This window comes from Phaenicophaeus curvirostris, chromosome 6, assembly GCF_032191515.1.
Source record: "Phaenicophaeus curvirostris isolate KB17595 chromosome 6, BPBGC_Pcur_1.0, whole genome shotgun sequence".
Classification (NCBI taxonomy): domain Eukaryota; kingdom Metazoa; phylum Chordata; class Aves; order Cuculiformes; family Cuculidae; genus Phaenicophaeus; species Phaenicophaeus curvirostris.
The window spans coordinates 19,674,655-19,746,377 of NC_091397.1; the positions used below are offsets into that span (position 1 = coordinate 19,674,655).

At 43.3% G+C, this 71,723-nt stretch overlaps 2 protein-coding genes and 1 long non-coding RNA gene across 5 annotated transcripts; 1 reads left to right on the forward strand and 2 right to left on the reverse strand.

The window, feature by feature from the left end:
- Positions 1–3,664: 3,664 nt before the first annotated feature.
- SPAG6 (sperm associated antigen 6) lies at positions 3,665–39,889 on the reverse strand. The gene is made up of 11 exons (XM_069859483.1): positions 39,809–39,889; positions 39,622–39,717; positions 28,852–29,018; positions 25,095–25,278; positions 18,192–18,397; positions 17,176–17,349; positions 14,940–15,092; positions 12,408–12,599; positions 11,095–11,211; positions 7,339–7,484; positions 3,665–5,147 (listed from the first exon to the last, which is right to left on the reverse strand). The coding sequence occupies exons 1-11, from the start codon at positions 39,831–39,833 to the stop codon at positions 5,081–5,083; spliced, it is 1,527 nt and encodes a 508-aa protein (XP_069715584.1). The 5' UTR covers positions 39,834–39,889; the 3' UTR covers positions 3,665–5,080.
- A 5,132-nt stretch (positions 39,890–45,021) lies between these two features.
- Positions 45,022–46,701, forward strand: LOC138721920 (uncharacterized). Of its 2 annotated transcripts, none has more exons than XR_011337637.1 (2): positions 45,022–45,476; positions 46,353–46,701. It is a non-coding gene; the product is annotated as an uncharacterized lncRNA (long non-coding RNA). The 2 variants fall into 2 exon arrangements; XR_011337638.1 differs by lacking the exon at positions 45,022–45,476 and adding an exon at positions 45,716–45,761.
- A 661-nt stretch (positions 46,702–47,362) lies between these two features.
- On the reverse strand, positions 47,363–61,860 carry BMI1 (BMI1 proto-oncogene, polycomb ring finger). 2 transcript variants are annotated; one of them, XM_069859504.1, is made up of 14 exons: positions 61,682–61,860; positions 61,039–61,150; positions 60,889–60,952; positions 60,767–60,801; positions 60,043–60,123; positions 52,707–52,840; positions 52,203–52,299; positions 51,436–51,491; positions 51,261–51,311; positions 50,887–50,995; positions 50,751–50,796; positions 50,114–50,212; positions 49,629–49,709; positions 47,363–49,541 (listed from the first exon to the last, which is right to left on the reverse strand). In XM_069859504.1, exons 1-14 carry the CDS (start codon positions 61,812–61,814, stop codon positions 49,212–49,214), a joined length of 1,428 nt encoding a protein of 475 aa, XP_069715605.1. In that variant the 5' UTR covers positions 61,815–61,860; the 3' UTR covers positions 47,363–49,211. The 2 variants fall into 2 exon arrangements, with proteins under 2 accessions (XP_069715605.1, XP_069715604.1); XM_069859503.1 differs by lacking the exons at positions 60,043–60,123; positions 60,767–60,801; positions 60,889–60,952; positions 61,039–61,150; positions 61,682–61,860 and adding an exon at positions 57,589–57,729.
- Positions 61,861–71,723: the final 9,863 nt, after the last annotated feature.

The window sequence follows — 71,723 nt, forward strand, 5'->3', positions numbered from 1 at the left end:
ATTGAAAGGTGAACGTGTACAGAGGCCATCAGACCTAATTATAAATAAGACAACAGGGATAAAACACACCACTAGTCTGTATTAGTGAAGATAAAACTTTCATTGAGAGCAAAGGGCACAAATCTTGTCACAAGATTATGAAGAGTTTTGTTGCTGAATTTGACACAAAATATAATCAAGAGCTTTGTTTTAAAGAAGTACATTAACAGACTTTACCCCCCTCTCAAAAGAGGGGTAAAATTATAAAAGTAACAAAATATAGCACAGCTAATCTCAGTATCTGTTCTTTAAGTTAATGTGAGGGTAAGAAACAGTGGGAACAAACATATTTTTATGAAGAAAAAGCAAGCCTTTAAAGTCTCTGTGGAAATCTGTTAATATGATGACATTAGTACATCTGCATTGCTCCTCTCCAGAACTTGCTGATGATGGGGGACACAACTTGTTTCTGTTACAGACAGTAGGTAGATCCCAGTCCTCAGCACTTGGCTGAGCACTCAGTGACCCTCATGATCAGATCTCTGGGTAGGAGGAAACACAAATGTGTTTAACCCAAGTAAGAGTAACTTCTTGTGAAAGACAGCACAATACCATTTCCTGGCTTAAAAGGCATTCTCATCATCAAAATATGCTTTAGCATTGCTTATGTGTAATTTCTAATTCAATCTTTTGTGTAGTATCTAGAAATACAGTACAGCAGTAATAACGTAATTGGTATTTTCACTAGCTAAATTATAGAGCTGACTGCAGAATACAGCATAGTAGCATCAATATTAACAGTTAAGTATTATACAAAAACGACATCAATAGTTTTAGTACAGTCAGGAGAGACATTGTAATTTCCTCTTTCTCTAAGATCTGTTCAAATTGTGTCTGATGAGAAAACTCACAAAATCCACTGGTTTTAGTTCAACTCAAATTCTAAAAATCAGCATATCAAAGATTTCCTAGGTAAGTTTTTGTAGGTTCACGAACAATATTCTTTTCTGAATATGGCACTGGTTATAAAAAACTGAAGTTCTGCTGTCCTGACCTCTCATATGAATTTAATTTTCCCAGCATTTCTGCAAGTTAACAAAGGAATATATCAGATACTTAACAGCTGAAAATGATGATACGTAGGAATTTGTAATAATTATGCAGACCATAAAAGCAATCCTATGTCAGTGCAAGAAGTGGAACCACTGGCTTTGCAATCTGCTGCTACTCTGTATCTCCCTTCTACGCTTGTCACCTTGTGAGATCTAAAACTCTTAAAAACCAAGATACCAGACATCAAACAGCCCATAGGACAGATACTGACACAAGCTTGCTTTCACAGATTCCTCACCTGAAGGGACAATAGTCACCCACACCTACATGCTCAGAAATCAGAGGATTCCAATTTTCACCAGAAACTGAAGGCTATTCCATGGCATCCTCCATGCCTAAAACTTTATTTTGTCCAAGCTAATTCACAACCCTCTAGACCAAATAAAGAACACCAAGGATCTACCCACACTCCATCCACTTCCTAATCACAGCAACTTTATGCTTTACTTCACAAAATGAGATTCATTTCTTCCTTCGCCAGTTCCATTCAGTTCCCTCAACATTTTGTTCATTTGTTTAAGATGCAGATCTCCAGCAGATTGGTCACTTCAGATGAGACAAAGCAATCCCTTGGTAAATCCCTCTGGAAATGCAGAACTTTATAGGCACAAGAGTTGAACTCCTTGAATTTCCTCTTTTCAGATCCTCTTGGTTTCCAGTCATTCAGATAAAGAATGGAGCTTTTGTAGGCCAGTTAATCCATCCACTGAATGAAATATGGTAAAGTTTTACACATCCACATGTTCTTTCAAGGCCCTGGTTTACATCTGTAGATGTAATAATAGCTGTCATAATATAGACAAAAATCATGGCTTGGGCCCCTAGAGAAGATCTTTAAAGACTTGGGTTGAAAAGTCCTAATTCTGCAGTCAAAGTAACTGGCAAAATTATTTAAGGGCTGTCTCTGCTTACATTTATTTCTGCCAAATCACTGGCTTAATTTTCTTTGTTTGTCTTAACAAGTCACCTCTGTGAGAGGGACTCTTACTTGAATGCTTGTATGTCCTAAGCTCAGAAGTAGGCACTATTGAGTGGCAAGCTGAGACAAACATGCAAAGGTGGTGTCAGGCTCAAGTTGCAAAATGAGCCTGTTCTTCATCTTCTCTAGCATCACAGTCACAAACTAGCATGAAAACAGCATTTACACAATGAATAAAAATGCAAATCTACATTTTATTCTATGAAATTGAGACAAATGATAAACACTTGAAGCCTGCCAGAGTAGGAATTACAAACATTAATATAGTTTTAGATGATGACTTAAGCCAAATGAGAGGATGGAATAGAAACACTGTACATCACAGCTTGTGAAACACTACAGGAAAAAAATAACTCTTGCCTTAGTAATGTAAGCCTAAAATACAAATTAGCAATAATTCTGCTGTAAAGGGCTAAATCTGCCTTGTGCAGACGTGTACCTCCAGGGAAGCCTCCAGCCACAAGCTGTACATACAATGCAGGGAAGCAGCCTGCCAGCAAAGGAGAGCTGAGGAGGTCTCAAAGTATATAGGAGGGGATTTGCACTGCCACAGCCTAATGGGATGTGTCATCATCCAGGACAGTCCTGCTGTAGTTCTATCCTAGGATAGAACTGCCTAGCCGGTGTAAAGATGTATTTATGCTAGGTCTGATTTAGATTGTGCTCTGCACAATCAGGTCTCTTTGAAGGTTTGCCTTGTGCAATCATTTCCTTTGTCAGGAATCAGAAAAAGACTGTGAAAAGACTGTGAACAAATTGTTTAGGCATTGAAATTTAACCCTGTGGAATCCTTACAGTGTAGCACAGTGTGACACAGCAGGAGCACATTTGTCAGGGGACTGAAGCCTCTTTGCTCTCTCCGCACAAAACATATACATTAGCATTGTGTGGGGTGGGTGTGCTCTCGAGCACATGATGCAGCTATGGGTATGCAGCTCCATGCCTACCCTGCCTCCTGTCTGCACCGAAACTGCATCCAGCCCTCTGCACCATTTCGGTTCTGTTACAGAAAACTAAGATTTCAGATCTTTCAAGACTGTCGGAACGCTCTTCCATTACATTTTCTTTTAGAGACTGTACAGGCTTTGATTTTTGATCCATCATGCATGTGAGAAAATTATTGAGTATTACAACAATCTTTTTAATAGACCTAATGTTTTTTCCACTACTGTCCTAGCATTAATAATGTCAGAATATAAACAACAAAAACAAAAAGGCATTTGGTAGCAGCTAGTCAGTTCCAAGACTTTTCACTCTGATGTGGGCTAAAGTAAGAACACAGCTAGTGTGGTTTCTATACCAGCATTCATAACACCAACAGTTTCCATCTCAGTTAGGTTCCATACAGCAAGGTACTGTGCATCCCCTGCTCCTCCTGAAGAGTGAAGTCTTAGAGCACAAAGTACCTCACAGCAGGAGCACAACTCTCTTTACAATTAAACCTTAACACAAAATAGCCCATCAGTGTTTCTGTGAACTGATGAAAAATATGCTGACAAGAATAAAAGAAAACAGTCATGTGGAATTTGGCAGAGAAAAGCCACTTTAAATAATTTCCAACTGTAATAAGTCTTTGCTCCTGTTTTATAAGTAATAGAAGAGACTATCCCTAGTTTGTAAACTCATTCAGTTAATATGTTTAAGAAAGTAGACAAGTTTCTCTCCTGAGGGGGTTTTCGAATATTGTCTTTCCTTATGGCTGCCAGTATTTCAACATCCCATTTCAGAAATAGTTTGTTACTCTTGGGGGAGAAAAAAAAAAAACACCAAAAAAACCCACCCAACTGCTGCATATGAGGAAAAGAAAAATGGTTTAAAGAACAAAAATTGGTGAGTGACATTTACATATTTGGGAATACAAAAGGGTTGTATGCTGCTCCCTGCTGCTACAGCATACCAGAAAAGTAAGCAGAACATGGAAGTCTTCTCACTCTACATAAGAAAACAAAAACATTTCCAGGATGTTCTACAAACAAGCAAGCACTCATATCTCACACAACCTCCACGGCAATATGATCTGCAACTTCAAGACTACATTCCAACTGTGTTTCAACTCAACTCGGCAGTGATTTCGGCTCCTCAAGAATAAGTATTGAGCAGCCTTAGTCCCATCACTCAGATGAGTTGGACTCACATATCCTCAGGTTTCCTCTGAACGTGCTCAGAACTTTGCTAACAGTGTTTCTGCAGCCAGGCAAGTCTCTCTTCTGAGCCACACAAATTTGTTGCTGATACAAACAGAGCTGAACCTCCTAGTGTCCTTCCCTTTGTGCCCGTGGAAGTTCTAAGTTCACTCTGTCCTTTCCAAGAGGAACAGCAATGCATACACCGAACGGACTACTGCTCCTTTCATCCACAGTAAATCTGCTTTAATTAAGAAGGCTTTTACAGAAGATGTATTACCTGCAATGCCAGAACCACCACAACATATCACACAGAATTCAGCCCTTCCATCATCAACAAAACTAATTATTTCTTTATTTAGCAGCTACTAACATGTTTGGAGATGTAAAATCACATCACTTTACTTTCTGAAAGGTAGCAGGAGAAGATACCTCAGTGCAGAATGGATTCCATAATTAGAAAAAGCACAGGGGCCAGCTTTTCCCCCTCATCAAGCTTGGGAAACTCTAAACAATACGCAAAGGCAAAAGGGGAAAATGGTTACAGTACTGAGAGGCTAAAATTTGAATGAGATAATAACAAACCTTTCTTGTGGAAGGAAAAGGAAATGACTGATTCTAAAAAAACTTCTGTGATAAATCATCACCCCTACATGAAATTCCATCCATATAGGCAGCAATATCTGCTGGCAATGTTAGAGACAAACAAAAAGGAACAAAAGCTTAGCAACCAGTAAGTTTAGAAAGAACAAAATATAGCTTGTTGGAATTGCTGAACTCTTTCAGTAGTTCAAACAGTAGAAGGAGACTTCAGAATCAAGAATTTCAACAGCTGTATTTGTATTACAGTCATAAAGGCACACATGTGAAACACAGCTTTAGAAGTTTACAAAACTGGATGGTAATTTTCCACCCTTTCCAGAAGTGTCTCAGGATATCCAGGGGAATAATACCTGAAAGAGAAACATTTTGTTTTTGCATTAGACTACAAGGCATATTCTGTGCTAAGTAATAAAACACTATTCATATTTCTACTGATCCTAGCATTAAACTCTGGACAAGGAATTCTACTGTTATTCCCCTACGATGTTTTAAAAGCCTGCTTTTTGACTTCAGTTATCATTTATACTTGGAAGTCAGGTTTTCAAAAATACATTTAGCTTGTTTTAGGGCATTTAGGTAAGTGGCTAGTTTTTAGATAGGTTCAGCAGCCATAAGCATTGTCTTTACTGAGAAATGTAGATGTTAACTTCTTCTGAAATTATAGCCTTTAATAAAAAAGCATGGGTTTACACAGAACCATACGCTGCCAGGCGACAATAGTCTACTGCTGTTAGTCAAGCACACACCCCAAAGCTAATGTGACGTCTACATCAATGCAAGAGACATTGATTCTGGAACAAAAAAAAATTTATCACAATGACCTTCTGTCTCTAATGCCAACTCAAGGACCGAGATTATCCAATCGGTTTTCATTAGAGTAGGACTCTATGGTGCCATTATTGTCCTGCTGTCATTCAGTTGGTTTTCCACAATGGACCAACTACATGCTTCCAATATGCAAGCATCACCAAAGCTGCATTTAGTTCTTGTTTTCCAGGTTAAAAGTATCTGAAATGTATTCCTGTATTATTCTAAAAACGTACATCTCTGTACATTTCTGGTTTTGCAGACATGTAAATTTTCATCTCTATGCCCAGGAAGATTTAAATGTATATAGAGAGGAACGCACTTCCATGTAATACATGCCTCAAATATATTCAAGTAGAAATCGCCAATGTTTTCACACTGAAGGGAGATGCATTTACCTTGTTGATTTTTATTTTCTGAATGATTTTTGCATAATGTTATTCTTTCTAAAACTCATATTATTTCTCTGATTGTAAACCTAAGTTTTCAATGCATTATTATATTCAGTCTATAAACAGCCTAAAATAACAGGTCTCCAGGACAAACCCAGAGCTGGAGTCTATTACAGCAGCTGTGCCTCGGGCAGCACAACCAGCACTAGGCAGCAGCACAAAGAGGCAAGCTGGAGATGCTCGAAGGGGCCCTTTTCTTCATTACATCCCAGCCTACATGAGTAACCTTGTTTCATTTACACGAAAAAAAAAATAGCTGCAACAAAGAAAAATTAATTATATCCAGAAAAGCCTAATCAAATGCCCTCTTTCCCTCTGAAGTGTTAGCTGAAGAATAAAGTTTCTTTATGATTTTGCTTTTACCCATTTGACAGCCACCGGCTTTTCCTTCTGGTGACAAACAGGGCTTCATTTTGTGTGACTTAGTTTGTAGCTACTATTAGCTGAAGAACTCTGTTGCTATAATTAAAATTGATAGTGCAGATTTTCAGAGCCTGTAGAGGGAGTGCACACATCCGTTTGATGTGTTGATGGAGTGAAGGACTGGTAAATGGATATCTAGAATCTAGGAGGGCATTTCTCTCATTATTACAATTTAGGATGGTGACATTTTGACTGTAAGCTATTTAATAGTGTTTCTGTATTCATTAAGGGCAAAGTTCAACTTGGTGCAGACAGCTGGTGTATGGTCCTTTTATATAACACTTAAGCCTCATGATGAGGCTGGGGGAGGAAGGGCAGCTGTGGGCAAAGCAACTGTGCAGGAGAGACTCTGGACCCTCTGTACATCAGAGGAAGTTTCAAAGGAGCCTCTGAATACACTAGTTCAGATAGACTCTTAGGGAAGTCAAAGATGCAACCAAAGATTCACCAATACCTGTATTTTGGAGCTTGAATAATCCACAAGTAAGTTACCAAGATAAACTAAACTTTGCACAGACATGAATTAATACAAGACGGTTGTGCTGAAGCCTTGCCTATCTGCATAGTGCAGGACTGACTTTTCTTCACAGTTTCCTGCAAGAGCCTGATTATTTGGGCTTTGTTTACAGACAAAGAAATCTGATTCAAAAAAATAATCAGAAAAGAGAAGGTGCTCAGAAGTATGTGTCTAGCAGTTGTGATACCTCTGGGACAGTTAGTCAAATGTTATACTGTTTTATTAAAAACAAAATTCATGTAGAAGGTACATTAATATTTTAAATGCTTGCTTTGTGTTTTTCCTGTGAAAAACATCTAACAAAGGTATAAGTTTGAATTTTCTAGATTTTATTTTCCCTACCTTACTACTTCCTCTGGATAGCAGCTCTTAATAGCGCTGATATATTCCTGAAGAAGTGATCCAGGTTCTGCATTTATTTCTTGAATCTTTTTAAGTCCCCCAGTTGTTACAAAGAGACGGCGTGCTTTGCTGTCATGTGGTAACACCTACACACAGAAAAGTACATTTAAAAAAAAGAATATTTTCTTTCAAAGGAATCTGTATGCTACTAGGCTCAAATACTGCTTATCTGTTTTTAATTCAGAGGACAGATAAAATGGAACATCAGAGGTATAACATTTGTAATGACTATTGTATTTTAACACTCAGTTGTACAGGAAAGAATATCATAAACCAGCCCTTTAATTTAATGTGTACATTAATATATAACATATATAAAAATAATGATTTGAACATTTCTATTTAAGTAAATAATATTTCTTGAATTATTCCTACAGAGACAATAAGATTGTGGAGATTAAATAGATAATAAAAACAGAACACTAACATGGAATAACAACAGCATCTGTTCCACTTAAGCCAAGTTATTCAGGTCTTTTATGTCAATTCCCACAGTTTAATTGTAGAGCAGAATTTTATATCATTATAATGATCTAGTATAGATTCATGCTGGAAAACAATACTGAGAATTGTGGCAAGTGAACAATGCAGCCTTGAAGCATTACATGCTACTATTAGATTCCTAGATATTAAAATCCTACAACACACTGTGTAGCCATGGAAGGCTTTTACAAACACACACACACACACACATAAAGCAAATATGTGAAGTTTGTGCAGCCAAAGGGGATGAGAAGCAGAAATGATCAGACAATACATTCTGTGCTCCCTGAGTGATGCTAATATGCAGCTCTGTCCAGAGGATGGGAGGGAGGGAGGTGGGGGCTGGGCCAGGCGAGGGAGAATGACAGCGTGTAGTCCATAGGCCCACAGGGCTGCAATAATATTAAAAAAAAAAAAGGGTGGTGGGGACGAAGAAAAGCTAATGCAAGACGTCAGCTGTATCTGACGGTTTTAAAAACCAACTCTGCGAGTTACGTCCTACAAGGGCAAAAGCATTTTGTAAGCCTTCACATTGGTCAGACAAATCAAGCCATGAATTTGTCTGTTACCTCAGTGTAAAACAAGAGCACAGGAACAAGAAGGAAGGGATTGTCTAAAAGGATGAAGGAAAATAAGGACAAGATTTCTGATATGCATACAGGGAAATCGCCTTCATTTTTCTGCTCCCTGTAAGCTGTACAAAATCAACAGACAGGTAAAGAAAAAAATAGAGAAGCATAGAGACACTTCTCCCTACTATGTGCTTCACAGAAGTGGTAGGAACAACTGTCATCGTTTTGTTGGGGTAATCGACATGGCTTTTTCCATTTAACTTCCACAACAAGAACTGCCAAGGAGGAAGTAGCAAGACGACAGGATGTGGCCCTTGCCTTGCCTTCCTCCTCCACACTGTGACTCCCTTACTGGATAAGGCAGAAGAAAACTCTCATGGAAGAGGCCCTAAAGACAGACAGCACCTCTGAGACACAGTCCCTTCCCCCAGTCCAAACTGAGACAGCACAGAATCATACAAACTCTGAAAAGGACAATGCTAATATGACACAGCCCAGCACCAAGAATGGATAGCATCTCACTCTGAAGCACAGCTCAGAAATAAGGCTTTTAATGTGCAACAAATAAGCCCACAGAAGTAATACACCACATCTCTAACAATAGGAAATTCCCAGCCTGGGGTACAGGAGAGAAAAATGCTTTTACTGCAGAGAACTTATTTTTAAATGTACACTTCAGAAAACCAAGTGTCAGGCAAGTATATACTGTTTAATACAAAGTAGGAGGAGAAGAAAAACAAAAGAAAACATCACCTGGCATGAAAGGTACAAAACCACTTCAACGGCAAACAAAATTCAAAACTACACCCTGGGTAACCAGTTCCTAAGCACTCAGCTCATTAATAGCTCTAGTCAGCACACAGAACCAAATGACACTGGATTCTGTGCAAATCTTTAATCTTTGTACTGACTTAGCAAGAACACAGGACAAATCTAAATGTGGCAGCGTACGAGGAACCTGCAATTACAACAGTAGTGCTCCCACATCTGAGATAATCAGAACTGAATATCAAGAATGTTCTTCTTGGCCATTTCCAGAAGGAACATCTCACCAAGACAAACAGGTACCCTCTGCTAACAGATCGCACTGCAAAGTATTGCACAGAGGATAGTCTATAGTTGAGCAGGATTCCCAAGAGCTGGTGAAAATTGCAGACACTGGAAATCTCCTGATTAATTAGCAATTACTTAAATAATCTGAAATATTATTAAATTGTATCACTTTTTATACATTGTGCTCAAATCAACAGTGTAATTAACAACAAACAGTTTCAAATTTTGAAAGGAATGAGAAAATATTTGGGGTTTTTACACTTACTCAATGGAGAGTGAAAATTAATGAAGACACAAGTCATGAAGCCTTTATACTCTAGATTATTGTAAAATACCTGACTTTAAGTCACTCCTGTACAGATTGCTTGTACTTCATCTAAGACAGATGTGACTGGAATTTATGTGATACATTGGCTCGATGAAAATACTTGCATGTGAGTTAATTTTCCACTTATTCCACAATAATCTCACAAGACAAGGGAAAAAAACCACCTTGTTTATAAGCAAATGTTCTCCTAGTCTTAGGATGGCAGGTTGCGTACATAACAGTATCAAGCTTTATCAGACAAGAGAATGGAATGCTCCAAACTACTTCACAGAATCACAGAATCACAGAATAACCAGGTTGGAAGAGACCCACCGGATCATCGAGTCCAACCGTTCCCATCAAACACTAAACCATGCCCCTCAGCACCTCATCCACCCGTGCCTTAAACACCTCCAGGGAAGGTGACTCAACCACCTCCCTGGGCAGCCTGTGCCAGTGCCCAATGACCCTTTCTGTAAAGAATTTTTTCCTAACGTCTAGCCTAAACCTCCCCTGGCGGAGCTTGAGGCCATTCCCTCTCGTCCTGTCCCCTGTCACTTGGGAGAAGAGGCCAGCACCCTCCTCTCTACAACATCCTTTCAGGTAGTTGTAGAGAGCAATGAGGTCTCCCCTCAGCCTCCTCTTCTCCAGGCTAAACAACCCCAGCTCTCTCAGCCGTTCCTCATAAGGCCTGTTCTCCAGCCCTTTCACCAGCTTTGTTGCTCTTCTCTGGACTCTCTCCAGAGCCTCAACATCCTTCTTATGGTGAGGGGCCCAGAACTGAACACAGTATTCGAGGAGCGGTCTCACCAGTGCCGAGTACAGAGGGAGAATAACCTCCCTGGACCTGCTGGTCACGCCGTTTCTGATACAAGCCAAGATGCCATTGGCCTTCTTGGCCACCTGGGCACACTGCTGGCTCATATTCAGTCGGTTGTCAACCAACACCCCCAGGTCCCTCTCCTCCAGGCAGCTTTCTAGACAGACTTCTCCTAGTCTGTAGCACTGCATAGGGTTGTTGTGTCCCAAGTACAGGACCCGGCATTTGGCCTTGTTAAACCTCATGCCATTGGACTCTGCCCAGCGGTCCAGCCTGTTCAGATCCCTTTGCAGAGCCTCCCAACCCTCCAGCAGATCGACACTTCCATCCAGCTTAGTATCGTCCCCTTCTGCAGGGGATGCTGAGACTTTCTTCAGAGAGACTCCACCTTCGGAAAGATAGCTTCCTTGCTATATGGAAAACAATTACCATATCACTCATCAAGCAGAGCCTTTTCTTACCTTGCTAAACTGCCCAACAATATATTTCATAATATTGGGAGGAGCATCATGCAGCAACAATTCAAGTGCTGGAAGATGTGTACATTTCTGAAGGATGTTCTTTAAGGCTCTCTTAGTCTATTGAAATACAAAATAAAATTTCTATAGTAAGTCATCAATGAAAACAAGAACTCATGTCATATATCACTGAAGTCTGACCAAGAAAAGAAAATGGATCGGAATTCTCAGAGCATTTTCTGAATAAAAAATATGACATCTATCAGGTCACTTAATGAAGAATCAATTTTCTACTTAGATATATTAACCTCAAAACCTACAGTGCATCACATTTGTATTATGTTATATATGGTCAAAGTAATGGCAATTTTCCTTTGACTACAATGGAAGCAGGAGTAGACCATTTCAGTAAATTGAAGTAATGTAATATAATAAGAAAGCTAAATCAAAACACATTTTGAAAGATGGTATTTTAGAAGTGGCTAACTGGGAGAGTCTGGAATAGCAAAGCGCACAAACGTCCAGGCAGGGAGGGAAAGAGAGAGTGAAACAGTTGTAGCTTAGTGATTAGTTTCTGAAAACAGACCCAATGTTGGCTGCTACAAGCAGTAACAACCTTCTTGGGTAGGATTATATGTACAGCTAATTTGGCCTTGATATTTTGGTGACCACTGAAAATGACTATACAAAATTTATTTTATAGCTCTGGAATGTTATACTTCAGCAGAATCTACAAGAACACAGTACAACGCAGGAGACCATATCCTGCCATATTATACTCTTCACTCAGTTCATTTACTGCCTCTCAAAAACACACTTTGCCCAATGGCAACTCTACTAGCTCCCACACAAGGAAGGTCCCAAACACAAACTGTCACATGTTTTCAACAGCACAGCTTTGAGTATTTGTTACAGTTTTATCGTGATGATAAAAGCGTAAGAAAATCTACAAGTATTATAATACTTTGTGCAAGACCTTATACTTAAAAAAAAAAAAAGTAGATAATTAGAAATAAGTCACTCATGAGAAATCACAACATTTATGCTGTGATCACAGTATGCAACTCTGATCTAAACTGGGAAGAAAAAGAGGGACTAGACTGCTGTGGCAGTACCATATGACTTGGTAGGCACCATGTGCACACCCACTAAGACTAGATAGTCCTAAGAAAATAACACTCAGCCTGTGGACACCCTACACCAGGAAATCTGTGACTCAATGAACATCAGTAACAGCACAGACCATTTAGTAGTTTTGAAGCACTTACACACGTTGATTAAAATAAATATACTGCAGATACTACAAATATACTTGCTTTCATTTGAAGATCTTCTGAACTTCTTGTGTCCATATACATAGCAAGCAGTGTGGGTAGCACATTTGTTACTGCAACAGCATGTGCATGCTCAGGAGTGTGCCTTCCAATCTGTCCCAAGGCCCAAGCAGCTGCTGCCTTAATATGATCTTCATGCTCTTCTATCAAGCAGGCACACAGTGGTGGTATTCCCTGTAGCAGTAATCAAAAGCACAAACTTTACAAACCTATACCGGGGAATGACAACTTGAAACTCATAAAGATTGTTAGAAAAGTTTCTCTACTTGCACTCTTCTCCTAAAATAAGCTATAAGAGAACACAAGCTAGTGATGTCATATTTTTACATCATCATGGCTAGCAAGAATTTTGAACAAATATTAATAAAGCTAGTTAAAGAACTAGAGAAATTTGATGTTTTAAGTCAAGAAGGCAGTTTGAGCTTACATGAGCTTACATATAAATTTAAGGGATAAAAGGAATGCATGACATAATTCAGGCTGTACTAACAGTAAAGGCTTCAGTTGCATCAGACTAAAAATAAAATAACTTGAGTGTTTATGAATCTATGAAAGAAGTTTAAGACCAGAAGGGCTCAATCACCAAGTCTTTTCTTTTTTTTTTTTATCCACAGCACTAATTTTCAATTTGACAACCTCTGCTTGAGTCCAGCAGTTCATGTCTCACTCATCCAATCACTTCCAGAATAGTTTCAGCTCTTGATTTGAAAACATGAAGAGATGGAGAATACTTAGCCCACATCCAGCTCTCATTGAAGTTCTTCTTGTTCAGGGTCCTTTCTCCAATGGATTACTTAGTAGCTGGTATTTTATGTCAGGATATTTCAGTAGGAATCATTTCATTCTACTTTGGGTAAGGCAATTCTACTAAACCTCTAACCAGAAACCCTTTTTCTCTACCCCATGATTCATTCTTTAGTCTTTGCTGCACACTCTTCAGGTTTTTTTCAAGATCCTTTTCAAATACAGAAAACAGAACTATATACACTAGTACTACAGATAAACTCCTCTTTTCCAGTAATGCATCATTTTCCACTCTTATTTCCGCAAAGGGCTTAACTGTGTCTCTTTTTTAATTTTGGCCACCGCACTGCAGCAGAAGACAACAATGAAGCACTTGCCCAGTATGACCCCAAAAATAATTTTTCAGAATTCATCCTTTCCAAGACACAGTACCGCTGAATGAAGCTATCACTTCACATCTTAACTTCATAGATGTGTAACTGCATGTGGTTATGCCACAGGACATTTCTTTCAAATGGTGCCTGCTTACCAAGTCCTGTCCTCAACAGGATGTAACTCTCCACATGCTTAGCTTCTCCTAAAGCAAATCATTTATAAATTGGGGTTTGGATTTATCTGAGTTTCTTCTGTAGATCATTCATTAAAATATTTAACTCCATGAGAGTTTGCACAGACCCCTACACTGCACTCCCATTCAGTTATTGCAGTAACAATTACTACTCTTCAAAAATTTATCACTTAGCTGCTTCCTTACTAACTTAATCATGGATTCATCCCACTCAATGTCAAGCACTCAATGGCAGGAGCATATTTGCTCTAGGCATCCCTGAAAGCGGAGAGACAGACACATCCAGAGAAGAAAAGCCTCCACAGAGGGCAAAGAAAAAGTATCTATTTATTTAGTTTTCAAAGGCAGAAGAGCATTTTTTATCGCTCCTACCATCCCTGCACACTTACTAATGCTATGTTGTAGCAACTTCCATTTTTCAACTTACATTCCTACTAGAAGACATTTCCGTTCCTCCATTTTTGTTGTTTCCATACATATGTATATTTTACTTGACTGACATAGTGTGAAAATGGGCCAGCCATGGTCAGTGAAATTATTTCCTTCCTCCTGTCTTTAGTTAGCATTATTCAAATCAGAATATATCAGGATGAATCTCACCTATTGCAAATATTGTAGATTCTCTCCCTTCTGTATCATTGCCCAGCAGAATGTATTTAAACCTGAAAACGTATAGCTTATCTCATTGGAAATGTCACTTGCATAACTGAATCAAGCCTTACTACTTTAGAAACTAAGGTCTCTTCAAGTCTGAACATTTCTGCTGCAAGACTACTCTAGTTGTACTAGCAGAGTCACGCTAGCACAATGAAGAATAAGCTATTAAACATTCTTGTTTCAAAAAGGGTTTTGATGTAGCCACAAATGTTCATTTTAAGTGGAAACAGATCACAGAAATCCACTGACTTATTTTCTGCACCCATACAACTGCAACACTGAAAAAATCACATACTGTAATAAAAATGGATGCTTGCAAATTAATCCAGGACATTTTATAAAAGGTTCAATTTCATAAAGATGCACTTTGATCACATTACAATACAATTTCAGACACAGCAAGCAGCAATATTAGGAGAAAGTGCATTTGCCAAGAGCAAGTATATAATTCTGACACAAAATACAGTCTCTGCCCATGTTAATTTGTATCGCTCTCTCAGAATACCACTGAAGAATTATAGGAAGACAATAAAGTGATAGCTAACCTTGGAGACAATCACTGCCATTGACAGGTTCTCCGAATGAGCTGCTACATAACCAAGTGTCATGATGCCAGGCAGTCTGACAGTCCCTCTGCAGCTGCCAATACAATCAATCACAGCGGCAACTCCACCTGCATTTACTATAAGCTGTGAAAGCTGAAAAGATAAAGAGAAGAGATTAGATACTGTGAAGTAGCAACAGGCATAAAGCACTACATTAGACAAGACTTTAAATGTATTACTCCAGATTCACGAAATAAATCTGGAATAAGAGTGATGTATCATACAGACTATTGGGCACTAAGTGCAGCATGAAGTTCTCAGGAACGAAGCTGTTTTGCTACTCTGCTTTTTATTGACATTACTGCAAGGAAATCAGAACTCTAAATTCTTGATGCTGTGTAGCACAGAATGTCATATTCTCAACTCCATTAGTATACACCAAAGAAATGTGCAAATGACATGAATGCCCTTGAAGTCACACCTACTGAGCCAGATATTAGCACCTACCCATTCTCAAGCCAACATCCTATGTTCTGTGCAGGGACAGAGGGAAAGGCCCACTCCTCTGCCTGCCTGCATTCTAGACAACCACTAAAGCATAAAAGCCTTTGTAGATCCCTCCATTGACCATGAAGCCAAAGACAAAATAATTTCATATTATGATTATTTTCTTCTGTCTTGTTAGGTATGTCCCATTTTCCCCAAAGATCCCAAAACAAAAGGAACATGTTCTTCAAAGTCAAAATTAAATTAACAAAAACAAGGTATGTGGATTTCCAATCTAGTTGATTTCTATAAACATGAAATCCACCTTTGTCTTACAGCCTTTAAAAGGGGATTGTTTTATTCATTAAACAAATTTGAAGTTATTACTTAGGAAAAACTGTTTACACAACTGTGAACTGCACACAGCGCAACCATGTCCTACATCTGGGCACAGCCACGTGTGATCAGACACACAGAGCTCCTGCACAGACAATCCCTGGTGCTGTGACCTTCAGGCCCAAGATAGAGATGCAGATAGAGACCCAAGATCCAAAAGCCACAACACTCACTTGACTGACACAGTCAGCTCCTCTAGAAATATCACTTCCCAATCTGTCTCTCCTGCAACGTGTTGCTTGAATAGAGTTGCTCAGAGATGGACAGAGATCACTGTCACTCTGAAGTCAAATGTGGATTGTGACTTCCTACTGGGATCACCAAGATACTTTCTACAGCTCCTTTGGAGAGCTGCTGGAATGGCCAGTTTCCCCTACATGAAGGATTCCGTGCTAGCAGTACTTCTGACTTTACCTACAGTCTTGTGAGTTTGATAGTGATATCACCTTGATAGTGACAATTTCTTCACTTTTTTGAGAAAGTGAAGTCGCATTGCTCATGAGGTGCAGAGAGAAAGGAGGAAATGTGACAAGACTTCAACCTTTAATCATCAGCCGCTTAAAGACTAGCATGCTAAAGAAACAGCACAATATTCACGTTTAAACACTTCCCAGTTGTTAAGCTAATATCGTAATTTTGAAATGGCTGCACTCAGCATTAGCGCGTTCCACAACTACATTGCTTGTATTTCATTCCAGAGTCATTTTTAGAGCCTTTTAATTATCTCTGTAGTCTGACAGATTAACATAGTTATAATTATTTGGTTTTCCTATTTATTTTGTATTGACTTTGCCAAACATCCCCACCTTCCTGAATCAATTATTGGCAAAACAACTGCAAATGCTGAGACTCAAATTACAAACTCAAGCTAACAAAAGAAACTATCATCAGTTTAATAACAAATAAGAGAATTTTTTACCTTCACTGTCATTGAAAAAATAATTAAAATGTGATCCTAGCACTCCAAAAGATCCTTTGAAGAGACACACACCATTATTTGTTATAGGATGATCTTGTCATTTATTAGCTGGTATCACGACTTCTGTGAGGCTTTTCTCATTATATTTTGAATATCTAGGACTGACAATACTGTCAGCCTAAAACGCCATCTCTCCACTCCATCTTATGGAATGAAGTAGCTAGGTATACATCATATGATTCCCAGTTTCCTAGCCCAATTCATATTCGATACACATCTCATAATATCAGCAAGCATTTCCATATTTTTCCAATGAACATGCCAAACAGCTATTTGCCCTCTCTTTCAAAAAGCAAATGACAGAATAATCCTGTATTTTATTTAAAGTGTAAAACCTAATGATATGACCTTGTATTTGCATTTTCAAGGTTTTACCTCAGGCGTATGCTTTGCTATCTCTCTAATTAAAGTTGCACCATTTTTCTTGACATATTCATCTGAGTCCTTCAGGCATGTGAGCACAACTGGGAAAATTTCTGCTTCAACCACCAACTCTGCAAGATCCACTGAATGCTTTGCTATTTGGCTCAGAGCTGACAGCACCTGACGCTAGTAAATAAAAATTGTTATAAAATCAATAGTATACAAACATCCCACAACACACACTCCTCCTGCACACAAAAATCTATTGCATCAAGAAAAACAAAGCAGGATAGGGAAAACAATTACAGCTATTTTACAATTCACTGAGTCAATTCATGCACGAATATAATGGCACAGAACATTCGCTGATTCCTGAATAAGTTTCTCCTTTGTTTTATCCCATTCAAGCTTGCTATGTATTAAAAAGAAATATATATATACCATGTAAAACTGTAATTTTAAAATTTAGTATATTCTAGAGGCTGTATCTTTAATTGCACAAGTTTATTCTGTCAGACTTTATATTAAAGAATGTTTATCTATTTGTTTGAAGTGGCATTTTTATGTTGCCTGAGTAAGATGGAAAAATTACATTAAGAAACAATTTTTTGTCAATATAAACTCCTGTGATTAAACCTTCACCAACAGCTATTCACATCAGACAGTATATTCTAAAATACAATAACACATTTAATATTAACTGGTTTATAATGCAAGACCTATTTTTTACTGAATTGTGCAAATTTTATCTATTAAAAAAGTTTGTTGCATTCTTCACATACTATCTAATTCTAAAACATACTATTCATTTTAAAGATTAGTTTAGCTGTTCCTCACAGAGCAGCAATTTTATCCAGTAGTTGCGAATATGTTCAGAACTCTTTGTCACTAACTATGTAGTTACATTTTTTTAACACCCAAAACAAGAGCTTCCGAAATAAATACACGCATCAGTGTCTTTGATTCAATATCAAGTAATGACTGGTATAATGGAGATTAAAAAAAAAACCAAACCAACTTAAATGTACCTTCAGCTTAGCATCGGGGTTCAGGATCATCTGAGCTAAGTGAGCAATAGCTCCTGCATCCACTACTGTCTGTGCTAACTCTGGAGAATGCTTTGAAATATCACCGAGAGTTGAAGCAGCAATCCTTTTTAAAGCAATTTCTGGCTCCTGAATACAGAGCACTAAAAGAGGAACAGCTCCTGCATCCACCACAGCTTGTGACAGTTCTGTAGGTCCAAGGAAAGTAATTAAGTGAGTATGGGTGACTGACCCTTGTGCAAGCCATTTTTCACCCTGACAGATACAGCAAAGGAAAAAGGGGAGGGTGTAGTTCACTGTCTCGACATCTGCATTTCAAATCAGCCCTCCTGGTTTCATAAACCGTGTGGACCAATCCACAACTGAAAAGAATGCAGGTCAATAGATGGACCCCCATTTACATGCACACATTTGAGGTAGATTAGGCTGAAATGGTTTGTTATTCTGTTTTCTTTTTCTTTTTTTAAAGTAAGCAGATGTCAGCTGTTTAAATCCTGGCTATTCTACACTGATCAATAGGAAAGCATTTTATGCATGGCTAACAACAACACAGAAAGCCAAAGTACCAAAATTTTACCAACCACCTAATTAGAGAGCGTTTTACCCTCTTTAAATGATAAGCAGATATTAGCATAGATCAAATGCCAAAAACAGAAATACAAAAAAACATACATAAAAGATTTATCTTACATAAAAGATTGGAAAAATGGAACTTGCTGATCAAAACCAGGTTTTGCTACAATACACAGGACAAGACAGAATTTATTCTTTAATGACATGAAAATGTCATCATACACAATTACACAAATGAGAAATATCATCAGTGGGATATTGTGTGCGAGAGATTGGTACAATATCCTTAACTAACTGCACCTAAAATAAAAAAAAAATATAAAAAAAAAGGAAATCTGAGCATATGATTAGCTGACATGGACAAAAATTACACTATTAGAAATTCATTATCTGTCTCCATGTATGCAGCATTCATCACAGTCCTAAAATAAGAACTAGTGGATATCAGAAGAAAAAAATTATACTATAACCAAGCTGTGCTATTTTAAAATGTGTTGAAAAAGTGGTAAAAATCATGGGGGATTCAATAATCCATTAGGTTCTTAGTACAGTTTTGCTACACCTTATTATGCATATCCACTATTATCTTTAACATTTATCTTGAGTTACAGTACCATGGCAACACATGGCTGTTGTATTTCAAGACTATAACTTAGCTCTTGATTTATAGTCCACCCATAAAGAGATTTTCATACTAAGAAAAATATAGCATACTTGATTAAATATACATAGCCTAATACAGTTTTTCACTAAATCTGTAAGTCATGTCATCATTACATTGTTAATATACAAATAATGTTCCTGACCAGATTTCTTTTCAATTAGTGAGTTATAGTCATACACTCCAACACAGGTGATAAGTCAAATACTTACTGTATGCTACTTTATTACATAGTATTGTAAAGAAAGTATAAATATTACCTCACAAAATTATAATAAACAATGCAGTGATTTTAAAACTAATACAAAATTAACCCTTCAAGGTTCACTTCTCAAATAACTATTTGATGGAAAATGTAGAGTGTACACCCTCCAAATACATACAAATCGTAAGATTTCAACAAAACCCAAATTCTATATCTTCAGTTTTAAAATTTTAATTAAAAAAAATTAAATATACCCAAAACGTATCTGAAAACAAACCTGAAAACTAGCTCATCAATATAAGTGGCATAACCTACATTCAGCTTTTCACTGGAAAAGCCATACTTGATTTACTTAAATTGTATTTTGATGCTGCACATTGACCAAGTGGAATACATCATGAACCGCTGACCAACGGTCCAGATTAATCCACCCAACTGTGCCTCAGAAGCAACGTCAGAGCAACCAACTCAGTCGCCTGCAGTCTGCTAGGATACTAATATCAGGAAAATCATGTCAAGAGGGATAGAATATTGCTAGAATAATGGGTTTCTTTGATGCCTTATGAGCTGAAATCACAAAAAAGTAACCATAAAAGTTATTTTAAAAGAGCAAACTAAATCTGATTCAATTTAGATCACATCTTGCTCTTAGAAGTCTGATATAATTTAAATACTGATGGTTACTGTTGGTCATGGTTAATTAAATGGTTGTTCTTCCAGTGGTGTTTATAAGGTTCACGGCTAATAACACATGGAGGGCTGAATCATGTGTCAAAAGACGGATGAGCCGTAAACAGACTGTCAGAAAAACAGGAAAGCTGAGACAAGGACAAAAGAAAACATAGGCCTTTCCATCACATTCCCCTGCAAAATCAGCTCAAAAATATGATTCTAAATATTATTGATTCTATGATAACTATAGTTCTTTTTTCTCAAAAAGAGACTGAATTAACGTTCCCACTTGGTTTAACATCTTTAGGACTAGGCACAAAAGGATTCACAAAACTTTGCTATTCAATTATAAAACACAGATAGAAAGAAAATGAAGGTAAAGGAAGAGTTAAAGGAGAAAATACAGTTGTCAAGAAGAAACTTTTAAAAACAAGTATTCAGTAAAAGAAAGTAAAAGCTGGAACAAATTACAAAATCACTTTTCCCAACACTGTGTTATAAGGGAAAAGGCAAGACCAATAGCTGAAGAGAAGAAAAACAGCAGAGAAAAACTAATTTATTAGCCTCACTTGATTCCATGGAAAGTTATGAAAACCTTGGACTTGGAACTTCAGTTTGGGGTACAGTTCAAGAAACCTGTCCAACTACATGATCATAAAGTAGAATTTCTCCCTGTGTAAGCAAAGATAGGAACCATTAATCCTACATGTGCTCATAGACAAGGGAACTAAGACTCAAAACCCACTACAAATTATTTGCTTTTGTCCAGAACAACATGAGGAAGATTTTAGCCAATGCAAATACTGCAGACAGGGAAACAGACTCACGTGGAGGCAGAAGAAAGACTGATAAAGAAAGATTTTAAGTTCTCACCAGATTAACTAGATGTTGTACTAGAGTTGTACTGATTTGTCTCAATACAAAAGCACTCATCGGGGACTAAGAAAGTAATTCAAAGTAAGTTGAAGTCTAGTCATGAGTTTATGTGATCAGAATGAGTGGGAAGTGAACAAAGACGAGGCAGTAAGACCCTGACTACATACCTACTGAAATCAATAGTTAAGTCTCATAGGATTTATCTAAACTGGTTTAAGGTGTTATCAAAAAAAAATCCATACTAACATTATGATGTTGGTAATAATAGTATGGATTTAAAAAAAAAAAAAATATTTGGGAGAAAAGATGAAGGAGGGAAAGCAAATGTGCAAGTAGTCCCCAGAGAAGGACAATCAGCTCTGAACACCATGTCAGTATGGTGGAGCAGCAGCAAAACTTTTGCTTGGAAGCAATGCAAGTTTCAGTCCAGAACAGGGTTCTCAAACAGCTCCTGCTGTGGTGGCAGGTGCATCCACAGGAAATAACACAGTTTGACCCAAGCAAGCATCAATACTGTATTTTTCTGAGGACTGTGTGATCATGTTGCCCAGAGAAGTTGTAGATGCCCCATCCCTGAAGGTGTTCAAGACCAGGCTAGATGAGGCTTTGAGCAACTTGATCTAGTGGAAGGCGTCCCTGCCCATGGCAGGGGAGTTGGAACTGGATGATCTTTAAGGTCCTTTCTGACCCAAACCATTCTATGATTCTATGTCATGGCCACACCGGATCCGCAAAAGTAGTTCAAAGTCTGCACTTCAAAATCACAGGTTGATGCAGACTTCTACAACCACTAAGCTAAGGATTCCACTGGAACCAGTGGGAAAACTTTTCATCAGGAGAAGGATGGCGATCATTAATTACAGGGCAAGCTTAGATCTTGGAATATGACAAAGTTATTGCTAGACTCAGACCACTGAAGAGCTAAGCAACTTAGTCTAACCTTGTAGCTGACCCTGCTTTGAGCAAGAAGCTGGACTAGAGATGTCCTGCAGTCCCTTTGAAGCAGAGCTATCCTATGATCCTCGGAGTACCTCTGTATGATGGAAAATGAGCATAACTCCCCTCTCAGCAGGATACCTGAGTATAAATAGCATTGCTCATTTTTGCTTTCCTACTAATTTACAATATGCTGAAGCAGGTAAGAGATTATTCCTAAATTACACCTTTTCTGCAGGGGAAGTAAATGGAAAGCTAAGATATTTGCATAACCCAGACATAAGAATTTTGCAGTTTAAAAGTAATTGAATATGGCCTAAGTAAAAATTTACAAAATACTTCTCATGGACCCAATGGTATGTTGATGGTATTTGACACACTTTACACTTATTTTCAAATACAAATAGTATAAGTAACAAATGGGAAAATTACTGCATTCTGTGGAGTAAGATCAGCATCTGAAATTCAGCTCAAAGGGATCTGCAAGGAGGAGTAGAACTGCAAGAGGTGTTCACAGATTTTGGAATCTGACCTGGCAAAATTTCTAGTATCTTGAGATCTCATGAGACATCTGTGTTGACCTAAAAATCTCACAGGCCTTCTGGAGACATCTGTTCACAACAGAACTGCATTTTAAGAGATTTTTGTATGAAGACAGTAGGGAACTTGCTAACCAGAGAATGCTTTCATCAGAAAATACTAAAGGAGACTTGATGTCTTAAAATGGAAGTATTTTCACGGGAACAGACATCACAGTTCCTAGAGAGCAGCTTTACCAGGCCATGGATGGAATTTCTGATTAAAAGCAGAGAAATCTTTCCATTGCAAACAGTTATTGCCAAATGCTGGAAGTCTTTGTGTGCATTCAAGGAGACAGAGGTTCACATCCTGCCTAAGACAGATCAGGACTTTAATCTGTCTCCTCCCTACATCCCAGACATATGTCCCAATTATTGAACTTTTCTTGCTGGGGCAGATAAGCCTCCCTACCCACCAGTCTTTTCAGAAGAGAGAAAAAAAAAAATCTTGTTTTAATGTTGTCCCAGTTTGGAACTGAAACAATTTTTGAAACTGAAAAACCTTTGGTGGGTGGGGAAAACCATTTCACACCCACCTCTAAAAATAGAGTTTAAGCTGCAGTATGTGTCCACAGACAGTTAATGACAGAAAATCATAACTGCTGAATTTTGTCAACACAAGAATGTGAGTCTAATCCAGAGTTTCTTGAACAGTAAACACCAGATGTTGATGAAAACAGGTCCCTCTAATCTTTGTATCCCATCTCCAGCAATATCCTGTTGCAAAGGCATGATTGTAGGAGTATAAGAAACATACCATGCATGGTGATCTTTCTTTAGTATAACTCCTCTACTTTCAGTAATCATTTTAGACACTTCCTGTGACTGTGTTATAGAAGAAGGTAAATCCCCCAAATTTGCCTTAGCTGAGCAAAGGAAGAACGTTTTTTTTTCATTTATTTTGTTTTGTTTAGCTTTTTCTTTTAAAAAACTGATTACATCTTGTAATCTGTCTGTGTCCTGATGCTTGCAGCTTGATAGCACTCACAATTTCAACCTAATTTCTGAAAATGCAGTTCTTATTGCTGTCATAAATTGACACTATACATGCACCCATTCACTATCATTGAATAAACAATTCACACCCATGGAATAAAAAACTGTGCAAGGAGTTTGTTGTCTTCAATACTCCCACATCACCTCCATCTTTGAAGAGAATGCCATCACAGAGTGAACTGGATCACCCTGAAGATCAGCCGGCATTCATGGAGTGAATAGCATGAAGGGCAACTGAAGTGAGTCAATATTGATTTACTGACATAACAAAACTACAGAAATGTTTATGCAAAGACACACACTTACACTACACACATTTATTCAAAGGAACACTTTCAAATGACACTTAAATAAATATCTTTGGAAGCAACAATTATTTTCCACCAAGGGCGGGATTCAGACCTGGTGACCAAAAGATAAAGGAACTTTAGCACACAAAGGTTCCCCAAGAATGAATTTGATCCCAGAAAAGCAGCCCACTAGAAAGGTGCTGACAACTTTGTCCCAGCAAGTTAACCCTCTCTCTAAGAGGGAAGGGGAAATCCCCAATGCCTTCTGCAGTCCAACACTCTGTATTGACTAAAAAAAGAGAGAAAAACATTTTCCAATTCAGTCTATGTACATTTTAGAGTCAAACCCAAACTTAAATGCATGAGTTAATGTTACGATCCTACAATAAGTTTAACTTTAAATAATATGAACAAAAGCCATTTCTCCCACCCTTTCCAGCCAGCAGTTTCTTCCATCGGTTCTTTGATTCACAGCTCTAAACTTTTACTTGCACTATGCAACTAGCTGGTAAAAGAATTATCAGCCACGTGGATCAGCTTTTAAATAGGAACATGACACTGCCAGTGAGTTATAGAACTGCTTGTGACACAGCAGAGAACTGCTTGGTATCAGATTCCTAGGATCTATTCCTGACTCTCAGAGTGTGGTCTACTGGCTACAGTAACATAGTGCAATGAATTTGGCACATTGATCCTGCAGGCAGTGCTGTAACCTGAATGAAACTTGGTTCTGCCTAAGCTTCTCCATTTTACTATGTATATAAAAGAAGAACTGATGTCAAGCAAATGAAAATTTGTTCTGTGGTAACACACAACACAAAGATTCTGAAATTTCTTCCTGAAGGAGAATAAAACAGATTGTCATTTCCTGGCCACAGGCCCAATGCATCTCCTGTTAGAGCATCTCTCCTAACCAGGCACTGCTGGTGTCAGATATGCCAGTTTCAGACAGGTATAGTTAGAACAGGTTGTTATTCCAAATTTAAAATTCTGTAACAGTAGAGAAGAAAAAGCATCTTGTTCTACTTATGAACATTACAATAACACAATTTGTTATAACTCTTGCATAGAATTAAGCTGAAAGATAACACGTGTTACCTGAATTGTGTTGGGCAATGTAAGTAAGTGCCCAAGATGCAGCTTCTTTGACTCCAGGGTCAAAATCTTCTAAGCAAATCACAAGTATTTCCAGTGCTCCATACTGAACTATTGCCTGAGCTAGCTGTGGAGAATGTTTACCAATTGCTCTTAGCACAAATGCAGCTGCTTTCTTGTAGAAACGCTATTAAAAAAAAAAAAACAGAAAGGAAAAAAAAACGACCCAGCTTTTACTAACATTAAGTAGTTCAAAGCTTAATACAGTTCAGACTTGCATAAATAAGACTTTTTTAGTAGCAGCAATATTTCATACAGATCTAAATCAGGACCACCAGACATCACACGATAAACCATACAGTCCTTTTCTGAGACTGCTTGTGATCAAAAATTTGCAGTACGTGCATAAACAAACAGAAAAAATGAGCAGGCTAAGAGGATATGGAGAAAAGATAATAGTCCAGATAAGTCTGTTTGTTTAAGTGAGTAGTGAATGATAGAGCTGCAAAAACAACATCTCTTAACATATTTGACCAGATTACACAGGTTATGCAGGGCAAGCTCCTAAAATAATTCTACCCATCTGTGACACTTACAAGGTTTCACAATTTCTAATGTATATAGCCTCACAACATCCCTATGAGAAAACATTTTTTACATTTACAAACAGGAAACAGAGGCACAGAGAAATAGATCCACCAAAAGGATTTAGGATTTGAATCCTGAAATGCCTAAATACTGCCTGAGCCCACAGACAAGATCCTGAAAACCCATCCCACCAAACACCCAACACTGGATGACCCTTGTTTTTGAACAAGGCAGCCTGCAATTCTAACTCCTGCATGTACCCAGAAACAGCTTACTTTGAACACAACTAAGCAGTTCAACACCTCTTATTTAAGCCCAGATCAAATTCAAGCACTTGTCTCAGTTCTACCCATCTCCGTCACTGCTGGACCAAATACATGTTTTGAGCATATATATAACACACAATGCTGCATACATCATGGGGTTCCATGTAAACTGCAGTGGTGGTTGTCCTTTTTTCTAAAAGCACAGTTAAAGGCTTCCCCCAAAAGTCACATTTCAGTCTCCTGCAGTTTCATAACCATCAGTGGGATGCAGGAGTTGAAGGTTCGATTTCTTCCCCTGCCTTAGAGTTTCGAAACCCAAAGCCCAGTTAAAGCACTCTGGCCACAGACAACTGGGTCAGGAGAAAGATAGTTCAACTTCCTCTTGAAGCTACTTTGCAGCAATGAGTGCAAGATTCACCGGGATACAAATAATCTACTGATACATCCACATTCCCAGAGCCTGCTCTCCTGCCTGGCAGTTGACAGACCAGCCCAACCGACTAGAGCTAAAGGGCTGTTTGTCTGTGTGCCCACTGACTTTAATCTCATTCCAAGATGCTTGAGTCTTTCCTGCTCTGCACAGGGAGCCTAGGCACTTCAGAGCGCTCAATTCCTACTGTCAAGGTGCCCAAAATTTCAACAATACAAAGCCCACATCCCTTTTGGATCAAGTCCAAAGAAACACAGAACCACGTGAGTGCTTTTGTGCATTCTGTGAGGTGCCCAAACACCTCTGAAAGTCTGATCTAAAGCACTAAGGCAACAGAGGAGTATCAGCAATGGCTCCACAGTCCCTGGCCCTGAAGGGAAGTGACACAGCATACAACGTCCACCTACCTAAACTCCTCTTCCCTCAAAGCACAATGGTATCATCTATACTACTGGAAACTGTCCCCACCTTGTGCTATCCCCTAAACCATGTGTGGGCCCTGCTGAAAAGTTTGATGGCTGGCATTGGATAAAACCACATCAGAGCACATTAACAATTAAAGAACACAGTGATCTCAGAGTGCTCAAACACATGCCCTGACCCTACTTAGTTTACTAGTACTGATATAATTCTTTAATGCCAAAAATCCAGTCTTCTAAGTTAAGGCCTACAAGCAGGTACAGTAAAAATAAAATGATTTTCAAGCACACATTGAACAGTGTTTAAGGAGAATGGAAGTTAAGGGAAATAGTACAGACAAATGGTTGAATCCCTCCCTAATGCAAGTTACTCTAATTTTTGCTGAACTTTAAGGAATTATTGTTGTTTACACCAGTCTACATCTGTGCAAATATGGTTTTGGTTTTTTCTGCTAAGTAATTATGCTCCTGGCAAAGAGGAATCCTTCTTTGTTTTTATTATTCAAAACACATTTATTTACAAGTAAACCATATTCACAGGCACAGTCATAATACACTGTAAAACTGTATTTTGTTCAGTTTAATTCAAAAAAACATTTATCTGGGATGTCACCCTGTAACTGTTCTCCATAAATCATTAGAATCAGTATTTATTTATTGTGCGCTCAAAGAATCTCTTCTTTATATAGAGATGTTGATACACAAAGAGTAAGTAGAATGGAAACATATTTGAGTTGGGGTTTTTTGCCTATGGGAAGTAACAAACTGCATGTATTGCTAAACTCTGCATGAACTGGATAATGAGTTTCCTTCTCTTGCTCTCAGTCACCAAGCCATAGCAAGCTTTCCATGACCTCACACTAATCTTGCTGCTGCCCCAAGTGATTCTGAATTGCAACCATCTTGATGTAATGACAGCACGGGCAGCAACATGGAAGAGATAAATCAGGGTACTCAAGCTAATTTAGCAAGGGCTTTGAGTAGCAACAGGGAGTGGATTCCAATTCAAAAACAAGAGGATGAAGAGTTTTATTCCCCTTCTTCCCTTAAAAAGAGAGATAAAATACCCAAGATGGTTGTAAATTAGTTTAACTAAAACCTTCACTTTCTTACCATACTATACCAGTATCTTGACATCAAGGTTTTTCTTTGGCTTTTTTTTAAAACTAATTCTATAGGCAATGACCAGACACTGACAAAAAATATCCAATGAGCATCTACATTTATGTTTTCTTCAAAGATGGAAAACGAAAATATCTAGCTTTTATAATTATATTTCCATTCTATCCCTACTTCTCGTAGATCTAATAAATCAAAACTGCAACATAAGTATGGCTGTGACATCAATACACTTAAATCTTAGCCGTCTCTTTCTTTTTCCAGTTATTGGTAACCTTATTTGAAAGTTTTTCCGTTAATCTAGGTTAGGATCTCTGGAAAATCAAAGCTGAAATGCAAAACCTGAAGAAAAATGGTGAAGAGCAAGAACAAGAGACCACCCAATTTATTTGCATTGCAATCATGACAACAATTTTTTGTTGTTGGGTTTTTTTGACAAATACGAATATGAAAACCTTTCAGTATAGCTTCCTGGGTGAATAGTTTTATATTCCTCATGCTACCGATTTCCAAAAGGCTATGCTTGGAGATATTAAATATTTCATTACCAAAGTTCTCTATGTATTTTACAAGTATTTGGTATCATAGACAAATCCCAGTCGATCATCACCACAGCTTTCCAATTGCCTCATTTTAAAAGGGGGACCTTTTATAAAGCATCACTTAATATTTCAAAAACACAGCACTGCCATGAATGGGATTTTTTATATTGCACTAAAAGGTAAGATGCTGTTCTAAAGTCAAGCTTTTTTAAAGTCCAGCTTAGGCACACATTACACATCTATCTCTCAGGAGATCAAACACACATGCTGTCTCTGACTTGAGTACATTTACTGCTACATTAGAATAACAGCAGATAGCCGATACTGAAAGATTTCCCTTTTCTTGTGCAACAGTTAAAAAAATATATATTACTTAAGAAAACAATGATGCCTTACATTCTGCTCAGTCAAGGAACACAGGAGCTGTGGAAGAACGTCTCCCTTCACAACTGCCTCTGCCAGGTCATTGCTACAATCAGCAAGTCTCCCAAGAGCCAAAGCAGCAGACTGTTGAACAGTTGGGACGACATCCAGCAAAAGAGGTCTCAGCAAAGACACTACACCTGAGTTACAGCAGAAAGAGAAAAGCCCATTTGGTAAGCAGAAATTTTTCTAAACATTTGCCTTTATTCATAAAAATCCATTATATTACTCTTCCAGGGAATAAGAACTTGCAGGAAATCCAGGTGTTCCACTGAAATGGAGTCGGTAGTTGGATAGCACTGCTGACACATAACAATGTTTCTGCCCACTATTCGTAGGTACAAAACACTTCTGAAATATAAGAAAATGTCACACGTAGAAATAAGCTACATTCAAATATCTATAAAATACACGTGTTAAAGTATACATGAGAAAATAAGGTATGTTCAAACACACATAAAATGCATCTGTTGAATTGTGCACAGGAAACTCCATCTGGAGGTCCAGGTGAGCTGACATTGGCACATCACTCATGCCGTATGCCAGCAGAAACTCTACCTTCAAACTACATTTAACAGATTAAATGTAATTCAAAGCAATGATTGATCTGGGGACAAATATCCATAATATATCATACTCTGAACAGAAGAGCTGAAGATTTTCTTATCATGTTATTAATGATGATATGTTTTTACTGATGTATCCACAGCGTATCAGTTAAACACGAAAGAATATGAATGTCCACTCTTTAAATGAAAGAATGTGTCCACTTTTTACCTATGTAATTTATACATTTATACCATTTATTATATATTTATATATAATATACTGTATATTACGCTAGACTGTATATTACACTATATAATATATATTTAGAATATAATTATAATATATAATTAGTATATTAAAATTATATATGTTTTATATAGAAATTATATCTATTTATATATATAAATTATATTATTTCATTATATTCAAAATTATAGGTGAGGTAAGCAGCTGTTACAGGAACCATTAGCAGTTATGGCCTAAGAAAGTCCATAAATGGATAAACATCTGGCCAAAAATAGGAAGCAGGAGGGGTAAACTTTCCATTCTTGCAACAGGATGGAGGAGGTCATAGTGTAGTTCCTCAGGCCTTCATGCTGGGACACGTGCCATTCCCTATTCATCTATGATCTGGAACAGGGCAGGAACAGTGAGGTGAGACTTCGTTAGTGACTCAGAGTTATCCAAGGCAGTACCAAGGAGGGAAACTGTAAGAAACCAGGGACTGGATGACTGGGTAACAAAATGGCAAGTGAAATGGAATACACATGGGGAACTCACTCCTGACCTCCCATATGCACTGATGAACCCTAGACAGATCCATTCTGCCCAGGTGAAAGCTCTCAATGTTAGAACAAGAGAGTTCCATGGAGACACCAGGTCATTGCTCAATAGCAGAAGAGAAACTTAACCTACAGAAGTATACAGAGCGCTCAGGATTATATGGAAAGAAACAGAGGTCAAAGCAGAGACCATCACCATGTTATTATAGAAATTTATCCTGCATTTAATACACTCCTCTAGAACAGAATTGGAAAAGATTCAGTGAAAGGCAACAAGGACAGTCAATGATGACCACTCTGTGTCTGGAAGTTCTTCCTACATTTCAACTAAGGTTCCTCAACAAGGATATAAAAGAGATCCACGTGGTTAAATAAAAAATACGATTTGTAAGGTCTGGGAGGGGAAGATTACTTACACTGAGATTCTTCAAAAGCACTGCCCCTGTACCAGCCAGCTGCATCAATTAACACTTCTGAGCTTTATACCTCAGCCAGAAAACAATGCTTTCTGAAGATGCAGAAATGCTACAACAGAACACCAAACACTCAGAGCCACAGCTGGAAATCTCCAAGTCAGCTGTTTCAGTTCTTTACACTGCATTTTTTTGCTAACAAAGATAAAGATTTAGCTGGGTAACTGTGGAATAAGCCAAGACTTCCCTTCCCATGGGCTTGTGTTGTTAAAGCAGTGAACAAAGGTTTTTTGGTGCAACAGTCCCACAGCAGCAGGATACGTGTCTAAAGGCAGATGACACCCAAGTGTTGAACAGGCACACCATAACAAGGAAGAGATATAACAAAGCTATAACAAGTTACACCAGTAGCATACTTCTGTCTAGAAGGGCACTCTGAAAAGAAAAGAAGTCGAGCAGCAGTGTAATTCTCACAGAAAATATTTATTTTAAATCAAAAACAACTTGCTCCCAGCAAGAAAAAAATAGCCTAATAATCTACAGATGGCTCTGAAAAAGTGGTAGGAGGGTAAAACTAATCATAGAGGCCATGCTGACCAGTAACGGATTTGTTCCTGGAAAGTCAATGCTCCAGACAGAAGTTGCATTGCCACAGAGAGGCAGAGCCTCCCAGGATGTTCACAAGTCAAAATAACACAGGTCTCAAGGGAGCAACACAGTAAAAGGCGGGAAGTGTAATGTCTGAATAGGACTACAGAAGCATCAAAAATGGCTCTGTAACATGCATTAATTGAACATGTACATGTAGAACCTATGGAAATAGGACTGTAATATAGCCGGGGCCTGCTAACACTTCAGCCTGTGGAAGTTGAAAGAGGTCTCCTGTGTACCAACAGACAAAAGCTAGGTCCTCCAGTACTGCAAGATCAATGTGATTTCATTTAGCACTTTGCAGAAATCACTGCTTCAGTATGCGACCCTCAAGTTGACACCTTCTCACAAACTCTCCCAAATAGTAGGTACAGTCTTATTAGCAAGTTATGCTTCATATCAAAATACAATAACTACTTTATATGATAAATTAGAAGTAAAAACAAAAAAAAATGTGAGTTGGTGCCAACCCCGTATATCATCTAAAGCAAGCTACCTTCTAGCAAGTCACCTGCACCTTCTACATGACAGCATTTTCTTGTCCTTCAATCTAACATCAGTTGCATGGTCAAACAGCTGCTGAAATTCGTAAGCGGACCTCATGATCTTCTGACTCTTTACACTGAAGGTATTTCAGTAAAGCAAGAACAATTAGAAGTAGTACACTTGTATTTAGTGTATAGATATCACATTTGAGCACTTAGGTTGAGATAATATGAGAAGAAGATTATTTAGTAAAGAGAAACAAGAAAAAGAGATTTTTTTTCTCTCAAAAAAAAAAAAAGTTATCAGTATAAACTGCCTCCATGTACAGTGTCTTGACCCTAGAAAAGCAGGAACCTGATGTGTAGGACATTGAAGCAGGATGTGGCAGACAGTTACATTCTGGTCATGGTCTCAAAATCCAGTGAAATTTAAACAGACTAGAACCACATTACCCAGAAGGAACCCATGATCTAGACCCAGACCATGCAATATGTTTCTGGCCTGCATGATGTACCTAGACACCACAAAATGTAAAACTGCATTTAAGAAATTATACTTTTATATATATATGTTTTGAATAGCCCCAAACATGAGATTTATATCATTTGCATTTTCAAGATTAGCTGATAGAGATTTTTTTCAGAATAGGCTAAAAAGCCTTGAGCCCAAAAATGCTCCCAAGCAGCATCTCTCCCCATGACTAATACCATTCATTTCATCGGCATATAAACCATGTAAAGGTCAGTGATGACAAGCATCAGCACGAAACATTCTGACACAAATCATTTTAGCTGATGAACCTGAAGGCGAGGAAAGAGATGAACAACGAAATGAGAATTACTGTTTGAAGGTAAGACACAAGGTGCTAAAACCGGGTTGAAAAAAACAGTAACTGGATGGAAAAGTTTTAGAAATAAAAGAAACTATGCTGATGCTCAAGGAAAATACATTTTCTGAAAGTGATGTCCACATGTAAGAAAAGACAGTTAAATAATTATCATGACAAAAACTTTGGTGGTATAAGAAAAACCAATTCCTATTGCTGTACAAGACTTATATTGACACCAAGTTAATTGAGAGGAGCGCATAGCCCCAGATTATGCCTGTGCATTGAACTCAATTAAAAGCTTCTGGCTCTACTTCCCACCTTCTCTAAAACCAGCTTCTTTCCCTGCATCGAGATGCTATCCACCATCTCTGACTCCTTTGCAAGACTAATTGCTTGATGAGTTTTCACCATTGGTATGATTTTTACAACTTCAGCAAACTGGGTATTTCTCTTTACACCACTTGAAAAAATTAAATAATTAATTCTGAGAGTGTGAAAACTTCTACAGGAAAACCAAGATGTCTATCCTTCCTTCTATGACTGACACAGCAGGAGGGTTTCCTGTTCAATCCAGCTCTTTCTCTTGAAGACAGCTGTATTGGGTGAGCTCCTCCATTTGATCTCTTCATTTCTTTTGACTGTTCTGTCTGCAGCAAAGTCTACCTCTCTTCTCCAAACAGGTCAAAGCCAGTATTCCTATCAGCACCTTGAATTACATTCAGATTTCTTTAATGTTATCTTTAGATAAGAAAATAGGGAAGAACCTTCCAACAACTTCCTTTTACCTCTACCACCTACCCAAGTTAACAGGGCCATACAAAGCAGGGAGTAGAAGTGTCTTGCTGCTGAAAACTTTACAAGAACTCTTTGGTGGCCTTCTAAATAAGTCTTCTGTGACAAAAGTAGGAAATTCATTAACTCTAATTCAAAGGCAGCAACATAGAAAGTAAACTACAAAATAAAGCATTTGGACCATTGAACTAGATTTGTTCTGGAAGAGTTCCCACTAGCAACTCAGAAACAGAGCAGAAACAGAGTAACAAAGAATTACTGCCAAATATTCTCTGTTGCATCACAGAACCTTGACTGGCCTTGGGCAAGGAATGATTCCCTTTTCTGTCCCACTCAGATTTGTTTTAAAGAATGACATGCTTTAGAAGCTGAATCACCCTTATGCACACTTCTCAACTGGAGCTGTTATGCAAAGTCTTGTGCACTTTCTTTTAGCAAGCAAGTGCTGGCTAATGCCTATCTGGGGAGAAAAAAAAAAAAAACAAAAAAAACCCACAACACATTCAGGACAGCAGCAGGTTCCAAGTTTCTTCATTCCAAGTCCCTGTAGCCAAACAAGTAGTCTCTATTTTGGAGATGGCAATTTTCATTTGGTTATTTTGATTTATTGGCAGAAAACCAACTGAAAGTCAGGCAGAATGCCTCTACCCTCCTCCTGTCCCCATCAAACCCTTGTCAAACTTGAATAGTCACAAGTCAGACAAACATCTACGTTTCAATTTCTCTCCATTTCTGCATGTGAAAATAACCACTCTACCCTACTCCCCTTCCTCAAAACCAAAATGTATTTCCAACTTAAAATGCAAAAGTGGAAAAAAAGTCATTCTACACTAGTGTTGTCTCTGGACACACTCTTGTCTTGAAGATTCTGTCCTAATTTAAGCTGTGGATCAAATATAACATTGTCTTCTCAGTTTGCATGTGCTGTGTGTTACACTGAAAACATTCATTGAGCTATCTGAGCATTCAGACATTCATCATATCACCTTGATTTTGCAGAGCTCCTGATGTGAAATTCAGATGAATTAACAAGGAAATAAAATGGAAACTTCTTTCTGCCCCGCCCTCCCCTCCATCTCCCTATTTTCAACTACCATTTCCTAGGAACAGCATGGCAGAGTTTTAAGTAGGAGACTTAGAAGAAATTTCCTAGAACAGTGAGGGAGAGAACCGTCACACTCACTTGTCTTGACACGGCCTCTTCCAGAGATGACACAGTACACGTCTTAAGTACATACTCCTCAAGTGTGACTCACCTCAGGAAGGGACTCCTCACTGGAATGGTTCTATGCACAACAGAACTACAATTCTTCAAATATCAAAAGGAACATAAATAACATTTGGTAAGGGACACTCTGGGAAGTCAAGTCATTCATACAGCAGTTACCAGATGGTGGGGGAAATTCTGCAGATTCAGTTTGATAGAGTTGCTGGGGATTTCTGAAGGATCAAGGAGGAGTAAATTTCTCCTCCTTAAAAGCTGACCCGGCTGATCATTTTCCAGACCCTGTTTCTGCATTAATGCAGGAGAAGCAATCCTGTTCCAAGAGGACTGAGTTTCTGAAAACCCCCGTCACGGGGCTAGTTAGCGGCCACCACCCAGTCCTTCACAGACAAAAAAATCAGGGTGGTCACAAGAAGCTGCTTCTTTTTAATGGCCACTCACTAAGACAAGACAGAAGTTGCCAACAAATTCTGGCTTCAAAATTTTTACATGCAAATATTCTCCAAACAAGCCAGGAGGTTGAGAAGAGGAAGAATCCTGAAGCAGCTGAGCTTTCAGTTGACTGAGTTACAGAAAAAGCCAGTCCTACAGCTTCAACTGCATTTACTTTCCCCTTCTCCATGATCTCTCTGGTACTTCCCTTAATACACAGCCTACTTCATCCTTCAGCAGGCACCACTACATCATCAAACCTCAGGGAAAGTCACTATCCTCACTTGATCCTCTACAACTCCAAAGATAACCTTTTGCCTTTCATGCCACATTGCATACTTCTCTCCCACTTAGCTCTGTAAAGCTCTTAGCTCAAAAATAATGTAAAAAACCCAAAACTAAGTGCATCCTTCACAAGAGGGGGTGCATAAACCCAAGTGTTCGAACTGGCTACATGAGGGCACTGGAGTCTGTCCATGCATATCCACTTGCAAGATCCCAATAAGGCAAGAGCACCAATGTTTTAAGGAAGCATCTCTTCTGCACAGTTGACTCAACAGCCATCCTCCCTCCACACCCTGTGCACCCAGCAGACTTTCTAAAAAGTACTGTGGTATCAGAGCACATTCTTTAATATTAATGAAAATGTGGGACTATGCCCTGAAATCCCTTTCAAGAGTCTGATTCTCCTTACACAGGGCCAAGTGTCCAATTGCTGTATTTAAAATAGGTACATTTAAAAATACATACACTGGAAAGAGAAGTTGAAAAAAGCACGGGTAAAAAGACTCAATGCAGTTGGGTGAGGGAAATAAATTTGAACAAAATTTTCTCAAAGACTCTAAAACCACTCCAAACATTTGAAAACACAGCTTTTAAAACCTGTCTCGCTTAGGATGAGGACCCGTCTCGCTTAGGACGAGAGAGAATGGTCTGAAGTAGCACCAAGGGAAGTTCAGACTGGACATTAGGAAAAGTTTCTTCACTGAAAGGGTTATCCGGCACTGGCAGAGGCTGCCCAGGGAGGTGGCTGAGTCACCATCCCTGAAGGTGTTTAAAAGACGGGTAGAGGAAGTGCTTAGGGATATGAATCAGCAGTGGACAGGTACGGTTGGACCAGATGATCTCGAAGGTCTTTTCCAACCTAGCAATTCTATGATTAGTGGAATAGCTCTGGAGCTCGGAGAGAACTAACACTCGTGACATCATCCTTTACAGACCATGAAGTAGGGGAAAATCTGCCACACCACAAGGGTTTGCAATGGAGCCCTAGTTAGGCACAGGCAGGACACTACCACTCTCAGAAATGTGCTAGAACCAGTTCGGTTCTCCTAAATTTTCTAGAAGACAGAAAGCTGCCTAAATCTCAGTGGAAGAAAGAGAATCATAGAATCATAGAATAACCAGGCTGGAAGAGACCCACCGGATCAGCTCCAGTTCATCTGCCATTATAATTGAAAATAGTCTATTTCTAGGATTTTTAAATTTTGGAAGGAAGAGGGGGTGTGTGGGTCAATAATGCAGTACAGTGCCAAATTTCATGAGCTACAGCTGCCAAATAAATAATTTATTTTTCTAGTATATGCTTAAACCCATTACTATCAACGTAGCTTCTCCCACTAGCCAGCAGCCCTCTAGAAATGAGAGTTGATAAATTAACTGTCTGTCATTGTTCCAAGTATATATTTAGTAAACAGAGAAAGGCTAGGGGTTTTGAAGGAGGGTTTTTTTTCCACAAATATCCATTAATTAAACATTCAAAGGACAAATCCTGCAATTATTATTCATGCTAACATTTAATCATAAGGAACAACCTTATCAAAGCCAAAAAACGAGTTGGAAAACACACAGGAATGAGTTCTGACAAAGGAATTTCTCTGCTCATTCCTTGCACTTCCACACTACCAGAAAGCTGTTGAGCTCCCAGGCATTAACCCCTTGGGACATTCCTGACCACCACAGTGCCATGTAAATGTGTCCAAGTCCAGCGCCAGATTCCAGTTCCCTGGTTACAACCACTTTCAGAATTTCTGCTGAGTGGGAAAGGCAGCTCCAGAGCCTGATGAGATACAGAAGCCTCAGGAGAAAGGTGGCCCGGGCGAAGGTAGGGTTCCTGTGGGCCCTCTCTGACCCTCCTTCCAGCTTGCCGGCTCCCATCAGTCTTCCTTACAGGTCACATGAGTCTCCACAATAATGGTACCTTAAGGTCTCTCAACAGCCAAGCCAGTCTAAGAAACTGACATCTACTTTCAAACAGCACTGCTACTTGTACCTGGTTTAATACTAGAGAAGCAGAGCTTATAGTGTGGTCAAGAATTATTTTTTAAACACACTTCCATCTTCCATGGTGCATAAAGATACCTCCGCAAAGAACAAGGTCCCAAACTAGTATTTATTTTCCTTACACTATACTGTTTATCAAAAGGACTTCTGAAAATGGCACTCAACGCTTTATTCTTTGAGCACTGAACTTTCACTGCTGTCAATCTGAATTTTGCATACATTAGGAATATAAAACAAGGCAAATGATACAAAAGTGCACTACAGCATGTTTTAAGTGCTTAATTTTGTTCAATTTAGGTCACTGTAATCTTGCCTTCTGCTTCAGCCAGAAAAAAAGACTACATCCTGACAGCTTTTGAGATCCAACCACAGAACCCTGCAAGGTGCCCCTGACTCCTACAGCTAATGGAGAATGACAGAGGACAAAGGCCTTGCACATCTTCTTGAAACAGTGATCTCCAAGAAACTAGACACCGATTCTTTTGTATATGAATTTATATAGAGATGCATGCATAGACAGACACCTTTCCTTCTCAAAACATTGCTTCAGAGCTCCCTAGACCAAGATCATAAAAGGTACGCCAGTTATCTGCCAGACAGCTATGTCTTAGAACTGTGTATTAGTGCTTTAAAAAAAAAAAGGACAAAATCACAATGTTATTTGTGGGGAGGTTTTAAAAAACACATGATCACATTCATATAGGAGAAGGTTTCAAAACCTATATGTAGCATATCAGAAGAGGTCAAAACTAACAGCTATCATTTTAATTATAGAACTGTGAATTAGTGTGAAAGACACAAGCTGGGGAAGAGGGTAAAATATACATGGGGCTCAGCCATTCAAATTAACTGCACTAAGAAATACCATATTTGCAGACATTCCCCTCTTTTCTAGCGTAAGAAAAACTAAAGTCTATGGAAAAGCAGCTCAGTACCAGAACGAGCCAAGAAGGATGATAATCTACAGCAATGCACATTTCCACATCACTACCCCAGAGCGCGATCCTTGTAAAGTCAACAGCCTTCAGACCGACACCAGCTGTGCATAGAAAAAAAAAAAAAGCTACAGGCCTCTGAACTGAGTATTTCTTCTGCACAAGCAACAAAACAGTTCTGAGGTAAAGCTACCAGCCAGATTCCTCCAAGTAATTACTTTAAGAACAAGAAATACAGTGCAATTAAAGTTAGCTTGGCACTTTGTTTGCTTCCTTAAAATAGAAATGCTGCCCAAATGGGATCCCTGTCTGTGAACAGCTAAAAAACCAGAATTGGAAATGTACGTAGAGGGACTTCTTACAAATAAGACATAAATTATTCCCAGAGTCAAGATGTCCATCTGATAAATACAGATCATTTGTACAAAATAAAGCAATGGCATTAATTCACTGAAAGATGAAAAGGAAAAAAAAAAAAGAACAAAAATTAAGCAGCATAGAAAGCCAATATAAAAAGCCGGGTGTGGATGTGTCACTCCCAAAATCAAAGCAAATGTTTCTTTAACAAGAATTTAAGTGACAGGTTTTCAACAAAACGATCTTAAAACACAGTTGTAAATATAACAACTGAAAGGTGGAAGTATTTACTCGACCAGTTTTCTTTTTTGTGCGCCTGTTCCTGTTGTATCTCAGAAAAGACTGACAGCTTTACTAGATTTGGGAAACAAGTATTAAAAACAAAATCAAGACAAACGAAAACATAATCAGTCCGTGAATACCATATGGCAAACCAGCTACAGATTTACAGCACTTTTTCAACCTGGCTTTCAGGTAATCAATTACCCAGCTCTTCTTTTCCCTCTCTCAAGCAGAGGAACTCCGGACAAGCGCAGCGGGTCTGCCAGATGCCAGCAGCACAACAGCTGGTACAAGTGCTCCCACAGCTCCTGTTTCTAAAAATGCTCAATTTGGTTCACGACATCCCACGACAGCAATAACACAACAGCGATTCTCTCCTAAGTCGAGCAAATCCGCCGGCAAAAACCACCGAAGAATTCAGGAACGACTTGTAAAGCCAGGATAAAAATAGTTACTTCTAAAGTAGGTTTTCCTTGGCAAACCAGGGCCGGCTCCACCGGGAAATCCGTTTTCGACATTTTACATAAAACTATATCGGAAACACGAGGAAGTAAACGAAGAAGCGGGTCATACCGAGGGGGTTTTCCTTGAAATAAAAACAAGCCGTGAGACCAGAGCGCGCGGAACCTCCCGCAAAGCCGCGGCGGGACACCCCGGCGCGGGGTCCCCGGCGGGGAGGCGCCGGGCCCGGGGCAGGAGCGGCGGGAGGGGGTGGGGGCGGCGGTACCTGCGCTCTGGAGGAAGCCGACGTTCTGCGGCCGCGCGGCGAGCTCGGCCACCGCCTGCGCGAACTGCGTCCGGGCGCGCCGGTACTGCTCGAACACTGCGGGCGGCAGCGCCGGGGGCACCGCGTCAGCGCCGAGAGCCCCGGAGGGAGCCCCGGAGGGAGCCCCGGCCCCGCCGCCCGCGCCTACCTTGCAGGACCTGCCTCTGGCTCATGGCGGCGGCTGCGCGCCCCCGCGCGCTCCGGACGCGTCGCCACGGCAACCGGGCGGAAGCCGCAACGCCGGGGGGGGCGGGGCCGCCCGTGACGCCGCGCGCGCTCCCGCCCCGTGTTCCTCCCCCCCGGGGCTCGGGGGCGTCGCGCCCCGAGGGGAGCGGGGTCCGTGCGAACGGTGCGGGCGGGCCCGGCTCCCGCCCCCTGGCCGGGGAGAAAGAAAAAGAAGGCAAGAATAAGGGCAGCTCCCCTCGCCTTTATTCTTCGGGGAGCGGGGTCCTTGCGGGGTTCAGCTCCTTCTTCTTCGCCCCCCCCCCCCCCCCCCCCCCCGCCGCCGCCGTTCCTCCCGGGGTTCCCCGCCGCCCCCGCCGGGACTTTTCGCAGCTCCGGCCTCGCTCCCCGGGACCCCCGCGGGCTGCGGGGGGGCCGGTCCCGTGCCTCCCGCCGGCGTTGCCAGGCGCAGGTTCCCGTTATCCCGGCGCTCCACACCCGTGGGGTTAATATTCTTCTTGCCGGCAGCGCGGACGAGCCGGGCGCTGCCTCTCGGAGCCTCCTGCTCCAAGGAGCCCTTGGGAATGGTTCTCCTCACAACCGCTTGGCCAAGGCGCCGTGGCATCTAGGAGTACACGCAACCCTGGGGTTCTTTACAGCGGCTAATGCGAACGTCGGGGCTGCAAAATGAAATGGGGGTGCTCGGGATTTTGAGTGGAGATGGACTCTGCGTCTCCTCCGGGGTCTTTTGAGGGCGATTCCCAAGGCGCTGGATGTTTGTGAACGAAGTTACTAGTTAGTTCTGCTGTCGATCAAGTGAAACTCTGATCCACAGCAGAAAACAGGAGTTGCTATTCCATAAAAAAATGCCCCTTTCCTTAGCCACCCATGCCCACTGGCTACAGGATTTCATAGGCTGGAATTCTGCTTTGCAGAGCTCCGAATGTACAAAATTAGATGAGTGACGCTGTTCAAACATATTATTTGATGGGCAGTGTAAAGTTTTGTCTCGTACCTTAAAGTTGAAAGGCTGAAGTTACTTCAGCCGCATTTTAAAAGTTTGAAGAAGTGGAAGAAAGACGTCGAATTTTAATCATTCGCCTCCGGGTTTGCTCAGCAGAAAAGAGGTGGGCTCCCATAAGCAATATTGTGGTCTAAAATGAGCCACGTGTTTCCAGGATTATTTAATGCGAAAAAAAATGTCTCTTTAAGCAAACAAACAAAAAAGGCAACGTGCTGCTCTTCACAAATAAATGAGACAAATTAAATCAGATTGGTGAGAAAGCCGTTTGCCACAGAAAATATTTTGGGAAATTATCACCATGTGTACTTGAGAAGGGACCAGCTGTTAAACACATTCCTTTATACTTATTTCTGCTCTTAACTTAAACAAAAAAAAATAAACAAACAGTGATTAATTACTTCCAGAGGTTTTCTTTTTTTAAAAAAGCAGATGTGTCTATTACAGATAAATTGATTTATCTGTATAATTAAGTCTAATGTTCGGATAAGTGAAAGAACAAAACGCACCCTGAGTACCTCCAAAACTTGCTGTTGCATTTCGTTGCTCGATACTGAAAGTCTGTTCACATGGTTAATAATAATGATTAGGAATAAGCACCATGCAAATGCGCTTTACGGAAATGTCACCCGTTCTCGCAAAAGTACTGAAGACGGAAAATCATTTATGGAAATGACGTAGTTGTGAGACTTCATTGCCTGCTGCTGGCGTGCTCGGCACCAAGAAACCTGTATCCTTAGGCGGGTGGTGTTACCAACACTGCGTTATGTCAGCTTAAAAAATAAACCGGAGACTGGGGGAACAGTTATCCAAATTAATAACTTGCATTCGCTTTCTGGTGGGTGCTCTGTAATCTCAGTCTTCGATTCACTCTTCCACATGCCCGTGATGGGGCGGGGAAGCATCATTTTCCCCAAGCCGGTGAAGGGCGAAGTTGCTCCTGGAGGGTTTTTTGGGGGGGTGAGGGGTGCCGGGGGGGCCCACTGGCTTTTCCAGCTCGGTCCCTTCCCGCAGGTGCGAGACAACAGGTGGCTCAGCCCCGCACGGGAGCAGCCAGGTTCCCTGCGGGTCCCCCCCGGCCGGGACGGGCTTGGGGGCAGCTCCGAGGGCCGCGCTCGATGCCCCTCGACGGCTCACGCCGAAGCCGGCCGAGCCGTAGCTGCTCCTCTGCAGCTTGAAACCGCGCGACCCGCGTTAAAACACCAGGAATCACGCGTCGCGGTGAGGCGGCTCCTACCGGCTGCGGGACGGACCCGGGACCGCCCGCCGGGGCTGCGGGACGGCGTGGGGAGAGCCCCCCCGCGCCCCTCCGCATCCCCCGATCCGCCTCTGGAGGGTCTCCTGCCCGTGCCGCACGCCTGACAAATTGCTCGGGGCTCGGAGCGGGTATTTACAGGGTTATAGAAATTAGATTTTTAATCCTGTGCTTGCGCGACTGAGCGCGTTTGGTGGGAAGAGCGACGCGCAAGCTCCTCCGCTCGCTCCCGCGGATCGGAGCTGGAAGCGCGGGGCTTCTGGAGGACGGGAGGTTACGCGTGGGAAGGTTATTGGGAGTGACTGGGAGGTAGGGAACAGGAGCGCTCTCTCCAAGAGTGTGTGCCGAGTGAGGCATCTCCATCTCGTGTATAGCCTCTACTAAAATATAACAGATTAATCCTTGGATAATTTAATTTTCAAAATTAAGCTGGGCTTTGCCATTAGCTGATTTTTAGCAAAAACTGTCAGAGGAACCACAGCAGTGGAGAGTCCCCTTTCTTTCTCGCTGAGCTTCGGCCGGGGGCTCCAGCAGCTCACGACATTCTGGGGTCCCCTCTCCGGATATTTGGTAGCCAGTTTGATTTGTGAGACTTTCCCATAGAGTAAATTAGTTCTGTGAGGCGAGGGCAGAAACGTCGAGGCGCTTCAAACGCACTAGAAAAAGAACTTTCCCTTCACCGAAGAGGATGACGCTGGCATTTGAGCAGACACTTGTAAACGTGTAAACGCTCTGGATTCGGCTGGTGGCGACTGGCGCGTCGCCATCGGACGAGGCAAGGACACACCAAAAATTACGAGGGATAAATAAACTGGAAAAGGGCAAAAGCGTCGCAGGTTGACTTGCAGGATGGGAGCAGGAAATATTAGCTGCTAGGGCTGAGCCCTTTTTACCACGTGCGTATGGTTACACCTCTGGTTTCCTGCGGAACCGTCAGCGCTTGTGCAGTGCCATTAGAGAAGAAAAAAAAAAAGACAAAAAAAAAAGACAAATATTTTTGGGACGTTCCAAAACAGAAAGCCGGAGCTTAATTTATTCTGGGGACTTGAAGGGAGCGAGGTCTCCCTTTGTGTGCGTCTCTCCGGGGAGGGTGTGTGCGGACCCCGCGCCCAGCGCCGCCCGCATCTCCATATACGCTTCCCCCCGTGCCGGGAGCATCGCGGGCGCTGGCAGCTCACGGCGATGCTGCCAGACAATGCGAGATACGCGGAGCCTGCGCGGCTGCGGCTGCCGGGGCTGCCCGGCGTTTCCCTTTTGGTCTGGAAGAGCCGAACCTGCGCGGTGCCCGGCGGAGCGCGCCGCTCGCCCCACGGCCACCGCGTCCCCCTGCCCCATCGCCGCCCCCCGGGGTGGGGGGAGGGACGCGCCGCAGCCGGACGACGCGATCCCTGTCTGCAGGAGAAGGTGTAACGAGAGGCACCGGTAGCAGAAAAGGCTGCAAATCGCTGTCGTGTGGTTGCTATTAGCAACAAATCAGCTGAACAGCCTGCAAACCCCGAGCACCTAGCGAGGAGGCGGCGAGGGCAGCGCCGGGGCCGGGGAGGCCGGGGAGAGCTTTCCCGAGGGGACCCCCCCGGCCGCGTCCCGGCCGAGGAGGGGCAGGGCGAGGGGAGCCGCCGCCGCACTCCGGGAAGGGCAACCCGCTTAAAAGAGACAAAATGGCAGCTGGCGGCTCGTAGGCAGCCCTGCCGCCCGGGCTCCGCCGGTGCCCCCCGCTCGCAGGGCTCTCCCCGCCGGAGCGGAGGCCCCCGGGGCTCCGGCCGCGGCGCTTCGCCCTCCGCCCGGCCTGGAAATCAAACTGCCACCCGAGGGGCGGGACGCGTCCCGACTGGCTGCACCGGAGCGGCGGGGGCCGGGAACCCGCGGAGGGAGCGCGCAGGCTCCGCACCCGCGCAGCGACAGCCGCCTCCCTACAGCAGCGCTGCGCCTTCCCGCGCCGGCATCTCCCCTGCCCGCACCGCTCCCACCTTGCTTCGTTGTTGTCTGGTTTTTAATTATTTTATTTCGGTTGTGGTTTTTTTTTTTCCTCCGCTTTTCCCATTTAAAGTTTGTTGGGTTTTTTTGGGGGGTGGTTTTGCGTGTAGACGTGTTTTGGGGTAGTTTAGATATTTTTTTCTGTTTCTTTCCCTTTTCCCAAGGATCAGACCATTCCGGAGGCCTCCGGCACGACGTCGTCTCGTTGCTCAAGCGAGTGCCCGGTGGCGGCGGCCCGCGCAGCGCCCCCCGCACGTGCGGAGCGAGGAGCGAGCGGCGCCGGGGGCCGGCGGGGACGCGGCGAGGGCTGCCGGCGAGGAGCCTCCCCGACACCGGGGAGCCCCCGCCCGTCCCCGGCGACGGGCACCGCGCGACCCTTCGTCTCTCTCGACGAGGTGCGACGCCAGCCGCGTGGCTGCCGCGGCCCCCTCCCCGCCGCGGTGCCGCCCCGGTGCCCCGGGGAGGGCAGGGCGACGCCGGAAAGCCGCGTCCCGGCGTCCGCGCGTCCGCGTCCCCCCCCCCGCTCCGCCCCCGCGGGCGCATCCCCGGGCCCGCCGGGGCACCCCCGGGGCGGGGCGGGGGCCGCGGGGCTCCGGCGGGGCGCGGGCTCCCCGTTCGAATCTGGCGGGGCGCGAGTGCGGCTCCGCGGGGCGAGGCGGGGAGCTGCGCAGGCGCAAGATGGCCTCTGCCCGGGCGGCGGCGGAGGGGGCTCCCGGCGGGCCTCCCCGCGGCCCCGAGCGCCGCCTCCGCCGGGGGCTCCGCGCCGCGGCTCCCGCCGCGCTGCCCCGCGCCGCCGCCGGCCCCGGAGCCGCGGCCCCGCCCGCCCCGGCACGGGAAACCTCCGTCTGCCGTGGGAATCGCGGGTCCTTCGTGCTTTGCCCCATTACCCACTTTTTAAAAATTATTTATTTATTTCCCCCCCCCCCCTTTTTTTTTTAAATTCCGCATCATCCCTGTGAAATAAACACCGCGTCCCCGCAGCCGGTGAGACCGAAAGTTGTCCCCGTCTCACCGGGCTTCCCCAGATTTTCTGTTGTCCTTGAGGGACTGCGCTGTGAGTCGCGGGGGAAGAGAATAAAGGAACGGAGCTGGAAAAAAGAAAGAAAGAAAAAAAAAAAAGTCGCGTCTGCCAGAATCCTCTCGGAATTCTTGAATTAATAAACACAAAGCGGCCGTGGCTCGGAGCTCTCGGAGCGGGGCGACGACTTTGAAGTCTGGAACCGAGCTCGGCAGCCCCCCGGCCGGGACTGCGGGGTCTCCTCGGGGCGCCCTCGGGGTGGGAGACGGGCAGAAAACACGAAAAAGAAACTGTCTGCAGTAAAATAAAGGAAATCCGTTTCAAGAACCCAGAGTAGAAGCAAGAACGTTAAAAATTAACAGCGGAAGCAGGAAACACTTATCTGGGTAAACACGGTCTCAGAATTTCTCGGTGTGAGGGCTGGGAGAGCGCAAGGTGCCGGCCGGCGCCGCGGCCACCGGGACCGGGACCGGGAGCCCGAGGCGGGCGCGGCGGGTCCCCCCGGTCCCCGCGACCCGCGTTGGTGGCGAGGATGGGAACTGCAGGAGACCCTGCGCCGCGGAGAGAGACGCGCAGCCGGGAGCGGTGTTCGGGAGGCAGGAGCGCGGCCGCCAACAAGGGAAAAAAGGAGCAGGGGTGGCGGAGGTGGAAGAGGAGGAGGCTTCGCTCCGGTATCGGCCCCGAGAGGACCCGCTCTGGCCGCGGTTTGAAAACCCCCCGGGGCGGCGGTGACGGGCGGCGCGTCCCCGGCAGCGCGGGGGAAGGACCCGGGGCGGCAGCGCTTCGGCGGGCGGTGTCGGTGCCCCGTTCCTTCCCGGGACACGCGGTCCCGGAGCCGCGTTCCCCGCGGCCGCCGCAGGTAGCTGTGGGCGATGCTCAGTGCTGCGGGACAGACAGTTCGGCTTCGCCAGCTCCTCGTGCTCCTTCTCCTTCCCTTTCCGCACGTTTCCGCGTCCCTTCTCCTCATTTCTACCTTCTCTGCGGAGCCCGGCGGGCTTTCCCCGGGGCCGCATCGTGCCCGGCTGTCCCCGTCCCTGCTCGGAGCCGCCCGCAGCTCAAACGGGCCGGCGGAGCTGGTCGGACCGAGACAGGGAAACGTGATTTTCCAGCGGGTCCCCCTGCCTCTGTCTGATCAGATTGTTGGACGAGCTCAGAAAATCGCAGCAGCCTTCGGCTTTATCCCTCGACCTGTATAAGCGCGACGTCGGGGAATGAAAAAGAGCGCTCTTGCGGACACAGAGATGAGATTTCTTTCCAATTAGGGAGGATTTCCGTACGTTTTGGAAGGAAACCCGCTCGCTCTGTAGCTGCGAAGAAAAACATTGTGCAACCCGGGAGGTTGGCAGAGCGGCTTCGCAAGTAGAACATCGCGGTGCTATCTTTGATCGTCCTTCCAGCCGTGCTTCGCAATATATATCCGCATCGCAGTGCCATCTGCCTAGGGCCAGCAGCGAAACAAAAGTTTCATGTGGCAGCACAAAAATCCTCGGCGGCTCTGCGGCTCGGGAGGAGCTGCTGGGAACGTTTGTTCCTTCTCAGACGGTAGATGTCAAATTGGGAGACGTCGAAAGTTTTGTAAGAGCCTAATAAACCTCGAAGGGAATTGTCCAACTCTGGTTTCATTGCTTGATGCTTCCCAGACACTGAATAGAGATCGAGAGCAGTTCCGTTTTGATGCTAGAAGTTGTCATTATCAGCTACTTCCAATACAAATAAGCGCAATTTGATCACTGTGCTAAGGTACGACCCTTTGCTGCACGTTCAGTGCTGGTCTTTGGGGGAATTAATTCAACCAGTACAGTGCAAATAACTCGTATAGCTGGGGGAATCCTGCCAAGACACACACTCGGTCGCATGGAGAGGTATCTTTACCTTAAAACCTGTTTAGTTCCACCGAGGCTTTAAAAAGTAATCCAGAGCAGCACAGGCGGAACCTGGCACCCACCCTCACAAAAATCCTGCTCTTCCCTTCCCAGCCAGGGCAGTTTAACAGGGGCTGAGGTTGAACAGACAGGAGGGAAAACCTGTGGCTGCCTGGGATGTGAGACTACACCGTTTACTTATTTTCAAGAATAATTCGAGGTCAAATAAAGAAGAGCAAATGTTTTCTAGGCAGGCAACCAAACAAATCCTGGAAACTTTTAGGCGCTTTGTTGTTATTGTAGCACTATACTGTTCTGTCCAATAAAATCTTTTGGACGCCCAGAAAGACTTCCAATGAGAACAAGAAGTTTGTCCTTTAACACCACATTATCAACAGAGGTCATTTGCTATTTTTCAATGAATTATCCCTTTTATTTGTTTATTTCTTTGATCAGCTATAAATGAAAGTTATTCGTGTATATAAAACTGAAGTTTTTACTGTTGAAATTGAACTGTACATGTTTACTACAGGAAAAAAATATCAACTCTTGTTTAACAAGACATTATACATCAATAAGCAATAACCTTGTGGAGGATTTGCAATCACCTGGTCTATAAAAACAAGCAGGACAAATAACAGCAATTTATATGCAAAAGTAATGATTTAATGACTATAAGCAAGACAAAGCAATAGAATTGTGCTTCTTTTGCAGACTGGAGACAATGAAATGTTTAACTACAATTTTCCCGTACAAACATGAAACAATATCCATATAGAATAAACACCCTCACAAATGTATAACTGATGGGTGATGAACACACACAAAGTTCGACCAAAGCAAAGCACAAACTGAAAAGTGTTCTGGGCTGTTCATATTTCATGGTGGAAAAGTTCCTTCTACAGAAAAAAAATAATACCCTTAGAAACCTCTAATAAAATGCACCTATTTGCAGGGCATTATAGAGGAGGCATTCTCCACAATTTATTGGAAATATTAAAGTACCTGTTAAATTTTAATGAAGTTAGTACTGTACCATATACATATATATTAAAACAAATTTAGATGAAATGCCTTCATCCAGCCACTTGCTGGTTCCTTAAAATTTATACCAAATAGATTATGGCTTCTGTTATGATTCCGTGTGCTTTTAAAAACACAGTCCCACCACACCAAATAATAAAAAAGTAATCAAACAGGTCAAAGACTTCCGTGTCCCTTAACTTTTTTTTTTCTGCACTGCATCACTTCAACATTTGGTAAAGTAAAAATATATTGCTTCAAAAAAAAAGACAAAGCCTGTAAAATCCTTTTAAGATTGCCAATTGCCTCCAGGTTATCAGAGACTTGGATGTGCTTTCCCAATACTGTAGCTCTCACATGCAGAGTGGTTTTTTTTCAGTATGAGCAAAGCTCAAATGGGGGGCATCTGCAAGGGTCGAACCAGTTTAGAAATTTAACAACCATATCATGAGTGCATGAAACACAATATTTTCTTTATAGTATTTATAAATATATCATACAATACTGTTTCCTGTTATGTCATATACCAATATGGCATTGTACAATAAGCATAATGCCATCTGATTCTTACAAAAGCGAATCATTTAAACAAGTCAGTAAATAAAACGGTAATACCCGCTTTTAGGCATACAGATTGTAAAACTGAAATTTACTTTTCTTTTGATCGGTTCTGCGCAGCAACAGAGGAGTAAAAGATGCAACATAAGAATCAAAATGGCTAATACGCAAAAATTGTTATTCACAGTGACATGGCTACATATATGCATTACTCTATGCATATTCTTTCCGTTTTGTTGGATTTCAAGATGAAAAAGCACTTGCTTTCTACAGGTTCACAAAACAGCATAAGAACAATAACAATCGAAGAGAACGCAATGGAGGAGTTAGTCTGGATTAACAAACTACTTCCCGGGATTTGTATCGTCTTCTGGAGACTCCCGAGTCCAGATGATGGGGACGGAAACAACTCCGGAAACAACTCCGCATCACTCAGAACAGATGAAGGTGTAACTTTTGTTTGCTTCCCAGTCCTCTGAAAACAATTTACATTTCAATCTTGCGTTTCCTTTAACGTCCATCCTGAATGTCACCTAGTCCGCCTTTTATAGCCAAGTTCAGTGTCACTACAAAAGAAAGCATTTGGACGATAGTCACATGGATTAGCATCTATAAAGCTGTAATGGCATGGAGAGATCTATATAAAGGAGGGGCAGGGGCGGTAGCCTGGTTGGCCCGTCAACCAGATGAAGTGGCAGAAGAGCCATTTATCGACGTTTTCCGTGCTCTGTTGGTAAAGGAGGACTGGTGGTTACTGCTGGGGCTGCTGCTGGTGCCATTCATGGTGCTGGAGATGTGGGGGAACTGAGGGTGAGGAGACTGGACCGGCGTGCTGGGGCTGGGCAAACAGGAGGAGGTGGAGGGGATGCCTCCCGCCGGGCTGCTCGCCTTGTCGCTCCCAGAGTCACTTTCTAGCTCCCCGCTATTATTCAAGCCTTCCCTCTGGTGACTGATTTTCATTCTCTTGCAAGTAGGTCGGACGCGGTATTTCAGGGGCAGAGGCCCGTTCTGCAAAGCAAAGGGGAGACTCCCGTAAGCGCCCTCCCCGGGCCACAACCGGCACCCTGAAGGGGGAGGCACGCTGGCCGAACTCACCCGCCTCCAAGTGTAGATGTAGGCAATATCCATTAGGGTGTAGTAGTCCTTCAGAGGTTCCTCTTCATACATGACATCGATCTGTCCAAGACACAAATCCTCACATCAAGGAGCATCCAGGCACTTACTCCTAACCCTATGCTTGCTCTGAGGTGAAAGTAACCCCCCGATGTATATATCAGAAAACTGGGATAAAAATACTATAGCAAAACCAGCAGAGAATGGGGAAATTTTGTATCTATTGGATATTTTTAAAATATATTAAGGAGCAATTTCTTGATCCTTCCATATTTACAGCATTCAAAAATTACAGAGTCACCAAACTCTCTGGAAAAACATTTTAATAATGTTCATAATCCCATAAGTGTATTGCATACACCAGAAATACCTGGTAGTAATTCTACAGCTAGAGCTGGCTGTAATGAGAAAATGAGTGCTCACCAGCAGCAGCAGGCTTAGAACGGCAAGACTGAAAAAATAGGTACCTGGAAAGTGTTAGGTATATCCATTTTACTCCGCAGGAACTTTCTTAGATGCATCACTGTCATCGCCGCTGGGCAGCGTAAGTATCTTTTGTCATTCACCTGATGGGATAAAGAAAATCAGTTCACTGAGAACAAGCAATTTCTTCCACCAAAGCTGTATTCTGATGCTTTGTGCTATTTTTTTTTAAATGCACTTTATTAAATTATTAATTATAACCATTTCTGCTGCCTTATAAAGGAAAAACAGAAATAAGTGGTAAATTAGAGTGCCAGAATAAAAAAAAAGGCAACTGATTTTATACATAAATATTTTTATCTCACAGTACATATCTCCTTAGAATATGTATATATTACTGATTTTTAAAATTAATATTTTTTTAATAAAATTTAAATTTTTTACCAAAAATTCAGATCCTGCATTAAAAGTAACAGTGCGGGTATTTTTTATTTTAAAGAGTTGTTTACATGTACAGCTGTGTAAAGAAGTTTGACTTCTTTTGTACCTGGCACCAGAGTAGGAGGTTGTGCTTCTTTTGTTCTAGATACATATACCTGTGTCTTTTTTATGAGCTACAAACCTGCCCCAAGTATGTTTGTGTATGTTAAGTTTCCTCTAGAGTAAGGAGAAGTTATTTACCTCTTCCTTTGATTTTTCTTTCTCCTTACTTCCTTTCCGTTCCAGTCTGTGAGAAGAAATTAAACAATTACAACAAATAATAAATATAGCTGCTATCAGTCAGGTAAACATAAAATATTGCCATTCTGGAACTTGCCTATTCTGGTCAAAGAATTCAATGGATAAGCTTATTATCTCGTCGTCTGTTATAATTCTTTTGTCTTCGTCGGCCACTTCTCCCCTGTCTTCATTAGAGCCATTGGCAGCTGCGCAGAAATTTCCACAATAATTTACATTTTGAAATTCAAATCAGGAAGAATGGCAATTCTCAGTAACAAGATAAAAAAAACCCCAACCCTCCATAATAAGATTATGAATTAAAGCTACCTAACTGTTAAAACAATAAATTTTTATTATGCTGAATTTACTTCTTAAAATTCTATTACAGTAATATGTAAGTTAAAAAGGAAACAGTAAAGCATCTAGGTCAATGCTACCCATTTATTAAAGTTGCGAAGGAGAAGCTTTTACCATCAGCTGACGGATGAGCAGCGTAAAAATCCCTTCTTCTTTTCATTTCATCTAGATAGAAAAGCATATATTTTTCTTTTAGTATATACACTGTAACTCCTGGTATTGATATAGGATAACAGTTCAGGCTTTGTTTTTCTACTTTTCAGGAAAAAAACCAAACGTAACTACTTACTTTTGAAAAGGCCGGGTACTAGCTTGTATACAATATCTTGGAGAGTTTTATCTGACCTGACAAAAGAACAACCCCAAAAAATAAAATTAAGCAGATGAAACAATATTTTAACCCATGCAGCAGCTCCCCATTTATAATCTTTCACAACAATGAGGCATCTTCTACAAAGTGGGAGGCTAGTCATAAAAACTTTCCTTACGGGACCTTGTAATCAAACTAACACTGCTATAAATACCGGTATAAACCAAAACTCATCTGTGCTACCACAACTGAAAAATAATTCTCCTGGACTAAAGAAAGGCCTTAAAAATCACGTCCCCCCTAGAAAATAAAGAGAGCAATGAGTAACGCTGACAAGAAAAAACATTATTGCAAGGAGAAACATGCTTTAATGGGTTTTGCTTTCTTAGCAAGGGAAATTGCAGCAAGATTTTTCATGACCAGGAGCTGTACGTCTGGGAGACGCAGAAAGCAAAGGTAAAAACTGGTACACATGAAGATGGAGGAGAGGGAAGAGGCATCCATCAGTGGTTGGGGTATGCAAAAAAAGACCAACAAAAACTTTATGTCCCCATCCAGAGAAATCCTCAATTTCAATCAATGACAAAACTCCAAAGAGAGAGACAACACACAAGTTAGCTTGTAAATTGACAAGTCCTTTCAGATTTAAATCGCAGACCAAGAGATAACATCTACACGGCTGCTGCTGGTCTCCCCATAGAAAGTAAAACGAGGGATGCAGGGCGCGCGTTGCATCTTTCTCCTACCTTATATTCAAAAGCGGCCGAGTTTTGTGAACTTGGACATCACATATAGGACAATACTTGCTGGTCTCCAAGTAACGCACGATACAGGTCTTACAGACTGTAAGTGAAACACGACAGCCTTTCAGTGACGGTTGTAGGTGACGCTCAGATATGCAGGGATAGAGGTGCGATTTTCTAAACTATGCAAGCTACAGCAAATCGTCCATTGTCAGCAGCGCGCTGCTTAAGCTAAACAAATACCCAAATAAGCTGCAATTACCATGAAAAGGAGACGCTTAGAATACATATATTATTACTTTAACAAAGACCGTAGGGTCGTCGTCAGAAAAAAACGGCTCGGGCGCCGGGCCACCTCTCCCCTGCCCGTCGGGGAGGCGGAGGGGCGGCGGTCCCCGGCACCTCGGGGGCTTGGGGCTCGGCGGGAGGGGGAGGGTCGTGTTCCCGGGATGCCGGGAAAGGTGGGAAACGGCGGGGGAACAACGCGGGGCGCCCGGCAGTACTTACAGGAGTGGAGGCACTCGATGATGGTTGTCGCATCAATGAAGTACCCGCCGCAGAGCACGCACATGAGATGGGGGTTTAGCTCGGTGATTTTGATTCTGGTCGTTCGGTGCATTTTGGCGTGGCGAGGGGCGGCTCTGAAAGACACACACACACACACACACGCACGCACAGAGAGAGGAGCGATCAGCGGGGACGAGCGCGGCGGCGGCGTCCCAGGTGCCGGGATCCGGCGCGTCCCCTTCCCCCGCGCGGGGCCGGTTCCCGCACCCACCGCGGCGCTGCCCGGGCGGCGATGCGGCGGGGAGCTGCGGGAGGGGGCCGGCCGGGCACCGGCGAGCAGCACAAAGGGGAACCAGCGCCTCCCGGTGCGGCTGCCCTGGCATTTCCGGAGAGCGGGGAGGGGCGGCGGGGGGCGGGACGGGGGGGGGACACGCACCTCGGAGCGGGGCCGGGCACCGGGGGTGTCCGGGCGGCCGCCGCCGCCGCCGCCGCTCGGTGCCGATCCGGATCCGCTCCGCTCTCCGAGGGGGTTGCTATAGCAACTTACACTTACACTTGGCATCCTGCCACCGCTGGGAACACACGAGAGCCGGGCGGGGGGGCGGGCGGGGGGGGTGGGGGGGCGGGCCGGGCCGGGCCGAGCCGGGCCGGGGGGTGGGACGCGGGGCCCGGCGGAGGGGGGTGGAGGAGCCCGCGGGGGTCTGGGAGCCCGGTGGCGAGGAAGGGGAAGAGGGCGGAGGGGAAGGGGGCGGACGGGAGGGGGTCGGGAGAGGGTGGTCGGGGGGTTGCGGCGGCCCGGAGGGCGGCGGGGGCGGCTCCGGGCGCGGGGCTGAGCCGGGCTGCGGGGTCTCAGCCCGGCGGAGGCGAGCGCCAGAGGCTCCTCCCGAGCCTCGGCCATTTCGGATCCTCTCGGGGGCCTCTCTCCACGTCGACTCGGTGCGAGGAGCTGGTCGGAGATCGCTCCTCTTCCCCCTCCGCTCCCTCCCTCCGCCGAGCCGCGCTCCCGAGACCGAACCCCCCGCGCCCCGGCTCCCGCTCCGCGCCGCCGGCGTCCCCTCCCGCCTTCTCTTTCCATCTTTCTCTCCTTCCTTCCTTTCTCTCTCGCCCCGACTCCCGCTCTCTTTCTTTCCTCCCCCCCCTCTTCTTTTGAGCCTCGTTTGAAAAGCCTCCCGCGGACGAGGCGAGCGCGGTGCAAAGTTTTGCGAGAGGTGGAAAGAGATTTGAAGCGCCAGGGTAAGGTGTTTGGACGGGAGAAAACGAGCCTCCGGATGCTAAAACAACCCCCCTTTTCAGCAATAAAGCACACCGGGGGAGCTGGGAGGACACCCCCAAACTGACTTTAAACGGTACATTAGTGACAAGATGCGAAGGACCATGTGACCAGATCTTTCCCAAAGCTAAATCAACACCTTGTCAACACAATGCAGCGACAAGAGTGAAAAACAAATGTCATTTTCACAGGCTGAAACACATAACCCCCCGTCGGATGCACTGGCATTAACGCTGGATGCACACATACTACTTAAAATGAGAGGGAATAAGAGGAATAGGGGGAAAGTACAGCAGGGGAAAAAACCTTGTCAGCCACGTCAATAACGGAGTAAATTACTTTCTGTCAACCAGATCCAGAAAAATGTAACGTTACGATGTCGCTCCAACGTAAGCTATTCATTTCTCCATGTCAGTGCTCCGAGCACACCAGCTCCTATCCCTGGTCCCCACTCTTCCCGAGGCAGAGCTGGAGAGCCGCCTGTCTCTACAGCACCGTGCGAGCTGGGGAAGCCTCAAGATGCTGGTTATCCCCAGACACTCGCAAACTTCGACGTTAGGCAGCGGAAAAAAGAAAAAGAAAGAAAAAAAAAAAAGACAACACACCAAGTTTTCTAAAAGCTTTCAATTTCGGCCAAATTGCCCAGGACAGGGGTACAATATTCCTTAAGGAGTGTGCACAGCGCCAACGAGCGATCCTAGCCAGGAAACCTCTCTTGCTGCTGCAGAACCCTCGAGTGAGGAGCAGATAAAAAACTCCCCAGCATCAAACCACAGCCGGCCAGCACACAGAAAAGCAAAGTGCGAGAAGCACCGAGGCAAACCGGGACTCCCCAAGGCTGTTCCTAGCCCCATGCGGGGAAGCAAGATCCCCGCTGCATTGTACTGCGGTTTAAATGTCGCTTCCAGGGTCCCTGACCCTCTCTCTGCTTCTCGCTTTTAAACCGATGCCGAAGGTTTGCTTTTCCCAGAAAAGGCAGACCTCGGGCTTCTGCTCTCCTCTGTGGAGAGTCCAGCGCCTTGAAGCCGGACGACTCTGAGGTCCCTGTCGGTACTCAGACGTGGACAGGCTGCCTTCACGGTTCTGTCTTTTATTTGCTCGACTCACTACCTTATAATTCATATATATCTGAACCAAAAACCCAGCAGTGACCGAGGTCACGCAAGCCGGCTGACCGAGAATTCCTTCCCAGCCCTGACAGGCTGGGACAAACCTTTCAAGACATTAACGCGTTTATTTCACGCAGGCGTAGCGCCTTCCTAAATGGAGGGGGATTAAATTCAACCGTGAAACCTGTTTTGTCGAAGCAACCCCTAAACGCGGATTATTTATTGCCCAAAGTTAGCACATTTCCAACGTGCTATCTTTGAAACCGGTGGTTTTCTCCAGCGAGCTGAACCTCACGCTCACTCCTCCCCAGGAGCCACCCGGACAGACACACGCACACGCGTGTCCGTGCCTGCGGGTATTTAACACAAACGCAGCAGGTTCTACCACAGCAGCCCGACCTTAATATTTTGGTGCGAGAGAAACCCTTGCAGATTTTCCTCTGCTCACGCTGATGGCATGGAGAATTTCAACACCTCGCACGGTCGAGACAAACAGCCCCTCAACCAGGACAATATACAATTTATACACCGACACTCGGAACAACCGAATGCAAAATACACGAAGATAATACTCGCTAGAAGTAAACACTGCCAGTCAACTGATTATTTAGAGGCCTTAAACGGGTTATGTCAAAATGAAGAAAACCAGAAGTGCATCCTCCGGCTAAGAATCAGCCACGTTATTAAAAATCTATAAAGGCAATAAGCTATCAAACCTTGCTCGGCAGGTCTCTAACAGAAAATACATACATAAAAACTAAAAGCATTGCTCGGGTAGGTTTGCGTACTTCGTACCCATCTCCTCTCGGAAAACCCTCCCATGAGGAATAAAGCAGCCGTCATTCCACATCTTCACCCATTATCAGTCAGAGCCACTTTTATAATCGAGCTTGTTATTACTCTTTCGCTTAAGAATGCCCACATATGTTTTAAAGGAGGGGACGGTGCTCCTTTCAGAGAAGGCACCCGGAGCTCCAACATCCCTGCCCAGCTCGCCGCAGCCAGGAAAAACCTGAATATTGGCAATAGAGTGCAAAAGGACCCCAACCCCTTAAACAGCCTCCCTGGAACGAGGTGAAGGACACGACCCATCTACCCAAAAAATACCCTAAAATGTTAATTCTGTCCTATCTGAGCGATCAGGCGGGACAATTCTCCGTGTGCCTGGCAAACTGCAACACGAGTCTATCTCAGTTTTTCAGGACGCACTGCACAGAGTCACTCAAAGTAGTTTTACTGGACTGCATTTCCAGAGCCTCCCTGGTCCTTGGGACAGTCCCATAAAATTAGTTGCTTTGACCACTACAGACCACGACAAAAAAAAAAAATCATAAAAAAAATCCTCTTAATGCCAAACTTGCAATTGGGCACACACGCCCAGGTTTTCCTCAACTTTTCTGGAGAGGGGAGGAGGGAATCAAAGTTTCTCGAGGCTGAAAAGTGACTATCTCACTTACGCAGAAATGCGATTTTTCTGCTTATTTTTGCTTGATTAATTACAAATATTTGCAGTAATCGCAGAGAAACATCCCGCGTTATATATTGCCAAGGCCACACAATTACACAAACACACACCAGCAACTCCCCAGCGCTGCCCGCCAGCAGCACGAGGAGCCCACTCGTGACATCTTTAAGATCTGACAAAGGATTTCATGTAAATTTACCCTCCCCGGGCGCAGGAAAGGAAAAAAAGCATCAACCAGAGAAAAGAAATTCAAATAAACCCCCGCGTCCCACCGACACATCACCTTTGCTCCGAAGGCTCCAGCAAACCGCACGCCCCAGCTCCCCAAGATCGCAGCCGAACTGCCCTCCTCACCCCCCAAAAAAAGTTACTTCTGGGTGCCGGCCGCCCCCCCCCCCCCAGCAGGCGCGACCCCCCGAAAACTTTAGCATTTAGGGCAGAAATGTGAGAGGAGGCGATGGAAACAACCGGGAACCGCCATCTTACGACCCATCCAGTTGCACACAAGTACTCGTCCAACTTAAGTTAATAACATTTTCTGCCGGGTGCCCCGGCGCCTAACAACCCCTCCGGGGGGATCGCTACCCCCTGCCGGCCCCGTCTCTATAAAACGGGCGCGTTATCTGACATTTTAACCTCCCCCGGACGCGTTTCTTTCGGGGAGGACCGCGATCGCTCGACCCGGGCAGCTCCAGATTTCGCGAACGCCCCCGTTTAATCAAAATCTGCCTTTAAACAAAGGGCGCCGGGGCCCGGCCGGCAGCAAGGTCTGCAAGTATAAATATTCTCCTCGGGGGCCGCGCGCACAGGAGGGTTTCGGGGGGCGTCCGGGGGAAGAAAGGAACTAAAACCCGCGCGGGGCGGGCGGGCGCTCGGCGCGGCGGAGCCGCTGTCAGCGCGGCTCCCGTTCCGAGAGCTCGGGGGACGCCCGGGCTCCCCTCCGCGGCCGCCCCCCCCCCCCGCCCCCCCCGCCCGCCCCGCCGCCGAGCCCCCGCCGCCCCCCGCCCGGGGCCGGGAGACACCCCGCTTCATACGTACCCGCCAAACGGAGCCGGTGGGCGACGATCGGGGCGGCCGAAAAAGACAATGAAAGTTAAAAGTCGTTCAGCAGAAAATGAATGCGAGCCAAGCGGCCATCTTGAAATGAACTGCGGGCGCTGTCAATCGCAATCAGCTCATCGCCGCCGCCGCCGCGCTCCGCTCCCCGCGAGTGGCGCGGCCGCGGGTCCGGCCCCGCTCGCCCCCTCGCTCCGCGCCGCCGCCGCCGCCCGCGCGGGCTCAGGCGCCGCGGCCCCGCGCCTCGCGGGGGTCCTGCCGCCGCCGGCCCATTGTCTGTCTCCCTCTGCCCCCCGCTCCGCCTCGCGGCCTCGCTCGCGCTCCTCGCTTTTATTATTGCTGCCGTTGTTACGAGTGCGAGTGTTGTTGTTATTTCGTAGTTGGTGGCGGGGACCCGGGGAGGGAAGGAGGGCGGGCGGGCGGGCGGGCGGGAGGAGGGCGGAGGAGGGAAGAATGCAACGCTGAAGGCACACGGTGGAAACTGACACCGTCCCCAAAATGGCTCGGAGTTCGCCCGCCCCGCCAGCGTCACGTGGGGCGCCTCATTCCTTAAGGGCGGCCTGGGAATTAGCGGCGCTGCCGCCGGGGCCCCGCCGCCTCCCCGTGACCCGCTCCCGCCCGCCGCCCCCGCCGCGCCCCGCTCCCCCTCACTCGCCCCCCTCACCCCCGCCCCCCCCCCCCAGCCCTGGCGCTTCTCGCGCCCGCCCGCGCGCCGCCGCCGCCTCGTTTCCCGCCCCCCCCCCCCCCCCGCAAACAGCCCCACGTCTCCTTCCTCCCCGGCTCGCCCCGCGCCCCCCCCCCCCCGCCCCGCACTTGTTGCGCGCTCCCGGGGCGAAGCCGAGCGGCGCGGGGCCCCCCCGGGACGGGCCGCGGGTCTCCCCGCCGGCAGGTGCGGGGCCGCCCCGGCACGGCCAAGGGAAGCGCGGGACCGGGCTCCGCGCTCGGGGCCCCGCGGGGAGCGAATCCCGCCCCGGGGAGCGCGGAGAACGCCCCGCGAGCCCCGCACAGACACTGCGGAATAGGAGAGAAAACTTTATTGGGTCCCACGGAAAAACAAGCGCTGGCGACGCCGAAAATACAGAACGTGAAAGAGAAGGAATGCTCTGAAGACACGGCGGTGAGGCAAATATTTAACAAGAGTTAATTAAAAAAAATAACAAGTGAACTCATAAAAAGCCAGTTATTTCACTTAATTCGCATCCAATGACTTAAAAAAAAAAAAAGAACAGTTTGCATCATGACAGAAACACGTTTTCCACGGAGAAGGCACTGGGAGGAGGGGAGAGCAGCAGCTCGGCAGGCTGGCACCTTCGGTCACATCTGAGCCGCTCGCTCGAGGCTCTTTGCAGCATCTTTTAGTTTCCCAACTAAATCCTAAGAGATGAAATATTGTCTTAGAATGAACACACATACATATTTTTTTTAAAGGTCAGCTAGAGGCACACCATGGGGTGGGTTTTTCATACAGTGAGGCTGGGGAAATCAGCACCTTGTACCATAGAGCAATGTTGCAAGTGATGAACAATGCCAGCAGGTAATTAAATAACTCCTACTTTATGATGTAGTAAGAAAAGTGGGAACTGAAGGAAAACACCTTTTAACATACATTATCTACTAAAATAGATCACTACTCCTAGCACACAGATTCTGTTGCTGTCGTTAGGAGGCTAACACTGACAGTTGCTCTTGGCTCTGAAGAACCGTATCATTTCTAAAAACACTTAAAATATTTTGAGCGCAATTTGTACTGGGACCATTCTCCAGCCAAAGCTCGTTAGATTCAATCAAGTCAGCAAACAAATTAAAAACACTCAATACTAAGGGAAAGATGACTTTTGAGACACACATTAAAAAGCAGAGGTGTAAACCTGTAGTTTTAATACCTTGCTTTTCCTTTTCCCCCAACCCTTCTTCCTAGTCCTCCAGAGTTTGGTCACTTCCAAGCATTACAATACCTCTATTGTTCAGTTACACATTTAAATCACTAAACAAAGATCAACGTTTGTTTCAGTAGATTTCTTACATATCATTACCACCCCTGAAGAGCCTTCAGTTCGTTCTGGATTTTCAATCATTTAAATCATTGAACCACCACTTTAGAGAATCATTTCCCTAAAGCATGGGAAATCAGAGTTCCAGAAAAATGATGTATTTCTTCCCATGTATAAATATATGAAACAGTTATGAAAACAGACAAAATATTTACACACATATGTAAAACACTCCTCAAGCAACTAAAACCAGTTACTTTCCAACTTTATTTGAGAAGACAAGAAAAATACACTCAGATTTATTATTTTTTTTAATAGAGGAGTCTCCCATACCCTCTCAGGCCTGTATTTTTTTTTCTTTCCTTCCAATAGCACATATGATTTCTTTTTGATTGGCAAGTTGTTAAAAGCATTCACATCCACAACTGGAGCCAAGCATAGAAACAATGATGAAGGAAAGAAGTACCTGTAATTGCTCCATCGTGCAACTAAAACTAACATCTGGGTGTGATCCTGAGTCACTGTTCTGAAGAAAAAAAAGCAAAACCAACAATGCCTGTTTTATTAAAGAAATAAATAATCATGCAACTGCATTTTTCCCTCTGAGGGTGCTAGAAGTACAGTACCTCTACGTTTAAGGTCACCAAGTAGGAAGGCTGGTAAGTTTTATGAAGCTGATTGTTCTATATTAGGAAGAAAGAGCAAAGAAAAAAGTCAGGTCTCAGTTCTGAAGTAGACTAAAGAAACAACTTCAAGGGTTAAAATTACCTTGATCTGATATTCCAAGCGCCAAGACACATCTGTTATATGGAGAGGAGATCTCCCTATGCTGAAAGACACAACAGTTACAAGTTCCCTAGCCTAAAGTAAAACATCAGTTTCTCAAGCTGTCCATCAATGAGAAACTTTTTCACAGTTCTTGTAATGCTTCCTGAAAAGTTCAAAATGCTTCTTAGGAGTAGAATTCCAAAAGGAGGAAGACAAGTTTCAACAGCTGTTTTCTCAAGTTTGTTACAAATGTACAATTTTTAATTTTTTTATTTATTTATTTTTTAAATGGAACAGTATTTCTTAGTGTAACCACCTAAAGTTTGCAGAGGTGTTTTCCAGGACAGTTTCAAAGTAGCTGTAATTGAAACTATATATCTATGCAGAACTGGTGGACCTACCTTCCCAATAGGATTTCCAATGCATCCTTGTTTTTCTAGAGAGAAAAAAAAAAAAAAAGTTGCTAGATTCAATAAATTCCTAGAGAGAAAGAAAACAAAGATGTTAAAAACAGTCTAAAAACCTGATATTCAGCGCAAAACTGTTCAATTCTCTCCTTGTCCAGCTTACAGTCCTCAAGACACGCGCTGAAGGGAGAAAGAATGTGTTAGTTCTCTGCTAACACGAACCCCGCAGCAGAGTTTAAAGCGGGGCAGCTGCCAGGGGTCGGTACCTGATGGCAGAGACGTCGGCTCTGTGCTTCCCTGCCTCCAGAATGCAGGTCGCAGCGGCCGCATGGCAATGTTTTAGCACCACAGGGTCAATATCCTTCAGGTCGGGATCGTCTAAAATAAAGAAATCGCCGCCGACGCGGCTCGCTTGCCACGTCCCAGCACGCGGGACCTCGAGCTCGCTCCCCGAGCGGATCCCTTTCCCGCAAAAACCTCCCAGATGAAACGCGTTCGGGGCGAAAGGATGGAGAGAGAGGTGCGAGGAGGAGGAGAGGGGCTGAAGCACCGCCTGGAGCCGCCGCACCGGGCGGGGCTGCCGGCGCCGCCGCCTCCTCAGCGCCTTCCCGTTAAAAAAAAAAAAAAAAAAGAGGAAAAAAAAATATATATAAAAGAAGAGGAAAGCTCGGTTTCCTCTCCCAGCGCCGCCGCCACGGGCGGGGACCGCGCAGCGCCCGGCACGGCGGCGAGCTCATTAACACCGCTCAATTAATTACACGGCCGCACGCCCTCGCGCCGGGGTCGCCGTAGGAAGCGGCCACCCGCGCAAACACGCACCGCGGAGCGGCCGGCACCCTCCGCGCCCCGCGCCGCCTCCGCGCGGACACGCGCGTCCGAGCGCGGGAGCGCGCCCCCCCCGCGCCTTACCCAGCGCGGCGCCGGGCCGGTCGAGGAGGCTGCGGAAGGCGGCGCGGAGCAGAGCGGCGTAAGGGCGGCGGGGGAAGCGGCGCGGGTCGCCCAGCAGCCGCCACCCGCCCTGCGCGTACGCCGACAGCTCCATTGTGGGCGCCGTGACCTTCGACACGCGCCCACGTGACGCGCGCGCAGCTGATCGCGGCCGCGAGGCGGGGCCCCCTCCTCCCGCACCGCCTCCTGCGCCCCGCACCGCGGCGCCTCCCCCCGCCCCGCCCCCTCCGTCCCGCCTCGCCCGCTCTGCCCCGCACCGCGGCGCCTCCTCCCGCACCGCCCCCCCCCCCCCCCGCACCGACCCGCACCTCCCCCCGCACCTCCCCCCGCACCGCCCCCCTTACCACCCCCTCTGCCCGGTAACGCCCTCCGCACCGCCCCCTCTGCCCCGCACCGCGCCTCCTCTCCCTACCGCACGGCCCTCTGCCCCGCCCCCTCTGCCCTGCGCCGCCCCCGCACTGCCCTCTCTATCCCCGCACCGCCTCCTCTGTCCCGCACCTCCCCCTCTGCCTCGCACCGCACCGTCCCCCCGCATCACCCCCTCTGCCCCCCACCACGCCGACCTCCGCGCCGCCTCCTCTGCAACACCTCCCCCCTCCCCGCACCGCATCGCACCGCCAACCCTGCACTGCCCCCTCTGCTCCGCATCGCACCGCCTCCCCTCTCCCCGCACTGCCTCCCTCCGCTCCGCACCGCACCGCATCACACCGCCACCCCCGCACCGCCCCCTCTGCTCCACAACTCCCCCCCCGCAATGCCTCCCCGCTCCCGCATCGCACCGCCTCCCCCCTCCCCGCACTGCCACCCCCGCACTGCCCTCTCCTCTCGCACCGCCCCCTCTGCCCCGCACCGCCTCCCTCCCCCCACCCCTTTCCCCCACCCCGTGCTGTGTGCGGGCCCCCCGCGCTCTCCGGGCTGGAGCGGGAGGCGATTGTGCCTCTGCCCGCACCAGGGCAGGATGCGGCGCGGCCGTGCGGGGCTTCGCTGGGGCCCGTCGGTGCTTCTGTTTCTCAGTAAATCGTCAAAGCGGTTGTGTCTCGATACATCAGCGCAGCGCGTGTGTTGCTGGAGGGCTTGGAAGTCCCTGAATTCAAGCTGTGCGTCCTGCCGCCTGCTAACTTAAAGCATCGAGGATGGAGTCTTCTTCACCCTGAGGGTTATTTTGCTTCTGAAATGTCTAGCTTGGCCTCCTATATCCAAAGGATCCCCTCCCCGCGGTTACAGATCCTGCATCAAAGCACACAGCCCTCCAAAAAATCCTAAATTAACGTTTTACAAGTAAACAATGAAATGGCCTGTGTTTATGTTTCAGCTGAGGAACAAATAGGACTAATCTAATAAAACAGGTAAAGGCCTCACTACGTCACATGAATTACGACGCCTGCAGCCTTTGGAGGTGAAGCGTGCGATATGTTTTAGGTATCACTTCCCAAAGAAAAACGCGCATAGCTGTTCCGAATAGACAAGAATATTACTGTGTAATCTGGCCTTCTTTATTGAGTAAATGGTACTGCTGAAAATTTCTTTAAGGGTAATTCATGTTGAAAGCTGCTCAGTCTAAAAAAAAAATAAAAAAAGAGTAAAAGCTAAAGGCCTCTGCTAGATTAATGATTTTGAAATAACATCTTTATAATGTCAAAAAGATACAGATACGTATCAGACAACACAAAGCGCAAAGCCAACCGAATTTCCAGATATGTAGAATAAGAGAAAAACAGAGCAGAGCATTTTCCCTTAAATTTTTCTTGTTACTTGTCTTAACCAGCGTTGCTGATAAGAGCACATCAGGCAGCAGTATGTATAAAGTCTAATATTCCAGAATAACTTAATTTACAGCAGTGACTACAGGCTGCTCTTTCCATCACCTGCCGGCCTGGGCTGCCGTCCGTTTGCAGGGTGACGGTGCTGTCAGAGGGCTCGACTTCTCACTAGAGAAGAGCTTTGAACAAACACATTTGATTCCATCTGAACCTCTCACGATAATTGACTGGTAGCTGATTTAATAAAAAAGTTGTTGGAATTCAGTGTCTGGGTCCGCATCTCTTTCTAGTTAGAACTGGTCATCTAAGTGCTCCGTCTGGCTCTGGAGGCCAGGTCAAGTTTTGTTGCAGTAAGACTGGTAAGATTACACCTTATCATATCTTACTGCACCACATTTTGCATTTGTTTGAATCACACGACATCCGGGATCATCACTGGATTTTTTTTTTCTTTTTTCCGTTTTGTGTTATCAATAAAACTCTTTTATGCAAAGCCAGCTGCCCAACTGGCAGCGTGTGCCTCTTCCTCAGGACAGAAGCAGAGCGTGGGTTATGCTGCCTTCTTAGTTTCCTGGCACTGTGGGTTGTCTGGTTACTGTGTCATAAAAACCTGCGTTTGTGTAACTAGGTCTCAGTTATGCCCAAGCTGAGGTCAAAAGGAAAATCATACTGGCTACAGGATCAGGCCCTTAATTCTAACACACTTTGTATGTACAATATTGGGCCTCATGATACCACGAAGAATGACTGCTTAGAGTTTTGGTGTTTGGTCTGAAGTAACGTCACTGGCCTGATACTTGGCATAAAAACTAGTATCACTGAATTGATGAACTCTGAGCTTCATCGATGTGGCTGGCAGAAGTCCTGGTAAATTCTGTTTTGCCAGAAATAAGAAAGGCACCGCAACAGACAGAGAGGTTGGCAAAATGAGGCTTTCTCTGTCTTCTGATATGATCGTCAAATATTGAGGACACCTAAGAAAAGCCAGCATAAAATGGAGGAAGACAAAAAACGTGAAATGGAGGAGAGGACAAAGCTCTGAGCTTTGGAATTACAGAATTAAAGAGACCAAGGCGATAAAGAAGCATACTCACCGCCTAAACATCAGCTATGTACACATGTGGCATGATTGCATGCTACAGAAATTTATTCTTCAACACCCCCTTATCATTTATAGCATATTGAAATGTATAAACTAAAATCGAGATTTAAAGGCAAAACAACTGCTGAAGATTCATTGCAAGAACATAAAGTACATGGAAGTGTAACTATTTTTCATCACAAAATTTATATTTTCAATTTCCCTACCCAACCTCTCAACCTGACTTATTTCCTTTTTCTCTTTTTCCCTACAAAAGGGACATGGGTCCAGACTTTACTGCTTGTGTGTACTGTACTCATATTTTAAAACCCTGTTCATTACATTTTCCGAGAAGAAGCTGAACTGTATATGGAGTAAAAAAAATATTAAGGAAATGCATTCATACTTGAATATTAATTAATTGGGGAAAAAAACTACCTCAGCCTGTGAAGGCTAGTATTTTTTACAGCTTTTGCTTTGTTAATAAAAACAAAATAATGCAACTGTTCAAAGGGAAATCACTGAGTGTGTCCAGAGGACTAATTCACAAAATTTTGTAGTTGGCGTAGGTGTTGCTGCAAAGGCTCAGATTAAGTCTTTTTTTCCGTGTATTGCTCTTCACTGAATTAAAAGATACTCATTTCAGATTATATTCTTGTGTAAACTTTTTGCAAAATTATAACTAACTTCCAAGAGTTTTATCCACACAGTAATGGAATGCCCCTTGAACTTTTAAGTTTAGGATCGAGTCTTCGTTATTATAAAATATATTTTACTTAATAAAATGTTTGATGAATATAGAAACAGTAAAGAATAAGTATTTTCTACAAAATTAATTTCTTGCTGGATTCATATCTGAAGAAAAAATGTGATATTGGTATATCAGTCACTGACATGATCGTGTATCAAATAAAAGGAGTCTACATACCCCAAGAGGAACAGGAAAACTTCTCTCATGTCACAGGCACAAAAGTCCAATACAGCAGGCAAAGTACTGCCTGTAATTATATGGATTATTTATTTGGTAAAATTACTGTAGACAGTCCTCAGATCTGGTGAAAGTGCAATACTTGTAACATATTTTCAAAAATATTTACACTTCCAGAATTTCTTTTGTATGTCTTAATTTCAATAAACACATTTTCTGGCTACAGACAAGGACTATTCAATAAAACCTACTTGTTTGCTCACAAATAGTTCCGATAGACAGTTAAGGAAATTAGCTTTTTAATTAAATATTTGAAAACACTGGATTTATTTATTTTATTAAGGTAAAATCCATAGTAGCTGAATGCATTTTTGAGCAAGTATTTAATATTTTTGATTCTAAGTTTAACCCCAAAAACATCTTTGCTACTAGGTAGTGGTTTTGGTATTAAGTGACATTTGTTTAAAAAGAAGAAGGACTTGTCTATTTACATTTTGATTATCTTTATTCTGATTTGGTTTTAGCTTCTATTTGTCAAAACTTAAAATCTTCTGATTTTCCCCTCATACATGAAAAGAGCCATATATTCTTAGCTTGTACAAAAAAAAAATCAACCAAAAAGCTTAAAGCGTTCACATTTAAATTATACACTTTGGAGCTATTAAAATTTCAGTCTTTATTTAAGTACTCAGGAACAGAGGCAACTGGAGAAGTATTATTTGTTTAAAACTCTGCTTTCTAACGATTGGGGAAAATCTTATATATTCTAAAAGTGTGATTTTCTCCTAATTTTACTAAAACATATATCAGATTAAAACTCTAACAAAATTGTTTGAATTTATATTTTTTAATTTCTTGTCAAATGGAAAAAAATCACAAGGAGAATTTGTAGAGTTTATTTCTAAAATAACATACACACACACAAAAAAAAGAATAATAAAAGGATGTAAGGATTTAGGCATTTGAGTGAGCATCACTGCGATGTACTAGATAGCACTTCCTCCAGGATGGCATCTTTGTCCTTTTGTGTGTTTTAACATGTTGTAAAGTCATCCTAATTAAATAGAAGCCCTTTATTTACTGAATTTTACCTCATTCTTTCTCTCACAGAGTTCATAACATGTTTGCTCTTTCTCAAGATAAAACTCTAGTGTCTTCGGCTAAATTCGTGGGGGTTTATAAATGAGGCCTACATAAAAGATGTTGCCTTTAACGTCAGATGGAGAAATACAAAGATTCCTGCTGCTTTAGTGGAACTGCTACTATAATTCCATGTCTCGTCTTGTGTCACAGAGGAACGTAGTTTGTCGCACACACAAAAAGGTTAGGAAGTGCTTTTTAGTTATTATGTCGGTATTCGCCCTTTGTAAGCAACATTTACGGGTAGTAGCTTTTAAATTGAAATATTTGCTGCATTTCAAATCACCTGACATCACTTCCAGATTCTTCAAAGCTGTACCCGCTGCTCACACTACTCAGGCAGCGCTCAGGTACAGACGTCACACATGGTACCCAAAGTTCTTTACATTTTTCCTTTTTTTTCAGATTTATGGAGAAATGTCTGATCCCTATGTGCTTTTAAACAGCAACACAAATGTATTTGAAATGCGTCAATGTTTTAAGTAAGCCTTTTTACATGTTTATACGCTCGATGGTGAGATTGGAGCCTTGCTGATGGAAGCGTGTGAGGAGGATATTATGCTCCATTGTCAAGAAGCATTCACAGTCTGTCACATTAGTGCTAGAGATGTGTATAAAGGAGTAATTATTATAAGCTGACATCCAGCAAATGTAAGTAAAAATAGATAAACCTCAAAGGAAAATTAGGCTGTATACTTTAGGTACTATTTTTCTCTAGATGTTTAATGTCAGGACTAAAATGTTATTTAGTGAAGCACCTAATTGGTAAAATAGTTTTGCATTTATGAAAAAAACAGAAATGTATTTTTTTAGCTTTGCACTTGGCTTCTTATCAAGGTAGATAAATACTGAAATGCAAGCACTGAGTTATCAGTAATCCAGTATTTAAAGAGATGCATGGTATGACATTTTTAATTCTCTTTGTACAGTTCAGCAATACCAAGCAGCAAAAATACCTGAATCTGCTAATGTAATATGTAGCTTTCATAAAAAAATTTAGTTGGAACAGATATTGCAGGAAGAACCACAGAATGTGGCATTTTTGCTAGAATTATTCCTGCTGTTTCATGAAAACGTTTGATTATGGTCATAAAGCAAGGCTTGCATGCCAAAATGATAGATGCCTTAAAAGAAGCTTTGATAAATAAAATCCTGCAGACCTAGCTTGGCATTCACAGTTTCCTTTTGGCAATAGTGAGAAATGGCTGCGTAATAGTTAGGAAATGAAGTTATTTAAGATGGTTTATTGCATCTAAAGATATTAGGGCTAGATCTGCATCTAGAACAAATCAGCATATCTGCCTTCAAATTACTCGTGTTGCTTTGTGTCAGCAAAGAATCTGGCCCATATCCATTATCTAGAGGGAATATCAACTACTACAAAGCATACTTATCTAACCAAAAGCAAACGTAGTGTGCGTAGCTCATTGATGTTTCTTGTAACACTGATGTTAACCTTTATAATGAGATAAAAATCTGGCACAGTTACGTAATGTTGCAAATGATCTTGCTTTGATAATATCAACAATTATAAATTAGCATTTATCACTTTTAATACTGCTTCAAATTACATTGATAAAAGCTTAACTTGATATTGATGACAGCACAAGGAATTTAGGACCTTGCTGTTGCTCTAATTGACTTTACTGGGAGCAGAATTCGGCCTCTTCTCTGAAACAAGTCTGCCTGTCAAAGTAGTTTGGAGGGGGCGTTTATACAGGGTATTTTTTTGTGTTTCCTTTCAGTGAACATTTTTTGCGTCTAGTGATGACCACATTTTACAGAGCTACTAAGTTTTGACTTCTATTTTTTACATATAAACAAGCGTGTTATTCAACCCAGTAAAATCACCTAGAGTGAAGGTCAGATGCAGGTGTCTGCGGAGTCCAAGTTAAAAGTTTTAGTTGAAAAGACTGGCCCGTGAGACTCAGAATAACACATCAAACCCTGTCTCATTCTTCCTTTGTTTGGCTCAATTAACAAAAGAGGAAGTTTACTAATTATCAGAATTCTGAGCTGTCAACACTGGTTCTAAGTAGTATCTCAGTTAGTGGTTATAACGCCGCAATATTAGACCTTTTCAGCAGCCAGTCCGGCAATAACTTACAAGAGAATCAGGGTGTTGATATACATGGTATTTACACGTGCTGAATTGTGTGCATCGTATATAAGACATCAAACTTCTTTTTGACATTGTAGAAATAGTTTTGATATTGAAAATACTGTTGTCATTTCTGCTCGTTTTTAAATGGCGTATCATACTATGATCAGTTTGAGAAAACAAAGCAGAATGTTTATTACATTGGCAACACCACTGAAAACTGCCAGCATCCATGTACTGTCTGTTTCATGCAAGATTTATTTGTTGTGAGAGGAAACCCTGATGGTTGGTTAGTGAATTAGGTCAATAAGCAGTAGGATAGTGATAGGGGAGATTCTATTGCTCTTGGGGATTTGGGCTTCCTAGCACGACATTTAAATCAATAGGAATCATCAGCTACCCTAATCTGCCCGTACCAAATAGCACTGGGCCAGAGGTGGTAGAGAAAAATTGGAAAAGACCCTGGGAAATTACCTTTTTTCCCCCCAAGATAATTAATTTAAAGTGTTGTGGAGATGCTTATAAAAATATTTTATCTGCCTTTACTGCAATTTTATTAGAAATACGGTGTATTTCTAAAGGTGACACTAATTATGCTCATCACTTCTTACTGGTGCACTCATAGAACTCTTAAACTACTTTTGCAAATGCATAATTGACCTGTCAAAGCGAATACAGGAGTGAGGCATAAGGCAAAAATTTCTCATTAAAGCAGAAACAAAATGTTAAGATCCCGATGTACAACTGCTGGTATTAGTTAAATTAATACATTGTTGGTACAGTCAAAATTATAACAGAAAGTCAGAGTCAAAATTACAAAGCTATGTGCAACTGATATGAAGTGTAAGAAGCTTGTATTTCACATGTAAAGTGTGCACTTTTTTCTCCAGTAGTAATTGAAATTGCCTATCAAATAAACCCAGCACTATGTAAATTCATCAATGTGATGCAAATGAATCTATAGTGTTTTCACATCCTATATTTTCACTCAAAATGTAGGTATTACAGGTGAGTGTACACTGACATAGCAGCATTTAGAAAGCTGAGAACAATGTTCTAAAAGAAAGTTTGTTTTCTTGATCTATTATTTGCAGTCAAATACAATTTAATTTTGGTAAATTTGGTATGTTAAATTCTGAATAACATTTAGGTGTAACAATTTTAGACAATATATCATAAGTAGTCCACCACTGAAAAAAACTCATCTCCTATTGTCTTATACTTTTTCTAAGACATAGGTGAATTAATTCTTTGTTTAAATGGTTATGGTTTTTAACAGGATGTTTTCAGACAGAAGACACCATCTTAGACGACCGTTCAAAATAACCATTAGATACTCCCCGTCGACTCCACTGTACATTCGCATAGGAACATGTTAACCTTAGAGAGCTGTGTCAGCTTACAACAGGCATTCACTGACAGCATCGTTCTGATTTTGTCAGCCAGGAAGCCTGCTTGTATCACCTACATGGGATGTGTATTTGTTCACTCAAATGTTTTTGCCATTATACCATTTTTACAGCGACGAAGTTCCACTGAGGCCAATTAGGAACTACTAAAGTGGAGAGAGAGCAACAAATTTCAAAATTTGATCTATCATTTCTTGGCTGTCGAACCCTGTGCCCATCTGTTCACATGGCAAACAGCCCACTTGCAAGTGAGCTGGACCTTTCCGCTAAGAAATGAGTGACAGGCAAGAACAGTTTAGTCCTAGTCTGCATAACAATGCGAACAATTTTTTCTATGCAGGAAGTACGGTCCAATATCAGGGAGACCTGGACAGCATTTGTCCTCTTCCACATCATTATATTTTTTGATGTCTGTGTTGTTAGAATTGGTTGAGTGAAGGAGGAAAAAAAAATTAGGGAATTACTGGCACTGGTTGCTGCCAAAAAGACAGGTTGTATTGGAACAGGTGCTTTGATAATCTGTGAAAGCCAGCTGAAAGGTGTCAAAATGTGCATAGCATGAACCCACAGTTCACAGACGTTTTGTGTGAATTTGGTCTTGTAACAGGAAAGTTCAGAAGGAACCCTTAGCAGAAAGTATCTGCCTTTGGAACAGCCAGCCAGCTTAACAGGCAAACCCTTGTCTGCTCAGTCACAGTGTGCACGATGCTCTCATGCGGGAGGGAAGACAAAGGAAAAAAAATGTTTCTTCTTATTACATTTCTCTCCTTCATTGTCTTGGAATTGTTAAACCAGGAGAAAAGATATGATAATCTTTTCCTAAAATGCATTAAGCTGATCATCTAGCCTAAAAATAAAAGTAGATCAATTGAAACTCCGTAAGCTGTATTCGAGTGAGTGATTAACTGCAGAGTGTGTGTAGGTATATGAAAGAAGAATGCATGATCCTTTTTATAGTACTGATCAAACTAATGCCTGTGAGCCACACTTGTCCCTTGACCTTGTTAAATGTGGCCCACGTGTTGGAGGGAGTACAAGCAACTTTTCCGACACATTCCCTTCCCACATGTTTTTCCTGCAGTGTGCTACTGTTGATAGTTCTAAAACACATGGGAGTACAAGTCGCTTCCCCATGTGTATTTAAAACCTAACAGAGCTACAGCAGCCAAAATCACATGGGGATAGAAAAGGAGCATAGGGGGAAAAATGCTTTTCTACTATTTGTGCTCATGTTCTTCATGTGTTCAGGGAACACATGGTAGCGGAAAAGCAAGACAAAAAAGGCAAAGGAGAATAAGAGAAGAAAGGAAGAGGAAGAAAGAAGCAGACAGAAGCAAAGAAAAAGGAACAAAGCAAGATGGCATTGAAAAGACAAAGGGGAAAAGAAAAGTGAGAAAGGAGAAAGGACAGGAATCAACAGGGAAAAATCATAGAGAAAATAATTTCGCTATTTGAAAGGATAAAACCAAATAAGGCTGCCTGTGCTTTGCATTTCAGCTTGTGTGCATGTTTAGTTTTAACAACTGCAGAAAGAAGCATCTTTTGCACATTCCCCAATGTCATCCCTCCTTTCATTTTGTCTCC

Bases quoted from the DNA above. Each gene is read 5' to 3' on its own strand.
- SPAG6 (XM_069859483.1), bottom strand. From the start codon at position 39,833: ATGAGCCAGAGGCAGGTCCTGCAAG. The intron at 15,093-17,175 runs GTAAAACCTTGA...TTATCTTTTCAG, and splicing joins TAGCAAAGCATACGCCTGAG to CTTTCACAGCTTATAGTAAA. The intron at 5,148-7,338 runs GTAGGGAAAATA...TTTCTCTTTCAG, and splicing joins TATCCAGAGGAAGTAGTAAG to GTATTATTCCCCTGGATATC.
- BMI1 (XM_069859504.1), bottom strand. From the start codon at position 61,814: ATGGAGCTGTCGGCGTACGCGCAGGGCGGGTGGCGGCTGCTGGGCGAC. The intron at 61,151-61,681 runs GTAAGGCGCGGG...TCTTTATTTTAG, and splicing joins CCGGCCCGGCGCCGCGCTGG to ACGATCCCGACCTGAAGGAT. The intron at 51,312-51,435 runs GTAAGTAGTTAC...TTTTCTATCTAG, and splicing joins AGTACCCGGCCTTTTCAAAA to ATGAAATGAAAAGAAGAAGG.